This window comes from Etheostoma cragini, chromosome 9, assembly GCF_013103735.1.
Source record: "Etheostoma cragini isolate CJK2018 chromosome 9, CSU_Ecrag_1.0, whole genome shotgun sequence".
In the NCBI taxonomy this organism is placed as follows: domain Eukaryota; kingdom Metazoa; phylum Chordata; class Actinopteri; order Perciformes; family Percidae; genus Etheostoma; species Etheostoma cragini.
The window spans coordinates 17,401,100-17,473,188 of NC_048415.1; the positions used below are offsets into that span (position 1 = coordinate 17,401,100).

Sequence of the window (72,089 nt, forward strand, 5' to 3'; positions counted from 1 at the left end):
GTGCACGAGCCTAGGCACATTTTACTGATGCTCTGGTAAAACAACAATGAAATGCTGTGCTATTGACTTTAAATCAGGTTTTTCTTGGTCAATGGCGCGATCACTTCCCGCTGCCTCAATACGCCAGTAATTCCCCTGAACTCACCTCCCTGTAAGGCCAGCACACCCATGGGCACAAAGATGGGTGACGTGGGCGCAGTACGGGAAAATTAACGACTGCATTAACAACATAAAAATTGCAAAGACACTTGCGTTAGTCTTTGCGGTCTTAGGCTATTTTGATAGCTTAGTATTCTATGCAAAAATGTTGTGTATCAAGATGTTAGGCTGTGATTGCAGGTCAAGTTTAATGTGTTACTTCATTTTATACAATATTGTAGTAGGGAGCCAATGCTCCATCTCTCTTTCATTTATGGGGGCCTTGGCTTAAAAAACAATGAAGACCCCGGCTGTAGATCAACTAAGTGGAAACTCCGTCAACTGCTTTTTTCAAAAAAGAGTTTACTCACATTTCCTGACTAGGATTTTTGTCATTTGAAACGGACCTATGTCCTTGCTGCAGCAGCTAAATTTTCCCAGAGGGTAATGCTCTAATTGTTAAAGGGGCTTGGCAAAAGGCATACTGCACACTGAAAGGGACATATAAGTACACTGTCAGCTCGCACGTTTGTATTCTTAGAGCATTTAAATTTTCCCCTGGGCACTTCTAAAACTGTCATGTGAAGAGGGTTTGGCTGAAGGTCATGATGTGAGTCACAAAGCAAAGCTGGCTCGTGTTTCCTGCCAGGGGAGTCGGTCGGAGAGTGTTTCATGCTTCCTTGCTGGGACAGGAAGTGGAGGGGTAAACAGAGGGAATCCCACATGCTGACGAGGAAACTCCACAGTGCCGTCCTACAATCACACCACAGGGACTCTCTCTTTCTCCCCCACACACACACACACACGCACACACACACACACACACACACACACACACACACACACACTCATGGATGCCTTGCTACCCACTTAAGTCCACATTAAGTGGGTCCACATGTGGACCCAATGGATGTGGATCCAATGACATTGTGTCTTGTCCACAGTTTGGGACAATGGATTTCTATGCTGTGTCTGACGGGGAGAAAAATTTAAATCGCATTAGGTGTTTAAGATTTTCACTTTGTTTCATGCGTTCTCTGGGTAGCCACTTTTCATGCTTTGTTTCAGAATGCACAGCATGAAGCATGGTACTGTATGTGTGTATGAGTGGACTATATGCTTCACACATGGACACCACTATGATGCAATAATGTGCAACATGCCCTTTATTAATTTTCAGAGGAATTAGCCTAGTTTGTGAAATGTCATAGCCATTGCTCATCTTGGTGTAGCCCTTTCCCCCCTGTTAGCATGTGACCTTATTTCTCTTATCTGTGGCAGCCATGTAGGACCTACGCTCATCTGTTCATGTGTTAGTCATTTGTGCGGCACCAAAATATGTTAGGTCGAATCTGGGTTTGAGGCTTTGCAGTGCTGATGTGTGTGTGTGTGTGTGTGTGTGTGTGTGTGTGTGTGTGTGTGTGTGTGTATTGTTTTGACAACAGTGTAATACCGCAATCCGCCTAATGGGAAAGTGATCTGGAGCCTCCTGAATATTTGATGTTAATGTAATAGAAAAGTCATAAAAGCTTTTCACATCTCAATTTATCCAGTCAAAGCCATTGATTTAACCTGCAAATTTATAGATGGGCCCCCCCAGCTCACTACAGTGAATGTAATGCCTGTAAATCGCACGTACAAATCACAATGAGGACTTTTTTTTCTTTCAACAATTTATATTCCAAGGGGCTTAACTATCTCATTTGAATTATTTTCTTGTGGGTTTGATGGCGGAACTGGGGAGCAACCATTGATCTGAAAGATTTGGAGCCTGTTGGCTAAGCTATAGCAGCCTGCGACGGTAAGTGGAAGCATTGGGAGGTCTGGTAATCTCTTCTTCTTAAGAGTTATAGAAAAAGGTAAAACAGTGGCTTCCATTGAAGTCATTTCTCAAAATATACTTTTACCAAAGACTAATTCAACCAACATTTCACGCTGACAAATGTTCATAAAAGAGGTCCCTTGAGCATTGACAGAGCTGTCACAACACATTTTATGATGCATCTTTTCAACCCAAGCAGCACCTTTAACAGAAGCTCAGTTCCTACTTTACTATGTTAGGTGTTGTTTAGAAGATCTCCGGCTGTAGACGTAACAGAGGGTCGCCGCAAAATGCCTAAGGCCACCGACCCTAATACTGGCTCAGACTGCCACACTTCTGTGATGATGTTGATGATCCAAGAAATCATGCATGTGGGTCACTGAGTGCCTGCCAGTGCTGTGCAGAGGGTGGGGAGGGGGCCAGGACGAAGCACAGGGATCAATACATAATATCTTACAAATTGAATTCGACCTGGATCGACCCAGAGGGCGTGTGTGACCGGCTGAGCACTGTGGACGAGTGCACAGTAAATCCTACTGATCCGTGCGGAGGGTACAGAGGAGGGGGTGGAGCGTCCTCTCACAGGGGTGTCTGCTCAGGGGAAGGAGGCGTGAAGAGTTGGGTTGAGAAGGCTGATAGAGAGGAGGGAATATGGAGCAGGAGGGGTTATTGAGTGAGAGGACAAGATGGAGGTAGAATCACTTTATCACATCCAGTCAGGAGGTCACTCACTTCTCGCTGTCATTATCTTCAAGAGGCTTCACCCCCAATCTGTCTCTATAATGGTAGGCTTGTTTGGACACAGTCAATTTTATAGTCTCATCCGGGCTCTTCGATGTCTGTTTGTGTGTGTCTGTGTGTGTGTGTGTGTTCAGATACAATGGAGCAATATTTTTGTATTTTAATTTAAAGCAAAAGTTCAACATTTTGGAAAACAACTTAATTTACTTTCCATATGGATAGTTTGCTGAGAAGACTGATAGCTCTCTCATGTCTGCCAGCAGATGGTTAGCTTAGCATGCAGACGATGGGAAACAAAGGTAACGCATTTGGCCTACCTTCACCTCCAAAGCTTGTTCACTGACACGTTTTTTCATGTTTGTTCAATCCGTAATAAAAACAAAGTGTAGAATCTACAATTCTGCTAGGAGACTGCAGAAAGGGAGGTGTCGTCCAACAGATAGTCTGGTACACATTTCCCTGTAACGCGCTAGTGTTTACACTTTGGATTGGTAGGTGGATTACCTTCAGACAGAGCCCTGCCAGCCGTTTCCCCCTGTCTCTAGTCCCTGTGCTAAGCTAAGCTAAAATAAGCTAACCAGCTGTTGGTTCCAGCTACATATCAACCTATAGACATGAGAGTGGCATTGATCTTCTCTAACTAACTCGACACCAAAAAGTGAATAAGCCCAATTCCCAGAATGTCGAACTATTGCTGTATAAACAGCACAATGTCCACGTGTGTGATTTGTTTTTCTTTATTATTATGTTACCAATATTAGTATATATACATATAAAGGCTATGAATTTGAAAACATTTTTAAATGTTTGTGCTCTGTAAAGATCAACTAATCAAGCATGAGAACTATTCTAATTAAAGCTTTTTTTCTCATTTTACAAAAGTGTTCAATTTTTACACAAAATAATGGTTAAAAGAAACCTTATGCAACAGAAACGCGTCACTTTTTATGTAACATCAAAGAAACTAATTTTTTTTTGGGTTCTACGGTATTATTCAGAAAATTATCTTTTTTTTCTCAAAACAAAAGCAAGCTCCGGCACAGTTTCCCCGCTTTCATTTTTTGCGAACAGCAGTTGTTTTTTCAGAGAAACCAAAGGGAAAGTCAGAGCCGTAACAGGTAATTCACCCACATGATCCCTGCAGTGTCACACACATTGTCTGCCGGCATCGAACACTGGAGGCCGGGGTCAAGGTGAAAAACAATCTGTGCAGCGGAAAAAGCACTCGGTCAATTCTAACCCAGAAGGCCCTCTGATATCGCCCACGTCTCCGGTGACACGGGGGATGATGTGTGGGTGTCGTTTACATGGGAGGCTCTGCATACAGCCGGCCTGCTGAGGTTGAGGGCACATTTATTTGAATCTGTCTAATTGACATGTTGGGATCGATGGGGGAACAGAAAGCCTCTTTACAGAATCCGCCAATACAGAGCCGTTCCCCTGGGCCCCCACATGCTGGGGCCCGCCACCCTATCAGTCACAACCATACCACTGAACTAAAAGACACCTCACCCCTCACCTAAACACACACACACAGATAGAAAACACACACACATATATACAGACAGACTGGAAAACAGACCGCCCCAGACATACATACACACACACAGACAATCAAACACAAACAATCCTTATTGATCATCGCCCCCCCCTCTGTTGTACCAGAGCCCCCAGACTGTTTTGGGGGCGGCAAGGAGGGAGGGCAGCCTAGCAGGAGGGTCCGGGATGATCCACTGATCCCACCATGGACAATTGGATCACACTCAGTGGTATCTACTGGTGGGCCGGTGATGTGTCACTCACGGCTCCTTTGTTACCGGGCAACCCTGACACATCAAATACATAATTAATGGAGAAATAAAAATGACATTGAATGTAATTCCCATTCATTTTTAGATTAATGTTTGTATGGCTATATTTAATTAACTCAAAAGATCGTGATTAAATACTAAAAAAGTAAGACTTTTTGCTTTTAAACCTGCCCATTAAAGCATAGAGACTGGGGGTTGTGTACTCTGGGTACACATGTTATTAGGCTAAAGTTAGAAAAACACTTGGTTTTAACAATGGTAATAATGGTAATAATTGCTAAATATTGAAAAATGGTAATCACTGACATTTTCATAGCCATTCATTATTAAAATGAAAAAGCTTTGCATGTGGACCTTTCACGCCACTCTGCTCCTTATGCTCTCGGTATAGGATGTAGCAATGCCACTGAATGTAATCTAGACAACAATTACATTTCCCTAAAAGCAAATTCTGTCAACAGAAATAAGCAATACATAACCATAATTAGTAGAAGACATGGTGCTTGATACACTGAATTTGATCAGCTGTATAATCAACATGACTTATGAACATGTAGGTGTTCACTGGGCTTGTAAACCCTTAGTGTACTGTACATAAATCCAAACTCCACCCTTTAAACAAAATGTTTATATAATTTTAACTTTCGTCCCATTATATTCATTCATGTAACATTTATAATTTCTATCTCCTTGTTTAAATTACATTTCTAAGAATGAGTGTCAGTGGCAGGAGTTTAACTCTGGTGGAGAAATAAATCCCTTCAATTTACTTTTATTTAAAATTCTGTCTACACAGATTTTAAGATTTTGGACCCAAGTCAAAAACACCATACGTGTATGCAACGGTTTAACAGGAACCTTTAAGGTTGGTAAAATCCCCCAAATTCCCAGAAACAACACTGAGGACAATGACCTCAGTATGGCTGGTTCTTGTTTATGTATGGTTTACTATTCTCACATACAATGAGGAAAATAAGTATTTGAACACACTGCTATTTTGCAAGTTCTCCCACTTAGAAACCATGGAGGGGTCTGAAATTGTCATCGTAGGTGCATGTCCACTGTGAAAGACATAATCTAAAAAAAGAAATCCAGAAAACACAATGTAGGATTTTTTTAACTATTTATTTGTATGATACAGCTGCAAATAAATATTTGAACACCTGTCTATCAGCTAGAATTCTGACCCTCAGAGACCTGTTAGTCTGCCTTCAAAATGTCCAGTCCCACTCCATTTATCATCCTAAATTAGACAAGCACCTGTTTGAGGTCATTGGCTGCATAAAGACACCTGTCCACCCCATACAATCAGTAAGAATCCAACTACTAACATGGCCAAGACCAAAGAACTGTCCAAAGACACTAGAGACAAAATTTTACACCTCCACAAGGCTGGATAGGGCTAGGGGGAAATTGCCAAGCAGCTTGGTGAAAAAAGGTCCACTGTTGGAGCAATCATTAGAAAATGGAAGAATCTAAACATGACTGACAATCTCCCTCGGATTGGGGCTCCAATGAAGATCTCACCTCGTGAGGTCTCAATGATCCCAAGAAAGGGGAGAAATCAGCCCAGAACTACAAGGGAGGCGCTGGTCAATGACTTGAAAAGAGCTGGGAGAAAGTCATGTGATCAGATGAGACCAAAATAGAACTTTTGGTTATAATTCCACTAACCATGTTTGGAGGAAGAAGAATGATGAGTACCATCACAAGAACACCATCCCTACTGTGAAGCATGGGGGGGTAGCATCATGCTTTGGGGGTATTTTTCTGCTCATGGGACAGGGCGACTGCACTGTATTAAGGATAGGATGACTGGGGCCATGTATTGCGAGATTTTGGGGAATAACCTCCTTCCCTCAGTTAGAGCATTGAAGATGGGTCGAGGCTGGGTCTTCCAACATGACAATGACCTGAAGCACACAGCCAGGAGAACCAAGGTTTGGCTCTGTAAGAAGCAGATGAAGGTTCTGGCGTGGCCTAGCCAGTCTCCAGACCTAAACCCAATAGAGAATCTTTGGAGGGAGCTCAAACTCCGTTTTTCTCAGCAACTGCCCAGAAACCTGACTGATCTAGAGAAGATCTGTGTGGAGGAGTGGGCCAAAATCCCTTCTGCAGTGTGTGCAAACCTGGTGAAAAAACTACAGGAAACGTTTGACCTCTGTAATTGCAAACACAGGCTACTGTACCAAATATTAACATTGATTTTCTCAGGTGTTCAAATACTTATTTGCAGCTGTATCATACAAATAAATCGTAAAAAAATCATATATTGCAATTTCTGGATTTTTTTTGTGGGGGATTGTGTCACAGTGGACATGCACCTACGATGACAATTTCAGACCCCTCCATGATGTCTAAGTGGGAGACCTTGCAAAACAGCAGGGTGTTCTACAATACATATTTTCCTCACTGTGTGTACATACAACACAAAATTTTCCGAACTTACAATGTACTGTCTTTTGACTGTCACTGACCTTACAGAATGAGTAAAACAAACGCAGGATTTGGCAACACAACTGCTGACACCCTAGAATCCTACTTACTGTCAAAGACACAGATGTTTTAACGTATGGCTCCTCCGAGAGATTTACAATCATAAATCACAACCACTGACAGACATGGAATAACAATGCTGCAATGTGTGTGTGTGTGTGTGTGTGTGTGTGTGTGTGTGTGTGTGTGTGTGTGTGTGTGTGTGTGTGTGTGTGTGTGTGTAACTGGAGCCAAGTCTCCCATCTTGCAAATGGGCCCAGTGTGGGCGGTGGTGGGCTCAGGGTTTACCCCAACCCTATCTGCATGCATACACACCTCCTCTTAAGCCCCCAATCCTCTTGCACGTGCCTCATTCACCAACACACAGACGCACACTTGTTTCCCCTCCCCTACCCCCATTTAAAAGAGGTTTGTTGTCTATGGATTTAGCCTTGAGGGCCAAATGAAATCTGACCCCCTTTCTTTAGACCTCGATTCTATTATACAGCAGCGGCATTAAGAAGCAACAGCTAATTACAAAGGATGAGGCAGCGGCTAATGAGTGAGGGTCCGTTGTGGAGATGGAGTTGGATAAATCTGTATGGATGCAGAGTTTTTAATTAGGCGGCAGGGGTGAAACGCAAAGGAAAGATGAGCCAGGCCTCAAGGGAGTCAGGCTTTTTTTGTTGGCCTAGGACAATTTACTCTCTGACTGACAACAAATCACCTGCATGGGTCCCCATTATGTTGACACTGTTTAGCCTAAATGGGTCAGCAGAGTGACTAGAAGCAATGCATATTTAGTCAAGGGAAGAAAAGCTTCTTTCCAGGTAACACCAGCTATAAATAATTTGGAAAAAGCTTTTCTGCAGAGATAGTTAAAGAAATAAGTTAAGTGATTCAGCCCTGCAGGCATGAGGGCCTATGACATACTCTATTTGAGCCATGACCTAAAACATTTGACATCATGAGATGCATGCTTCTGGCGTTTTTTTCATTTATCATTTTTAATTTTGTACATCCTTAATGCATGCATGCCCGCAGTCCTCCTCCATTTCCCAGTTTGCACCATCTTCACCCTTCCAACTGGTGGTGATAATTGCTTTGTTCCGTTGAATTTCATCCTCTGAAGCCACACAACATAATTTTACAAAATGATCTTATTGCTCCCGCACGCTCTCTTTCATTTCTGTAAAGTTCTGTTGGCATCAAACTGGTTTGCATTCTCAGCCAGAAGTGAGAGGCACAGATTTACTAAACCATGTAAACAGTAAAACTGCACTCATATCACACACAGCACTGAGTAACTACAGCATTCACAACCATACTGCTAATGTGGCATTAACACACAGAGCATTTGCATATTTTCAACACTCTTTATCATATGCTTTTAATATAGTTATTATTGTTAACATGGTGTCATTGCTGCTTTTAAATCATTGTCATTGAGAGCAGATGGGAATTTTTCAGTGCAATGTTTCTCTTGAAAGGACAACTCTGCCAAAATATTTAAAGTTATTTTTCTGTAAGCGTTCAAAACTTCCCTGTATCTTTGTTTGCACTGCGTGTGCTCTGCAGCTGCTGTATTTTAGTCGTAACATACTAGAAATGACGTCAAGACAGCGAGAAAGGCGAGTCTCTCTCCCTTGCTGTTTCAGGTTTCAGTTTGTTGCCATGGCAGCAGTTGCCACTTCCTGCCAGAGTGGGTCTTCCTGTGTTCATTCATTTTTGTGTGCACGAGTTACGAAGCGGTGTGTTTACATTACCATATATGGGGTTTTATGAACAATGGGCACAGGGCTTCCCCAAAAGTCAAATAAACACCCTTAACAGTAATCACACACACACACGCACACACACACACACATACACACACAGACACAGACACACACACACACACATATACATACACACACATACACACACACACACAGCCTGTGCCACTCTACTTATCAGCATTCACAACTTCACCCATTTGCACACAATTATCTCCACTTACAGTTACATGGAATGTAAATGTGTGTGATACTTGACATGAGATTTCAAGGGACTGTGAAAAAAAGTTAAAGCATTAAGCAGGTTAGGCTGAAGTGTGTTGTTACTATACTATTATATACTATTTCTATTGCCAACAAGATAGTGTCCAACAAACAACCGCAATCAGAGCCGTTTCTCTGCACCTCTTGCAGTTTTGAAATGCACCTTTTCTCAGTGGTAACTGTGTTAAACCCACGCACAAAACCGGTGTTTCCTTGTTGCTTAACAAGAAAGAGGGGAAAGACTCAGAGACCCCAAAGAGAGGAGAGAGAGAGAGAGAAAGAGAGATATGGCAGGTGTTGTTTTGTGTTTGGGAGCCGGGACTTTGACTTTTCTAACACAGACTACTGTCCCGCATACTTTGGGTCTGATTAGCAGAATTCCTGCCCTGCCAGGCGTCTCGGAGGGAGGGGCGAACAAGATCCTGCACAGCTCGGCTTGCCTCAGCTCCGGGCTGGAGAAAGGCCAAGTCATTTACATTCTGCACACACAACGCTGCATGTACTCTCTCTGTATCCATGACCTCAGCTGTTTCAGCACACTGTAAAGCTATTCCATAACTCACAGCGCCACATTCACTTATGGCAGGGTCAAGGGTGGATGGATGGAAGGATAGCTGAATAAGGCGAGAGGGATGGAGGAGGCCAGCAGGGATGGCAAGGAGGAAGATAAAAAAATGTACATTTTATCTGCCTTGCACTTCTTCTTTCATTCCATCTCTCCCCTCCCCCTTGCCCTCACGCCCATCTGCCGTGAATACCTGTTGGAGGGCATCCAAAGCGCTGGCCTACCTTTTTCAGTGAGTGCTCAGCACAAGGAATCACATCGTTTGTACAAGAAGCATGGTCAGCACAGCAAAACACGGCAAGGCCTCTGGAGACCCAAACTGTGCCACGTTATAGATGAGACCAGTGTTTGTGATTTGTTAAAGTTGGACTTTCCAGGCCAGTTTGTCGCTGACAGCCCTGGGTTACTGTGTGCTGCCACACCAGGCTGTACTGTGTATATACATTACACACATTACACATACATCAGCACTCTTTTGTGCAATGTGCCATGTGCTACACAGGCTGCCAAAGGAAGATATACATAAATTAGCATTGTTCACTTCTTCTGTGTTCTTTCAATGTCATTCAGGCAACTACCGTTTTCATGCAAAGCTCAGAGGTTGTAAAACACTTTGTTTACTTTACTTTACTTTGTGACATGGCAGCTCTGTAGATCTGTGGCATGTTTTCATAGGCCTGCGTGAGACAGGGGAGAGATGCAGAAAGAGCGAGAGAGAACACGGATGAGGTGAAGGAAGCGCAGCCAATTTCAGCCCCACAGCTGCTAAAAGGTCACTAGAGCAACTGCTGAAAGGTGCCTGATCTTCTCAGAGGGAGAGCGAGAGAGAGATAGAGGGAGAGAGAAATAGAGAAAAAGAAAGAGGTGGAGGACACCAACAAAAAGAACATTTGACATATGACAGTTGCCAGAAGCCTCCCAAGTGCCACATCTGTGAGTCACAGCAACACTCAAAAGTGCAGAGACCTGTGTGCGGACGACCAGCACGCAGAACAGCAGAAAGTAGCAAAAATACAAGCTTTTTTTCCTTTTATCCCAAATCATCTACAGACCAAAACACATTCCTACTTCATTTTTATTTTTTTATTTTTTTACAAAAAAAGATTAAAAGTGACAAAATAAATCTCGAGGGCCCTTTAGTAGCTGTTTTGGAGTTCTCTTCAGCAGATAAATTATTCTCAGTTTAGTTTGCAGTTGAACATCTTTCCTTAAATGCTTCAATCAACAATACCATGACAGCTGGGTAAACTCTATCTGCTGATAAAGATTGTGCAATGTGATCAAAAACTCCAGAGCAGCTAATAAAGGGACCTTGAGATGACACTGATTTGACACCTGTTGTGTCCAAAATCAAGAACACACTTTAAAGCTCAAGCTGTTTGAAATAATAGTAAAAATAAAAAGAGGGAAATTTGGTGCCCCATACCAACAAAAAAAAAGGGTTAGAAAAGATTTATATGGACGGGTGTGGAGGGCAAAGGTGACATTTCCTTTTCCTTTTTCCAGACTCTTGAATCACTGCATCTTTGATGCATTCAGTAGTTCAAACGTGTCTGCTGTTGTGGCCTCTTGATGGCTGTTTCCCTACGTTGAAGCAAGGATGTCATCTTCCTACATAAATAGCTAAAATGGGGACACATTGGGACAAATATGGCGACAGCATCGATTTCTCCCAGGTAGCTATCTCGCAACTTTAGTAGGCAGCGCAGGCAGAGTTTGGAGTTGGATAGATTGAATCTTTTTCATTCATAACCAAACTGTGGTCTAGCAGCACTACATAGCCGTATATCAGTCTTAATAAGCATTATTATGAATCTATGAATAGTGTTTAAATGAATTGTCCCGTGTCTTTTCATAATTTTACATGTGTTTGAAATTAACATTGATATTGTTATATTCATAATCAATATCGCAAGGAGTAGAGCCGCTGCTCCTCCGTCGAAAGGAGCCAGTTGAGGTGGTTCGGGCATCTGGTAAGGATGCCTCCTGGGTGCCTCCCTAGGGAGGTGTCCCAGGTACGTCCAGCTGGGAGGAGGCCTCGGGGAAGACCCAGGACTAAGTGGAGGGATTGTATCTCCAACCTGGCCTGGGAACACCTCAGGATCCTCCAGTCAGAGCTGGTTAGTTTGGGGTCCCCTGCTGGAGCCTGCTGCCCCCGCGAACCCGATACCGGATACGCGGATGAAGATGGATGGATGGCACGATGTCCCATTCTGTCAATATCGTGCAACTCTAATACACTCCTAATTAGATGATTGGTGACAGGGAACTCCTCTCGCTGTATGTAATACTTTGACATTTACAATGCCCTCTCAGAAGTATTTGTCTTAGTCTTAAAATAAATGACAGTACATTTGAGCAGAGCCTTTCTCTGAGCTCCGGTAGCTGGTTTTGTTGCTAAGCAGCATGATCCATTAATGTTACAGTTCCGTAGGTTTGTAATAATAATGTGCTCTCGTTGCTTCCACATAGATGATTTCCACTTCTTTTTCTCCCGGCTCAGTAGGGTTTAATTAGTGAGTGCCATATGTCTGGATGGATGTACACATCCTTTTTGCCCAGTTTCCAGGGTTTATTTTAACCAGGGTGTCTCTGTGCCATTTCCCACAGGGTCACAGGGTCAAGTTCAGAAGGTCAGCTCCACACCAATGGGGATAGACAGCTGAGCACCTTTGAGTGCAATGTGTGCATGTGTGTTCACTTGTCCTGCAGTGACCCACAAATGGCTTTTTTGGGGTTTCACAAAGCAAGTGTGTGTACTGGTGCATGGCCCGTTCATAAACATTGAAAAAACATCCATGAAACAGCATGCTGCTTGTGACAGTTTTGCACATGCGCAGGCTTGCAGGTCAGACAACCGTAGTGAGTGACTCCAGAGAGAGTCTTTATAGTGTGGTGTGCGTGTGTGTATATGTGTGTGGGTTTGTGTGTGTCATATCAAAGCTTCTCTTCACAGCCTCACAGCTGCATAAATATCCATCAGGTAATGTTTCAAACAGACAGCCATTCTTCTCTTTCAACTGTGCAGGGAATAAACACAAATAGACAAAAGACAACAAGGTCCCTGCTGACCATGCAAACAGCCCTGGGTCTCACAGAGGAGGAGACCGGGAGGCCGAGCTCGGATGTTTATGCCATGACCTGAAGAAAATGCATCTTCAATGTCTTCGCTTCATTACTCTCTGGTGCAGATGGGGCTTTCATCAGAGCAAAAAGGTTGTTTGTTGTCCTTATGTAAAATGATAAAAGCATGTACTTAAATAAGAGACAAACACGCATGAACACCAAATGTCAGAAGAGTTGAAAAGGAATAGTTTTTAAAAACATCTGAAAAAGAAGATAATTCATTTTAGCCTTAACATGTATCCCCATTATGGCTAGTGTCTCCTGTTAGACACTTAGTGACTAAAATGTCTCCCTATAATGGCTGTGTCTCCTGTTAGACACTTAGTGATCTCTTCAGTCTGAATCAATGTTACACACATTGTGAGGCAAAAAACTGGAAGTAAAGTAAAAGTTGAAAGATGGTTAAAAGAACATTCCTTAAAGGAACAGTCTAACAGTTTGGAAATTTAGTTAGATAATAAGACTGACACCTAATAAATATGAAGCCAGCCTTCTGCCAGCAGTTGGTTATCTTTATTTTTTATTCCTCAGATTTTGTAGGGCCCAAACAAATGAACTAAACTTGTTAATTGGGGACTTTTTGAGCAGCTGAGCCTTTCTGGTATGTACGCTAAACTAAACTTAGCTAACCATACCCTGCCTGTAGCTTCATATTTAGCACATATGTACGAGAGTGATATTGATATTGTCACCTAACTCTTGGCAAAAAAGCAATTATAAGCATTTCCTGAAATGTCAAACTATTTCTTTAACAACATTAAGTGTTTTATTTATTAGCAGAGGGTAAAATCATTTTGGGATTGAGATGTTCAGGGAGAACATTACGTTAAATACATCCATCTATGTTTTCTACATCTTTTAAGAAATACTTTAATGATCTGATAGTGGTTTTGGAACCAACATATGAGAGTACACATGAGACATGCAGCCCCCCCACACACACAAACGCAAATAAGTACACTTATGTGCCATTAACTTTCATTATTGCAACAAGGTATATGATACTCGCTTTCGTGCAGTGTGACATCCTGGAATATTTTCCGTTATGCTTGTGTGTGCGTGTGTGTATTTTTAAGTGAAGGAAGGATACAGCTGAGTATCTTATCTTAGATCACACAACAGCGTGTGAAACCCCAAATCTGCGGAACTCCTCTAGATCCCAGAGCCACAGGGTTTGAGTTTGCGGTGGCAGCTGAGCTTCTCTGTCTCCTCTCTCTCTCTCTCTTTGTCTCAGTCTCTCTGTTCTTTTCTGTCTCTAAAGGCAGTTACATCCACAGACGGCAAGCTTGCAGAAAGCAAAAGATACGTGTGGAGGCTGAGACTGACAGTCAGATGCAGTCAGAAACAGGCAGTGACTTCTCAGAAAAGGCTCTTGATAGTTGCATTATGACTGGAAGCCATGAGAATGTACGTAGCGGCTGTACCATCTTACTCATGTTATAGCCAGTAAAATGTAAATCTGTAAATTGCAAAAGGAACAGACTTAGTTTAAGAGCAGGTACACATGCAATATTCATTATTAATGTGTGTCAACAACATAAATCAAAAGATACGTTTAAAAAAAAAAAACGACAACATATCCACATTTAAAAGAAAAGGCTTTTGAGGCTTTTGATACTTTTGTTATTGTGCACAAATTCTATGAAATGTCCAAAACCAACAATCTATTGATACTATTAACTTCGAAAAGCCTCAACAACAGGTTAATGACTCACACTGTTGCCCATGTTCCTTCATTGCCGTGAACATGGGCAGTGAAGTTCATGTCAATGACAACTTGTGCGTTATGTGTAATGGATGACACAGGGGTTGAAACCACCCATCCCAGTTTTAATTTTTTTTGTTTTTGGTTGATAACCTTAGCCCAAAGCTGTGGAGCTAACTCTCACTGATACTGTCCTTAGCTACAGTGTAATACTGGCACAATAATCTAGAAATGCAACAAACATGTATGTCATATGTGTCAGATTATACTGTCCAGTTACCAAAATGTACACCTTCCAGCCAATCAGAATCAATAATTCGATAATGGTACAACGCACAGTAATATGAGGCAATCCCATATGTACCAACATGTTACCGTAAATACTTCTTAAAGCACCAAAGGTGTGTTAAACCACAGCTAAAGCTAGTCCCCAACAAATGAACTAGTTATTCTTGTTTGAGTGTTATTTGTTGAAAACTACAGTGCCCAGGTGTCAAGGTGAGACAACTGAGCCTTTATTAAAAAACACAAAGCAAACTGTATACGTATTACTTTTAAAGATGTAAATTATGTCTTCAGTAAATGAGGTTGGGGCTGAGAGCAACAGATGGGGCGGAAAAACACGAAAAAATTATAGGTGGCCTAATGTATTGTGTTTTGGGGGTTTTCAGCTTTGTCCTTTTTAAAATACGGGGTGGGTGGTGGTGGGGGGGGGGGGGGGGGGGGGGGGGGGGGGGGGGGGGGGGGGGGTTCCCCAATACAAGCATAAACAAATTAGATGTAAATCTTATCTAAGATTTTGCACATATACAGATGGGTTCAGGTTTCCACCCGGTATTCATGGGAAGGCCACAGAACATCCAAACACGTGCCTGTTTGTCGGAACTGGATAAGCACAGCTGTTCCGACTTGTACAATAACGATTTTGTAAATCCCAATCTGTATTTGTTTCTTTAGATTATTTACATTTCGAGACTTTTGGGGCATTTTAGGCCTTTATTTGTATAGGACAGCTGAAGACATGAAAGGGAAGAGGAAGGGGGAATGACATGCAGTTAAGGGCCGCAGGTCGGTGTCGAGGAGCAAACCTCTATACCAGGTAAACTACCCAAGCCCCCAGATTATTTACAATTAAACTTTATATTTCATCCCCATATCTGTTAAGATTCCATTTCAGACATGCTTGTGTGTAGCTCAGTGTCAAAAATAGCTTTCAATGTAAAAAACTAACTTGACAGCGGACAGAAACTGCTACCCAACGTTATACCAGGTTGAATCACAAATTGATGTTAACCTCAGAGATCTTGGGTTTACCTCACAGGGATGGAAGTTGATGAAATAGCTTACTTTATTTCAATCCTCAGAGATTGAGGATGGTCTGGTGATAGCCAGATTATGACCATTGGCTATGGGTGAGCAAATCAATGAGCTATCGTTGACATTCCCCTCAGATCTCTAGCTTCCCTTATGAAACTTTGCCGGCCTTGCGTTTACCACAGGCCATGGATGAAGAGGAGGCGTGTTTGCTTGTGTGCAGAAGGCCACTCTGTGGGAAGCTTTCATTACCATAATCATCTCTGCAGAAAGAGGAAAGGTGGCAGGATTGATAAAAAGGCCAAGGGACACATGTCTAGTCCTCGGCCATTATCAGAACAGAGGTGTAAACAAGTCAAGTTAAACGGCCTGTCGACATTTTGATGTCGAATTACCAGAAATTTGAACAAATCCTTGTAAAAGCATGGATGCTAGTGGAGAGACGTGTAATGGGTCGGCCTATCTAGGACTATGAAGGGCAGGAGCGTTTGTATATCTGTTGTCTTGCTATGTTGCAGCTTCTCACAGTGTGTGTAGCCTGTGATTGGAGCCCGACCTCTGCCATGCTTTGACATACAGTTTCTTTGCTCTTTGATGTTTAATCCCCCTTCAAATAGTCATTGCTTTGTTCTCAGCCTCGCTGGTTTACAAAAGTGGGTAGCTACAAGTGCTGCTTCAAAAACACTGTTTGCTGTAAGTACGTGTGTCAGGTAGTGAGGCTACACATGAGCTACGGCTCTTTCTCCTTCTCCAATCCGTCACTCAACTTCCATACTGTCTCATCTTGAGCCGGGCTACACACGCACACACACACTCTCGGTTCCTCCTTCTTTTTAGCAACATTTTGTAGGTTGACTAAACTACTGTTGGATGAAAACTGCACCTGAACGTCAGTTTTCTGTGCAGATGTATTGTGTAGGAAAACATAGAGAAATATGTGTGATTGGACTCAACACTGACTGAGCTCTTTGACTTTCATTTGTCCCTTGAGCCCCCAGACCCATTGGACCTCCAGCCTGAAGGCCTGGAGTAATCCCTTTATAGGCCGTGTCCACCCCTGATCCAGCCGAGATGGTTCAGTCCAATCATCAATTACCTTAACTTCTGATGTAAAGAAAGGCGTTATGTAATCAATGCAATTCCAAGCTTCTCTAGTTTCCATGGGCCACTCATATAATGTTACTTCAGGAAATACATTCTCAATGATTGATTATTGAACGGGCTAGTAATGAATACTCATGGAGACAACCTGACGTACTCATTTTGTTTTTTATTTATTACCTAAAAAAAGAAAATGTTCTATCACAAGTCACACTGAAATGTATTGCTTAAGAAAAAAAAATATATTCATATATTTTTTAATTTTTTTTAAACATTTTTTTTCCTTTTTTTTCTTTTTTTGGAAACACGTTTTGTTTCCATTATATTCCACCAAAAAACCAAAAGTTCGGACACGAGCATCAGCTGCTGCTGTGTCCCGACAACTTTCTCCCCCGCTTGAAAAAAAGAAAAGAAAAAATGCACAAAGAAATACATAATTCACAGTTACCATTTTGGTTTCATAAATTAATACAGTCACACATGTGCTACACCGGTCTAGAGCTAGAACATTGTAAATTGTATTCTTGAATCCTGTTATTTTCAATAGTTGGCTACAAGAAAGAACAGGCAACGTAAATGACGTGATCAGAAATTCCACCAACATACTGTTTTTTATCCTCTCTGTAATGCTTTTGTCTTTTTTGTTTTGTTTCATCTTTTCGAGTTTCACACAGAAGTGAGGCACACACAGAGTATAGTTCATACATATACAAAACAAAATTAAATAAAATTTGGGAAGGGCAGGGAATAAATTGTCCTTTAATAATGTTGTATCCAAGGAAACAGGAAGTGCATGTAGTCTGGAGTCCTCAGAGGACCTTTCTTATTCAGGCTGTTTCTCGCCGTCTAAGTACTGCGATTTAAACTTCCTCAGTTAACATAAGTTAACACAGATTAGTAGCTTTTTGCAGCTTGTTGGTGGGAGAACTGTGTAAAAAGGGATGTGAGGTGCGGACAACGGAGACCAACAAGCATGGCAACACAATGAAGAAATGGAACAAAGACAATGTTTGAGTTACAGCGCTAACTTTTGAATAGTATCGGATTCACTCAAACAAGTTTCACCCCTAAAATTTACGACTCTCATGGTTGCGAATACTACAGTCCTGTGTATCAACCAATGAAAACAAGTTTAAATCTTACACTGACACAGCAAGGGCAACATTTTTAAGGCACAGAAGCCTTGACATAATAGAGACTCCACCAGCTAAAAGCACTAAACAACAGATGCCCAGTGTCCTCAGTGACAAAAAATGGCGCCTTGATGACAACAAGTCCGACGACGATGCAACACAGAAAGTTTCAAAAATCCCAAAAAGAAAAAACATTCCCGTCCCCATTGTCCCCAAGTGTCTCATTTTTAGTGAAAGGTAAGGCCACTTAAAAAAAAGATGAGGTTCACCAAAAAAAGGTAATCTCTCACTGCAATCTCTGGGAGTGCAATTGTGGTAGGGTGGTCGACCGGTCAGACAGACAGACAGATAAAGAGACAGACCAGACGCTTGACGGACAGTACTGTAATCCGCTGGTCTGTTAGTTCCCTGCCAGAGTTTGTCCACATGAGCCTGGGTTGGCGTTCAGGCTGGGAGGAGGGGAGGTGTTTAATGGAGGACTGTCTAGGTCCTAAAAGGGGCGGGGGGGGACCAGCGCTGGGGGAGCATAGAGAGAGTCAGTTGCTCTTTCATCATCATCTTCATTGTTACACAACAGGAATGTTCAGTGCTGAGCAAGACGCGAGTCCACACTTAACTTCATCTGTTTTGGTTCTGCGTCGTAATACATTAGCAGGACACCGTTGTTCTAACATTGAAAAACAAAAGAAATTACAAAAAACCTAACCAACAAAAGCAGCATTGTTTATTTTCTTCACAAATTCATGCATGTTGGTAACCTTCATTCCCACAGCACCAGTTTCTTATATATTTTTTTCTTCCATCAATAGAAAAAAAGATCAGTGTAATTAACACTTCTGCATGCAAAGAAAAAGTCACTTTTTCCCTCCCGCTTTTTTTTCCTTTTCCCATTTGAAGTGCCCACGTGTAGCAGCAAAACTGTGAAAGGCCTAACCTGATATGTCAACGGATGTACTGGTGGAGGCACTAGATAATGATGCTGGATACAGATCCCACTTCTCCCTCTTTTGCCAATACAAAAAGTGTGATTATTATGAGGACTTGTGGTAAATACCAACTTAGAATTTCTATGTTTTATCCTGTTGGGATATAAAGTAGTGACCCATGCATTCACTGCAGCTGATCTTCAGGATTTTTATGAAACAATGGGGTTATCTGGGAGAAAACAACTTGGACAAAAACATAGGGTCTTCTAAATCAATTTACGCTAATGTCAAACATACACACACACCCTTATAAACCTTTGCCAATTGTCACATTTATGTACACAAACTAATACAAACCCTCCACAAGTCCATTCAGGTCTGAAAGACATGAGGCGGGCTGGATGAAATTTATATTTCTGTATCATTTGTTGTGGCTAGACAACTATAATTCATGAATGGGCTAATGAATGATTGAATGGATGTACATATTTTGTTGGTAGTCACTGACTTGAATGAAGCCACAGAGGGCTGCTGTTTTTTGAAAACAGCAGATAGGAAGAGAGATAAAAAATAGATTTGTTTTTCCATATACATTTTAAAGATTTTAAAATCCTCTAAAGCACTTTCTGTTCATATTAGTTCATTTTGTTTACTCATTGATCATTCCTATCAATACCCTATGTCACTGAGGTTGATATCAATACTTCCATTTTTATTTTCTAGTCCATTTCAGGCCCCACCTCCTCCTCCCCTCCGCCTTCTTGCACACTTTGACCAGCTGTTACAAATCAAGAAAATGTGCAAATCATCAACTACTTTGAACTGTTATATGAAAACCTGAATGCTTTGTGAACAATGCTACATATTTTTTGTTTAGAAAATATAATAATATGTTTCAAAATGAAAGAAAGAAAAAAGGTTTAACCACCCCGCAACAGGTAAAAACTAGACTCTGGTTGGTGAGTTTTGAGATCGATAAGAATGCCCGTTGGAATAATAATCCATAGCTCGGCAGTTCTGCCATTCATGTGAATAGGAAACACTGAGGCCTCCCGCGCTCCTGTCCTGTTAATAAGTCCAGTGTGGATCTCTTCATTGCTGTCCAGAGTGCCCTTTAAAAAGAAACTTAGAAAAAAACAAATTTCATCTGAAAATACCACCACCACCACCACCGCCGCCGCCACCACCACCAATTTAATTCTGCTATGTTCAAGTTCAGGTACGGTCTCTGTAATCGCACCGTTAGAAGTCGTGTACACTATTAAGTCCGGTTGTTTCCTGTCCAAATCCAAGCATCAAAAGAAAGTTCTCTTGCTATTGTTGCTATTTTTCACAAGGTCAACTGTGAAGGACCGGATGGGATTAAAGTCTGCAGGGAGCTTTATGATTTTGCGTGACAGATGCCAGCCACAACGACAACTCTGATTTCCTCTTTGCACAGTTCTGTGTCACCTCCTGCCAATCCACTCCCTCAAATGAATATCTCTAAGTAAATCCAGAGCGATGCTTTTCACATCTTAGAATCTATTCCCCAGCGTGTGGGATCAGACGCTTCAGGCCATGACGAACTCAGACTTCAAGTCTGCCTTAACGTCGGGCTTCCACACCGAGTCGTCAAAGTCCAGGTCCATGGAGCCCTCGCTGGACATGCTGCTGTTGCTGTTGCTGCGCCCGGCCTTCCGGTTGGGCAGCCACTGATAGGGAGCGCGATGGTCCCGTCTGGCCTTCCTGCGCAGACGCTTCTGCTGCATCAACAGCTGCAGGCGCTCCACCTTGCAGCGAGTTGCACGGTTCTCGGTCTGACGAACACGGTCACCTGGACAGAGGAAAATAGAAGGGAAACATGGTCAGTCAGGTATTTGAACGCTGACTGGTTTGTACACTGAACGGCAATACCGCTTACTAGAAAATAATATGCCTTTGTGCTTTAGTGTGAGCGCTATGCAGGATAATGCAATACAGCCTTGACATTCCCTTGGCTCTGACACACACACCATGTGTGCCATGTGGAATTTGCTGCTTAACCTCCCCCACTGTGTCTCATTAGCCCCCTCAGTGCCATTTCATGCCCTTATCACGGAATGGGGAGACCTTCTTAGAACCGAATCCCCTTGAGAACCAATAGCAAGGCCAAAAACATACAAACACTAGCCAGAGACTACTCATACTGTACGTATAGCTGCCTAGTGTATCTGTGCACATAATTGCAGATGACATGCCTCAGTGGCTGGACGTGCTGCTAAGTGCATTTCTAGCTGTTGATGTGCCTATAGGAGAATCGGGTCTCGAGGGAGAGCCCTTGTTTCCCACTGTGAATGCTTTCCTACAGTGGCCAAGTCAAGCCTAATTTCATTTATACATATTCAGGGGCTTGGAAGGAAAGGAAGGAAACCACAATCTATTAGCCAGCTCCATTTGTATCTGTCTGGGAATTAAATAATTAAATAATGGGGCTAGAATGTCAATAAACCGAAGCACAGCGGCCATCTTTGCCTCTGCTGCACACCAGAACACACACAAACAAACACACACACACACACACACACACACACACACACACACACATTCGAGTACATCATTTATTGACACAAAAACACATACACACAGGTGTATACTTGTGCATGTATACACACACACACCAGTGCACAACACACGCACACACTCAGCAGCAGCAGCCGCAGTAGCTTTTAACGTGGATCGATGGCAAATTAAAAAGACCTATTGATTAAACCTTAGCTCTAGTGCAGCCATCCATCTCAGGCCCAGGACAACGCTATTGGCTTTCAATAGAAAATGCAAGCAAATGGAAATTGTAAGCGGAGAGGGAGAGAGAGAGAGGGAGAGAGAGTTTTTTCTGCTATTTTTTTCCTTTATTAAGGCTGTAGCTTCCCACTCTCAGCTCATTGACCCAACACCCCGCTTCTCAAGACACACACACACACACACGGTCCTCCTCCGCCCCCAGCTCTTGCCCGGTGTCTCCCCAGAGACAGCTAGGTGGGGTAGTGTGAAGGGGAAGCAGCAGGCGAGAGGAGAGAGGGGGGCAGGCGGGCGTGCAATGTGGGTTAAGGAATTCCTGCCTCAGGGGCGGGGGGGATAGAAAAAAAGGCGGAGGAAAAAGGGTGGAGGGTAAAGGCTCAGCCGTAGGTGGCAGTTTTCCGAATCGACCGTGCGCTGTTCTGACCCCCCCCCCCCCATCGGAATGAATTCTGGACTCCGTGTGGGCTTAATTTACTTCTTTTCCTCATTATCAGATCGAGCAGTGCAGAGCCTTTACTCCAGTTATAACCATTCGCCATTGTCTGGCAGTACATACTGAAGAACTAAACTGCCATCAAGCAGCCTTGACGCTGCTTTTCGAGAGCAGAAAGAGTGTGAATAGTAACAGAGTTAACAGAAAAGAACGGTTCTTCACATTACATGCAGCCACATAGACAGACTGGGGTTTTTCCACTTCCTGCCAATGTGTTCTATCCTGATACAAACATATGTCTGTTTATCCAGATGTTATGTGCGCCGTGGGCAAATGCAGCGCGTCATCTTTAGAGAACAGGGGGTAACACCCAGAGATGGGTACTCCTACATCAGAGACATTGTTCTGCTGCCTCAGCTCCATGCGACTTCCACATACGCTGCAGCAAGGCTTTGTTCCCCCTCCGGTCCTCCCTCTTCCCCTTATTCCCCTGCTCTCGCGAGCTAAAAGCAAAAACCGCCCCTCGGCTGTGCCGAAAACTGTCCGTACACAATGAAACGGCACAAAGCCAACACATGCTTACATAAGAAATCTGTTTGTCTGGTACGGTTTGCCATTAGTGTCTCACGTTAAATTCTCTATTTATTTCACCAGGGTAGTCCACTCAATTTGGATCCGGCTTTCCAAAGAGGACACACACACACACACTCTTTCTTTCTTTCTCTCTCTCTCTCTCTCTCTCTCTCGACAAGATCTCAGAGAATTTGAAGCTACCCAAAACTTGTGTGTGTGTGTTTGTGTACATGCATGTGCGTGTGGCCATTCATCAGCTTCACTACCGAAGTCCTGGGCGACTGGGCCGGACACAGCTGGCCGCGAGGATCTCCAGACTATGTTTTTGACAGTAGGGCTATTATTATGGCTGGCTAAGAAGGACAGACTGTATACACACACACACACACACACACACACACACATTGGTCAGAAGCCTGGATGCAGAGACTTTGTTTGACGTGAGCACAGTAACTTTGGGGGACCCAGAGAGAGTTGGGTACACAGGGTACAACCCTGTGACAAAGAAAAGACAACAGATCTTTTCCCGGAAACGCAAAGCGGAAAACATCAAACAGAAGACCGGTCAAGGGCACAGAGAGGAAGGAAACATCGGTCTAATTTCCCCACTCTCTGTTTTTACCCCTCCCCTTCCTGCCAATTACACCAAAACTCAATCCCGAGCAGCACATTTTTCCATCCCCAAGCTCCCATCCCTGAAAACTTTGACACAGGCCCTGTAAATACACCGAGTGCTGCAGAGAAAGACAGAGAAAAAACAGACAGAGAGAGGAAGAAGGGGTGATCTATGAATAATCGATGCGTCAGTCAGTTTTCTTTGCCGTTGAGCCCAGCCCAGCAACACGGCAAGGACTGAGATAGGAAGGAGGGTGGGAGGAGGAGTGAATGGGTGGAGGAGGCTGGGAGATGGAGGATGGAGGTTGAGAAAAAGGGAGGAGGGCTGCAGTGTGCGGGACGCACAGGGAGATTAAAGGAGCTTCTCCTTTTATTGATTGTTTAAAGATTGGCCTTCATTTGCAGTTGTCTCAGTGCTGTTTTTTGTTTGTTTGCCTTATAAGTCTTGTGATCTTGCGGGGAGAACAGTGTGTTTGCTCAGCATCCAGGGAACCAGGGAAAAGAGGGAGGGGTGACCAGAGAGGAAGAGAAAGTGAGAGAGGATAAAGACAATAGAAAATCACATTGCAGCAAAGTATGCCTTGGTTTCCTCTGGTATTACTCTCTCTCTCTCTCTCTCCATTCAATGGGGTAATGGTATGGGCCCAATTCACATTATGCTCATTAAAATAGTATTACCTTGATATGGGACAATAGCTACAGTAGTATTTACAATCATTTAATAAGAATGTTTTAGTAAGTAGTAGTGCATGTTTTACATGCACAGCAGGAGTTGGGTAAAGGCAAAAATAGATGGAACACCATCAAATTAGACCAAACAATCTATAACTCTCGGATCAAATAGCTCAACGTCAACAGGTAAACAGCTCCTCAAGAAACCGCTCTTGAGCACTTTCAGCCTTAAGGTATCTGGGGGGGGGGGGGGGGACAAGCAATCTTTTTGAACCAGCTAAACAGACACAAACTGAAACAGCCAATCAATTCGGCGCTACTATGAGCATTCTGACAGCCAGTGAAAGGGCATTGACAACGCTGCAGATACACAAGCTCTTCAATGACTTTTAGACTTAATTTGCATTCTCTCTCCCCCCCCTCGCTCTCCTTCTCGACAATGAAAGGGCCCCTGATGTGCTTGGCTGACTTTGCTAGATAGCTCTTTGCTGCGCTGCGACGCCGAGGCGTTCGTTGAGTTACCAGCGCACGTGTGTCACACCAAACCCTTATGTGTGTGTGACGAGAGAAGACTAAAGCCTACCAGTGGATAACATGGCCTCTGCCGAGCATTTAAGGGCTTATGTACAGGACTCAATGAGGATAAGGCGGTCAGATCTTTCTCTGTTTCTCGCTCATTCTTCTGTCTCCCTCCCTCCTCTTTCGGCTTGCCCGGTCCCAGCCAGCACGAAGCTAACATGACCTGACAACTCCTAAGGGGGACAGGAGGGGGTGGAGGCATGTGGAAGGGACACAAGAGAGGCAGGGTTTGCTGGAGAAGCTTTCAGAGCTAACTTTGCCCCTGCTTTGCACCTCTCTGTGAGCCTGTGTTGAACTAAGGCAGCTGCAGTGGGAGTGGGACTAAAAGGCAGCCCTATAATCCCATAGCCCTCCCCATCTCTGTCCCACAATGGCTCAGCCTGGTGCCCTGCATGCAGCCCCTGTCCCTGGCCCCTGCACAATGGGTTTGGCTGGGCAGGGGGCTGAAGGGCTGGAGGGGGTGCCGGGGAGGTCCACCCTACTCAGTAAAGGAATTCAGCTAACAATCAGCCTGCCAGGCCATGCTAAAGCCTTCCTGTTCAAATCCAACAAGAGTCTTCGGCTGACAAATCCCCACACTCAGCAACACTATACAGCAAAGCCATAAAACCAAGCAAGTCGCCAAAGACTTTAACCAGGCATTTGTGGTTGAGTGAGTGTGCATGTGAGTATGTTCAAGCATTTTTATTTACGCTTGTCTTCTCCCCCTCGCACATGAACTTGCAGCGGAAAGGTTAAAGGCTCTCAGGAGACAGCCTAGCTACGTGACATTTTCAAGACGCTGCTTCCACTTGACCACACACACATACACACACACACACACATGCACATTCAAAGCGCAGGTTATTCCTGTAGCTGAACGAAGGCTGGTTTCTGTGAAGCAGAGTTAAGCCGCAATGTTAAGTCCAGTAAGTCTTCCATCAGGTGTCGGCTGATAAGAGCGCTTAGTTGTCGGCTTCCTTAGCCGTGTGGAACGGGACGCAAAGTATGCATGCAGTCTCTGTCCACACAAACACACCGTCACGTTCATTGTCTCAGTGAGCTAACTTCACTCGGTTGGGCGGGTTGCCCATTCACATCCCTTTCTGGGAAGTTGACACTGTGAGCAGGAAGTTGGACGGAGGCAGTCAAGTTAAAGAAGGACATTAGACGTGCTATTCTTTCACCCATTCTTCTTTGTCTTTTTTTTTTTTTAGCTTTGCCCTTGGTTAATCAGCGGGCAGCCTGGTAGACTGACGGACAGGATATAAACACCCATATGATGACGGGAGGCTTAGTCTTGTGGTTTTAACAACTCCCCCTCCTCCGCGTCCCCTAATTCATAGAACAAATTCTTTTCAGAGCTGCATTTTGGAATAAATCTATCTATTAAAAGGCCAAATGAATACAATCAATGTTTTGATGCACAACACAGACACGGAAAGAGCTGGAGGAAGAACATGGAGGGATGGATTTTACAGACAAGGCTGTTTTTGGACAGCAAATGGAAGAAACAGCGGCGTGGGCTGTGGAGAGTAGACAAAGAGAGATGACATGAGTGGGAGAAGAGGGGAAAGGTGGGGGGGGGGGGGGGGTATGTAGGTGGGGGCATTGAAGAAAGGTCTTCCCTGAGTTAGGATGATATGCATGTGTTAGTCCAACTGTTCACTCAACACTTGTAAGGGTGACGCAGAGGAATACTGGACATCCCCGGGCAATCTGTATTCAGTTGCTGAAACTAAAACACCTCATTCTGTTTGCAACTAGAGGTAATAAAACAAGGGACAAAGCCAGTATAGGACAATAGAAATCTATGCTCAATCAAAAGAAAACATTAAACATAACCCACTGTACTCCAGGACCCACCCTACCAGACTCTTCAACAAAATTGACCGGCTGCTCACCAAAGGCTAGCTCAATTTCCTCAACAGGAGATAAGGAGGCAGCAGAGGACAATGCTGTTTCTTAGCACAGCCAGTCTAACCTTACAACATTGACTCAATGTTATCAGTTCTGGACATCTGTCTGACACTCGACATCCTGTGTCTCTGCAAGAAAAGGAGGTTTTAAAACACCCAAACCCAGAACCTGAACAATGTCAGCTGTATTCCAGCAGCCGCCTCGGCACAGCCCTTGGGCATGGGTATGTCATGGTTTGTGCAGTCCGAGCCCATACATGCCCCAGCTGCAGCCCTTCTTTAAGAGGCACGCTAAATCACCCAAAGTCTAATCTTATCTAAACATAGCCAAGACCAGGCATGATGCGGTAAACCTATCTCCTTAGAGCACAAAAACAAAGCCAAATCCGCTGACTGACAGGTAAAGCCTGACTGAACAGGTTTGGAGAAGCTTGTATTGCATTGCTAAGGAGACCCAGTGTTTAGTGTAGCCCCTGTGTTTCTAAAATACTTGCATGAGCAGAGGCAGTGTGGTTTGGAGTCACTCACCAGGGGGTTTGCACATGCGGATCTGACTCTGGCACTGCACCAGTGGATGAAGAGTCGGCGGAGGGCTGATAGGGCTGCTGGCGGGCACAGAGGTAGCTTTGGCAGAGAGGCCAATGCCAGCAACCTGGGGCGAAGGAGGCGGCGAGGGGGATGGTGAGGTGGGTGAACCACACTGGGTCTGGTAGCGGAGCTGGGTGAGGGAGGGGGGCATGCCCTGGTAGTGGCGTGTGGCGCTCAAGAGGTCGTTGAGGATCTGCAGGATGGTACCGATATCTCGTCTGGGACGCCCAGTGCTGTCCTGGCAGTTAGGGTGCAAAGTGCCTGAGAGAGGGAGCAAGAAAGACGGGGAGAGTGTTACAAGAGATGTCTACTGAGTTTTAATAAAAAGCAGAAAAGACAAAACATCTAAAGTCATTCCTAAATACACATGCCCACAACAGACTCTGAGACCAGACAGAGGAGAATGTGTTGAATGTCCTGGTGTATTTTTTTGTGAAGAATGCAAGTTCTCATAAAAAGAGGCTTTCAGCTGGATCTCACTGTGTGCAGGGTTATTGCTTAGAGCAGCAATAAATGGTAATGGCAGCTCAGTGTACCCCCTCACCTGAAAAGGTCCCTGAGAAGACTCCAGGAGCGTGGTTGACAAAGCTCTCAATGATGGCGCCAGGTTTACGGGAGCGTGTTGAGGGACTGCTGCCACTGTTGGGGCTGTTGGGGCTGTTAGGGCTGCAGTTAGCCTGGGGGGAAAAAATATTAAAATAGCATTTAATGAGACTTCAGGGGATGGAAAAGCAGTGTGACAAGAACATATCTGTACACGATCACATCCCATCCCATGCTGTGTTAACATACATAAAATGACATATATGCATTCACCAACCGCTGTGTTATCATTTTCTGATGTATACCCCTTATATATACAGTTTAGCTCTGTCCTGAGGTGAGCTCCATGAGCTCTGTGACCTTTACTTCAGAGTGCTGTAAATACTTTTTGCACTATGTAAGTAACCTATTCAGTGAAGGCTAAGGGTTATTAGAAACCTCCAAAAGCAGGAAACCCCAATAGCAGCTAGGATATCTTGTGTCCTTTAACCTGAGAACTTAGCGACCCTGTTACTTCATCCTAGTTTAACTTGGATAGCTCAAATGACTTCTGAAAGTGAAATTGAAACCCAGGCAAAGGTCTCTTACAGTATGTTTGTGTGCAACTCTGTGTTTGTATGTGTTACGCATGTGAAAGCCTTATGAGGAATAGCCATTTCCTTTTTCTCACTGCTAAACTGGCCTGTCTTTTTTGTTTTTCTTGTCGTGAACCATCTCTCTCACATAGTCCACTGACATCTGGTTCTTATTGGCTTTCCATAGGTAGAGAAAGTATAAACACCAAGTTTGTGCAGCTTTTCTTAGAGTTATCTAAATAAAAATGAACGGGTGTGAAGGTTAATGATTAAAGGCTGACAACACCGAGGTTAATGATTGAAAAACCAACTCTGCCTTTGTTTAAATCTTGTTCTTTCAACACCCCCCCCAACACACACACTTTTCTTTGGGCAGGATGGGGTTATGTGGATGCTGTGCCCGCTCTAGCTTATGCGTGTGTTGGCCTGTTTGTATGTATTTGGGAAGCAGACTGCACTTAAGTACACCACACACACACACACACACACACACACACACACACACACACACACACACACACACACACACACACACACACACACACACACACACACACACACACACACACACACACACACACACACACACACACACACACACACACACACACACACACACACACACACACACACACACACACACACACACAACCTGAACACACTCCGGACCTGAGTAAACTCCCTCATGCTTCTGGGATATCCCACTAATCTAATAAATTTAAAGGAAGATGATTTAGCTGTGTGCAATGCACTCGGGTCAAATGGTCTTTACCCATCCCCTCCCCTCTACTGTTCATTCATGAGAGGGCTAACTGCCATATGACGACATCAGTTATGTAAAAGTACCACATTATATTACCTTATATTACCAAAAAATAATATTCCCGACATGTTGCATGCATGTCTCCTCACTAAGCTGAGGCTAATGACAAAGATGCACAAAAGCAAAGACAAAGTAGATGACTAACAATATGTTTGAGACTTACTTCAGGGCAGAGGACCGGGGCTACAGGGCTGGCCTGGCCGATGTCGTGGCTGGGTTGGCTTGAGGAGGGCTGGTGGTAGTGGTGGTGGTGATGGTGGTGATGGGCTGGAGAACGGAAAAGCCCTCCTGGGATGTGGGACGGGCGAGGGGAGTGGGGTGGAGGAAGGGGAGTAGGGGTGCTACAGTGAGCGGCAGAGGGGGACTGGTGGTACATGGGAGGGAGCTGCTGGTGGTGCGTGGTTGGCAGGGGGAAGGAAGGGGAGCCTGGGGGAGAAGGGGAGGAAGGGACCAGGTGAGGCTGGGACAAGTGTGGGCTGGGGTGACTGTGTGGATGATGGGGGTGATGGTGGGACTGCGGGTGAGGGTGGGGAACACGGGGTTGCCCCGTTGGCTGTCCCAATGGGGTCTCCGCGTTGCCCCGGGTGATGAGGTGTCTGTGCTGGAGCTGGGGACCGCCAGACTGCTGCGCCGCCAACTGCAGCTGGACGAACATCATGTGATCACCGACACGCAGTGCCAGGGTGAGGGGGGAGCGGCCGGACAGAAAGTCACTGACCTGCAGGTAGACAAAACAAAATATGAGTAATTAAGTTCATATACTTTTACAGAAAGGCCACCAACACAGCTTTGCCAAATTACCAAATAAGCAATACAGCAGACATGACTTATTGGTGCAGACAGAGGTATCTGGAAACTTAAGCATTCCAGATTATGTACTGAAGTCCAAAGCCTTTCAAAAAGAGAAAATCTCCTACACGCATATTGACTTCCTCCTTTGTAAATGAACAGTCTGCACCATAGTTGGCAGTGCACACAACAGTGCTTTGAGACAGACACACCACATTAGCCCATCATGCAATCAATCACTTTTCTGTAACACTGGCCTATTTACATCTGCCGGGGTGCAGGGGATGAGGAGACCTATTGGAAAACACACACAAACAGAGCCCACTCTCGCTTGCCTCCTACTGCCCCAAAGTCCGTTCTTAGTCAGCAGTGTCATTCAGCTCAGAGACAGAGGCCACCCTTCTGTCTGGCCCAGGGCCTGAAAAATCAGTCCCACGTCCAGGAAATACACCCCGCCTGCCTCTCAAACACAGAATGGTCGATTGTCCACGGCGGATCTGGAAGGGCTGCCCATTTTTGAAGCCCCGGCAACAACTAATAGGATCCAAGTGTGGAGGCCTTCACTGTCCCACTCACGGCCCGGATGGACACACACAGACACACACACAGAATAGCAAAGTTGTCACGACTTGGCTGGAGGATTCAAACTAAACAACAAAGGTCCTCTTGTCCCCCTTCTGCATGCCTGTGGCTCTGTTGCTGTGTATTGCCACTCAGTGCTGACGTCTTAGCATGTGTGTAGGTGCGTGCAAGTGTGTTTATATTCTAGTGCAAGTCATTCGGGGGTCAGAAAAGCTTCTTTTAGTGGCCGGGTTAGCTCAGTTGGCTAGACCCTACAGCCTTTGGAGTGTGCTTGTGAGGTGGCCTGTATTTAACCCTGTGAATCACCAGGCTCTGCCCTCCATCACTTCTCTCCCTTTTCTTATTTCTTTCTTTCTCTATCGACCGCTGCCTCTCTGTTGCCAGGGTGACCTTTGCACATTGGTATTGACACGGCGTGGAAAAGAGGATGGAGGGAGAGGAGAGGCAGGTGAAAGGATAAGGGGCTTGGAATGATCTGATGGCTGCGTTTCAACATGTAAATAATCGACCTCTAAAGCAGCCGAAATCAGCAGAAATTAAGCAGCAGGATCAACAGAAACTCAGCCTCCTCAGAGTGTAAACTTCTGTTGATAGTATACTCCACACCCTTGGTAAGACAATAAACTCAGCAGGGTGGGGTGTGAAGTGAGGCGGAGAACAGGACAGGGTGCTACCTGACATGGCGGAAACTCTGTGAACTAAAGGTCACCTGCTAGTGTGTGTGTGTGTGTGTGTGTGTGTGTGTGTGTGTGTGTGTGTGTGTGTGTGTGTGTGTAAGACCTTGGGGGGAGGCGGAATCCTAAAAGTGGGGGGAGAAAGAGAAAAGGAGGGGGAGGAGGACTGCGCTGACTGTGTCTATGACTGACAGCTGTCAAGAGAATGAGTCAACAGTTTGCCATCCCACAACACACACACACACACACACACACACACACACACACACACACACACAAACATGCATACAAAGTCAAAAGGCCCCAAGGGAGACCATCAACTTAGTGTTCCTAGGAAGGGAGGAAGATGAAGGGACAACACCCCCTGGGAAGTGAGTGAGTCTTTGTTCGTCTATGCTAGTCTTAAGTAGAGACAGGTAAGTACCTGGCAGCAGAATATGCCTCAAGTGACTGCTTGTGATCGGATTTCACTTCCCCGCTCACATTTGATTTTTATCTGTGAAGAAACTTTTGCTAAACAAGTATTTGTGCTCAGTCACACTAGCTAGAAAAGAAGACTGTAGTGGCTATTAGGCTACTTCTACACTTTGTCAGAGTTATTTGAAGAGCCCAACCCAGCAGCAAGTGTAGAACTGTCTTGCTAAATATGGTCAAGAACACATTTCTGTTTACACTGTCATATACGTGTTGAAACCCAAAAGAGAACGTATTTCTTCTTTTTTTTTCTCCCTGTGCAGAAATCATCGAAGATGCCATTTAATGTCAAGTCTGAACAGGGCCTTTGCGTCACCACTCACCATATTTCTATGCGTGTGTGTGAGAGAAAAAGGCAGAAAGTGAGTGACAACAGGAGAAACAGAGAGAAGGCTTGATTACGCTTATAATGACTAGTGTGGATTATTCAAAACCACTGAGATGAAATCTGTGTACTCCTACTGAGCCCCCGACACCACATGGCAGGCTGCAAATTCGCCTTTGAGAAAAGCGAGCTTTCTTATGGCCGTCTGTGGTGGTTTGTTATGAGATACAGGGAGAGTGGAGGGGCCCCACTTTTGTTGTGTTAAGGCAGGCAGAGAGAAACCCGCCATTCATTGCTCCCTTTCTGATGCAGCAGCAGTGGTATGCAAAGGGAAGAGGAGCTCATGCCTGAAGAACAAGGTGTGCATGCGTTTGCGGAAAACAACACGCATAGGGTGATTATACTCAACAGAAATGTGATGGGTGGTGCCATGACAGAGTCTACTTACTGACATACAGGTGTTGATAATAGAGCTGTTCCACTTAATTGCTCCTCTTTAACAAATGACCCCAGAGCCAGAGCGCTATCATCCATTTTGTTTTAGTAGCCGGGGTCCAGGAGGTGGTATTTTGTTTAGCAGGAGACATTGGTTGCTATGCAGTGATGGGGGAGAATATGATAAGGGGCAGGCAGGGGAGGAGGGGTGGCGAAAAGATGGAGGAAAAGGGTGTGGGGGGTGGCATGACAGAGGAAGGGAGAAAGTATGGTGGGGGGGATGGGGATGCAGGCAATGGGGGTAGGGTGTCAGAGTTGTGGTGGGTGATGAAATATTCAGTGAGAGTGTGCCTCTGGCTCCTTCCCTCTTTCTTTCTTTCGACATCTCTGGCTGACAGTTTTATTTATTGGGGTCCCTGTGGTTCAAGGAACTCATTTGCAGTCGTTCTTCCTTTGCACACTAAGCGAACTAAGGGAGGGAGATAAGGAGTGAGGGAGGAAGAGAGAGGCTGAGGGAGGGTGAGAGGGAGAGGGAGGGAAAGATAGAGAATGCTGGCAGCACCGAGCTGACATTCATGAACAACTGAGCAGCTTTGTGCCAAAGAAAGGAGGATAGAGGATTGGAGGGCGGGACAGGAGGGTGGAGAGTGGGGAAGCCTTTAGAGGATGAAGCCTTTCTGGTTCCAACGCAGCAGCTCACCTGTCAAAACCGCCAGCTGAAGGGTACGGATAAAAAACTTGCTCACTCAGCCCGCCCATCAACCGGGATGTCTTGACCGCACCAGGACACTATTGGTAGTTGATGCAATAACAGCCTCTCAAAAGAGAGAAGGAAAAAAATCAATCACTTGCATCATGCCCCAAAAATCCTCAAAGCCGCCAAGGGGCTCTTGAAAGGCCCTATTAGAAAGATTGCTGTCTGTAATACTGCCTGATAAGAAACAGAGGGTAATGGAAGGGGCAAGAGCAGCTGGCCATCACCGAATTTGATCAGCTGATTTTTGGGCCTGAAAAAAAGGCCAAAGAGAGATCCGAATAGCAAAGATCAGGATGATCAAGTTCCAAGCTCCCCACACTCCACCTGTGCCAACAACTGATCAGCTACACTGAGCCGATTTACATGCACATACAAGCCTCTCAACACACTCGTGCATTAGCTCCAATTCAAGGCAAGCGACTGCAAAGAAATCCTTATTTTGACTAGTTTGCCTGCTGCTCACACTCCTCTCACTCCACTGAATGCCTTTTACACCTCTAGATTAATACAATTTCATCGGGATCCTGTTTTGCTGGAGAAGAGTATCGCTTTAAAATGAACAGCTTCTGTGCCGAGCGAGACAAATTTGTGGATACTTGTAAAAACGACATCATAAACACCAACAAAAGAAGAGGAGAATGGACAACGCATCTCACATTTGAGATATACATGTGTAAAAGGCAATTGGAGGAGAGGCAGGAGAGAAGTGAAGGAGAAAAGATTACAAGCACAGTGGCAGTTAAACATGGCGACTGTGTAGGTGTATGTAATGCGTCTTTCTTCAGGACACTTCCCTTTTCTTCCGTATGTTCCGCACTGCTAGGGAACCTCTCTGTTTCCCTAGCAGTATATGCCTAATTGACTTGGTGGTGGCTATCGGACGTGACATTCCTGGCCTTCATCCTCCCCCACAGTTGCCCCACTAGTCACGATGCCTGCTACTTGAATCACAAAAGCTCAGTGTCGCCCGGGAATGGGACTAAACGATAGTCACGACTCAAATGTGGAGATATGAGACTCCCCTGGCCGCTAAACGAAGGAACACACAAAGACAAGGACACAAAAAAATGGATGACGCCACATACACATATGTGAGCAGATGCATCTGCACAATAGGACAATGAAATCCCCTGCCAAAAACATCTATTCCGTGATTGCCCCACACAACACACCTTGATCCCCCCCCCCCCCTTGAGCGTTTAAGCATCACAAAGGTGATTACACAGGTGCAAAAAAACTGTGTGATCAGCTTATTAATGCAATTTTCAAGGCCAGGATTTACATGTGCAGGGTCTAAATAGGCCTTCACATCAGCATTGTCTTGTATTCTATACAAAATTTGATTTACACATCCAGCAACAAATAATTTTCTGTAGCTTTCATTTAGGTAACAAAAAACAAATTACAATTCTTAAGAGCCAAGACTCCCTCTGTCATACTGCATGCATATAAAAAGCCTGTATTTAAATGGAAGTGGGGAGGACAGCGAAAGCTGCATGCTGTAAAAAAAAAAACCTGACTCAAGTCATTTTTCAATCCCTTGCACTTCAAAATTCTCAATATAATTACTCTCCAAAACTGTCAATCCTGCTGATAAATTAGCATCTAGATAAAATGATCTACGGGGTGCAGGACTGGAAAAAGAAACATATTGACCTTCTGCATTGAGCTGTTTAACACACATACATGCACAGGTAGGCACACAGATGATCTCTCTCTCTCTCTCTCTCTCTCTCTCTCTCTCTCTCTCTCTCTCTCTCTCTCTCTCCCCTAGCCAAATTTCATTTCATTTCATTCCTTGAATTCGATCCTTGCCCTGTTACCCAAGCATGGGCTCATACTTTCCATTACCTCCAACCTATAGAACTTGCGCACATAAACTCAACTCAAAATGTTGCAGAAAAACTCGTGATATGCTCTTCTATTCCTTTCTCCTCCCCCAGTGGCACCTCCTCCGGGAGGCTGAGTGGAGGAAGATGAGGTGAGGGTGACCCAAGGGGTGAAACCCCACAGATTGTTAGATCCTACTAGTTTGCATCCGCCCGCATCTAGACACAATGACAAAACTGTGGCATATCGTTGCTTGAGGACGAGGAGGAGGAGGGGAGTAGAGGAGGACAGGAGGTGCTTGTCGGTGAAAGCGAGAAAAGTAGAGCAGATATGTAACAGTGTATCCCGTGGGGACATATGGAATGGCAACACAGCCTCCTCCTAAAGCAATCTGTGTTAGTGTTCAAGGCAAAATTTGTCAATCTGCAGCCTGCTGAGCCTCGCTCCAGCTGGAGATTGATGTTGAAAACCAGTATGCAGCGCTGTAGCTGCACTCAGCTGGCTATAGCTGACGTCTGTGGATGTATGGAGGATGAAAGGGGATTGAGGGGGAGAGCCAAACTTAAAGAGTGACCCTCAATCATTGTTGCGTGTTTGAGGGTTTGTCAGCTGGGCAGGTTTGGTGCTCATGCTTTAAGACAGGAACAAAGAGGTGGCTGAATGGGGGAAGGGCAAATGGGGGGATGGTAAGGGTGATGCCTGCTTGCCTGGTTGGCTTTTATTCTAACATCAATGAGCAAATAGTCCCTGTGTGCTGAGAGGGACACATAATCCTTCCCTTTATGTCAAATACCAAGATCAATAGACGGAGAGCTGATGTCACTGTCTACATATGCCCAGAAATCGTGAATATTGCTTTGATTTCCCTTTCACTGCTTGTCCTGTAAATATACATTCATTTTTACTATAGGATCAGACATTTTCGCATTCTCTGATCTCAATCCTCTTAAATATATCCTTTCAATTCTGGTGTGTGTGTGAGCACATGACTGCATATGTAAGCTGAACACACAACCTCTATTTAGCAGGCAAAATGAGAAGAGAGTAGTGCAGGCAACTGTATTTTGATGGGCTGTCAGGAGGCAGTGGCTTAATACAGCTTAGATGTCATGCAAAAAGTATAGTGAGATGCCAGAGGAGGAATTAAGGCAGCCCAGGATAGTCCTTGCCAAAGAAGTCAGCCATCACGGTCAAACCAAGGCAGCTAGCGGGACTTGCAAACCACAGCACATTTAAATTATAGGGCCCTGGGAGAGCTGTTAAGCAGAAACAAGAGAGGGTGAAGGAGGAAAAGGGGGAGACGGAGTGAAGGAGAGAGAGAAAATCCCACTTTGATAATTGCCGGGGCTCCATTTCCAGGAAACATTTTCTATCTGTCTAGCTCTACAAGAGTCTGAAACTGCCCTGGAAGCTGTCATGTTCTGCTTTGGTTGGTTGGTTAGCTAGCTGCTAGCTGTGAATTCCCCCAGAATCCGGATAATAGGAAAAGACATATGGTGATCCGCTCAGAACCATCTTCCATGAATACACACACTTCCTGGTAAAACACCTGATCTGGAAATGAGACCTTGCATGACCAAAATGCAGATGGGTGAAGGGGTGAGGGGCTATCAGGAGGTCCAGCGGTTAGCACAGCTAACAACCATCCCACATCTCCTCAGGGTTATTTTTGGGAGTATGGGCATATCAGCTATCATGTCAGACACTTTTAAGAGCTAAGTGCATTGACTGATTTTTGATAGTCCCCGAGTTGGGGGGGGGGGTCTCTGAGGGAAAGCTTCTATGTTCCGGTTTTCTAATCTTACTCAGATCCTTAATCTCTCTGCAATCTATATCATTCCATTTCCCTTCCTGAATTATAAAGGAAAATCAATTTCTCTGGATAAAAACACACTAAAGCACCTTTACGCTTTTTACCCTGCCACCTGCCTTACTGTGCACTTTATTTTTGCAGGAGATATTCTACTGCAGGATCACAATTAGTATCACATAAATAAGATTGCAATAGTAATGTACTGCAATCAAACATTTCTTAAGAAAAACAGCAAACATCTGACTCATAATGAAACAAAGAGTAATTGGGACACAGGAAGAAAGGCAAATTGAGAAATCTGCTCTTCTGGGTCGGGTGAGAAATGATCATCTCTGCCTCTGGTGAAAATGACGGTCCCTCATGGCTGCCCAGCAAAGGCGTAACACATGATGGGCAAGGCTTGCTTCCAGCCCACTAACACTCGCACACACATCCAGTAACAGACGCGTGCACTCTACTTACACACACCTACACACATGCAGTCGTCTGCTGTCTGTGCTACGAGAAGCACGCCGAGTTCACACACACAACAAGGCCAGGATTTCCACCAGAAAAATATCAGCAGGGAATGAAGCCACACTGAGCCACACTCCGTTTGCTCATGTCTGCCCACATCCCCTTCTAAAAATTTGACTGAACGTTCATTATTATTCCTTGGACAAATGCATCATTCGTTTCATCATCTTGTACTGTTTTGAAATCAGTCAGCAGGTAACACTGAGATGCGCTTACGTACATCTCAGTGTTACCCACCGCTACAAGAGGAAGTAGGTCTGAGTCAGTCAGTCAGCTGCAGAATCTTTCATACGTCACAGTGCTGCCTGTGTGCATTCAGCCTTATCGCCTCTCAGCGGCCAGCGCTGCAAACTTTTTGTCTCTTTTTGCTGTAATCTCACTATTGATCATTTAGGTGAGTCATGCCACACTGACTCAAATGCATACTGTATTTCAGCAGGCCTGCAGAGCCATTTCACTGTAAGTACCGGGAGTAGGCCCCACTCGGGCTTCCAGGAACCCTGTGGTAATGCTGAGTGAAAAAGCTGTCATTGGATGACCGAGCACTATGTGTATGTGTGAGTGAGAGTACACTCCACCTCCACGCAGCTACAGCACACTTCCTGGAAACTTGCCTTTGCACCGTGCATGTGTGCAAGTGTGTGTGTTAAGAGCTTGAAATACAGGAGGAGTAGAGACATTTCACAGATACAGCTATAAACAGAAAGGTGGAAGTGAGTGCTATATGCTGGTCCTCTCAGCAGCTCACAAATAAGCCTTTCTTGTGTGGTGTTCGCTCTTGCTTCCTGCAGCGGCGTGCACGCACATACACAGACATATGCTATCACAGATGTTACTAGGATACAAGGGGAGTTGCTGCTTATTATATCCTAGCAGCTCACACTGGATGTCTAGCTTGGCTTGGCTGAGATTAGACAAGCAAAAAGGCTTGTGCCGCCTGCTCATCTCATCTCTCCGTCTCCGTCGTATCTGGGTGTTACTCTGCACTTAACCAAAGCTACAACCTCCAATATCCCCATTGGTTACATTATAGCAGTGTCAAAAAATAAAAAAAGTAAGTCTCTTACCTGAGTTTCGGTTAGACTCTCCAAGGCTTGCATTACTGACTGTTCGGGTCTTGATGCTTGAGACTGCAAAGATAGTAAAAGAGTGTTAAAAATAACAATAGTGGGCTAAAAGGAGCTTTAATGATGTAACGTATCTGAAAGAAATGCTTATTTGCAGCATTTGTTATTGATATTGGGGCGGCAAACTAAATAAATAACAGCCAGTTGAGCCTTACCATTAATCCTGCTTCAACTGTTGGTACAAGTGTTAACTTGCTCCCATCAGAGATGCCTAGATCCTGGAGTTTGCCTGAACTTAGTCGCCTGCAGGGTTAGAAAGAACAAGATAATTAGACTGTGCTGACAATATCTTCTCTCTTCAGACACACAAACAGCCTTCAGCCAAAGGGGGGCAGACAGAATCCAAAACTAGTTTGAAAAAGAGCCTTGGGTGAAATGCTCCATGAAAGAGAAGTATTGATTGGGCTGTCATATTTCAATTTCGAGTATAGTGGAGCTTGACAACCGCTCGCAGTGGATTTCTGGCACTACTGCCACTTGACTAAGTGGAGGCGAGTATTTTCATTTTTTTGAGTTGCACAAATGAGGAGCTGAAACTCTGAAACCAAACCCGCAATCCTTTTAATAGTTATGTGAAAAGATAAACAACATGACAAGCAGCTATTAATTACATTGCAAATCTATTGTTGAACTGTTGAACTATAATGGCTACCTCTGCAATTCAGAAGAAAGTTGATACATAATACATTTCCAGAGCTTTACTATTTAATGTTTGGTGCAGAGCATGAGTGTCCGCTCCACGACGATGCAGGTCACGATGCACTCAAACCACACCAACTCTGTGCCTCCTTTAGTTTAGACGGATGTTTAGGACAGCCTGCTGTACAGGCATGACCCAAATATCACCTCATGCAGCTGAACAAAGGCCCTCAGCGCTGACTTGCTGTAGGTCTACAGTTGGAGGAGCAGGAGGGGATTAAAAAGGGGGTTTCAGGTTTTAAAGGATGATGTGATTTATTGGGTGATTACAATGGATGGGAGGGGATGGGGCCTAAAACAACAATGCTGACTGTTTGCATGTACTAAAGCCTCCCTTCTCTTTTTGCATAACACCACCTGCACTATTGTTAGCTCATTTAACCTGATTCATTTTCGGAACCGCCTAATACTGTAGGTTTTTGCTTAGTTTTAAATAATAAAAGGTTTTAACTCCCTCAATCATGCAGTGCTGCCCTGAGGTGCTATTATCTGAGTGCTGGCCAGCCCATACCTCTCATCAAGAAAACCCACTGAAACCATTCAGGAGTCATTCTTCTTTAAAAAAGCTGGTTATTACCATGTAATACTTACATTTACATCCACACAGTTAACGCCACTTTCCATTATACAGATAAATAAATGACTAGCTACCAAGTCTGTGTGGCTCTACTCATTAATGTTAAACGTGTTTAATTCCCCCAGCATTAGTAATGCAGTCAGGCTTTAGTATTTATAACGAAGGAGGCATTAATCAATGCAAGTCTGCAGATCGCCTCGTCAATACTGTTCCAGTGAGCGGTGCGTCCCCTATGCGTAAATCCAATACCGTGCGTCCTTATGGCCAGTGGTTTCCTTGAATGTATTGACGACCGAAGCAGCCAAGGTTGTCTCTGAAGCTCCCAAAAGCGCGACCACACATACATCCGAAGTAGCCTATAGATTATAACTGGTCCGGAGGGTGAACGCAACTAAACTTCGTTTTATTTACATTTTTTTTAAACTGCGGATTAGCCTAGACATTACAGCTCATAATGCCAGCGTTTAGTACAGATACAGGCTGGCCGTTAAGGACCAACGGGTACATGGTTGTTTATGCAGTTCTTTACCACACATAGAAAGGCCACAACAATTCTGGTAAACAAATTCCAATAATGGTTATATCAGGTTTACTCACGTTTCTTTGTGCAGCAGAGCGAGTCTCTCTCTTGGTACTTTGAGTCTTTGCGACAGCCTCCTCTTCAGTCCGTCCACGGTCTCCTCCTGGGGCAGGGAGAGCTCGAAGCGTGTGCCGGTGGTGGAGTGGATGTACAGATTCATGGAGGGCTCAGTCGGGACGGCCTCGCAGGACGGAGCCCCGCGACTGGTGCAGCTCCGGGCGCTGGGGTGCTGGTCCATCCGATAACCTGTGGTCAGAGAAGGGGGAGACAAGACGAGCAGACCCAGGGATGAGGCGGGTGAGGAGGATGGGTGAAGCGGGTCCGTCGCTTCGGCTACCGCTGCTTGTTCTGCTTGCAGACGAAAGGCAGCATTCAGAGGGCTGGCTCTCCCTTTCTTTATTCGACTTGCTCTCCGAGAGTCAGAATAAAACCCGCCAGTCCGTCTTCTCCCCAGTCGATATCATGAGAATATTCCCGGAGGGAAGTCAACTACACATGGCTCGCTATTCTCTTTGTTTGGTCTTTTTCTTTGTTGCCCTTTCCAACGTGCAGCAGGAGTCTTCCTATATGCTACATAGATGGGTGAATGCCAGGCAGAAACGAGAGTAGGCTATGTTGTCAGCAAAGCATGCCATGGACGCTCATTTACGCTGGCGGTTAACTTTAAAACAAAAAAACTGGAGGATTTAATAAAAAAAGAAAAAGTGAAAACAAATTCCACACTGGGTTTTGTAAGCTTTAGATGAGAAAGCACACGGTCCGTGAGCTGCAAAGCCTCATACGGTTAGCAGTGAGTGGCTCAGCGCCGCGCACTCAGAACCACAGCACCTCCAGTGAAATATCGACAATGAACATTGCCACAAAGTATCGCACTTCCACCATCGATAAAATACGCCCACAGCCAGCCAAGCCAATCACAGGAGAGCTCCTTCTAAAACTAGCCAATAGCGAGACCAGATCCATACCCACGTGGAGGGCAGGCGAGTTTAGGCCATTCATAATAAATTTCAGCATAGAAAAAAAATATATATGACCATATCTCAGTAGCATACAGCAGCTGTGCCTAAACTCAGGTCTGTGGAGCTTTAGAGGCCACTGGAGAGACTGAGTTTGTTTATATATAGTTCTGCCATCACTAACTTAATTAGGCCTGTTTATTTTACGTAGTTTATCGTTAAAAACGAACTACCCCGCTGGCCTGTTTCTTCCATTTTAGCCAAGCCAAGTTTTAATTTTTGCCAGGTCACAGCTCTTAAAATAGCCACTATTCATGTGAGGGTCCTTTGCGTGGGAACTATGCATTCATCCTTTAACATCTACACAGCAGCAAAAAAAAAGTATAATCAACAGTAGAGTAGATGTATTGAGAGACTTGATCTAAAGACCAGTGGTTATACCTTACACTGGTAAATCTAAGTTATCAGATGGGCCGTAACATTAATAGTGCTGACGCTATACTTTTCCCCCCTGACCTCAGCTACATGCAGAAACTAATAAAGTGAGCGCGTATCGGCCACTATGCAAATTGCACATGGACAGGATATTCTCTTCAGGAAGGATGCCGGTTATCCCGCAGTAGACTACACATGCCAGTAACAGATTAGGCCAGCGTGTTAAAGCAAATATGTAACATGACTTGATATTTTCCTACGCAGTAGTCCGATCCATAGTGGCGTTAATGTTTGCCCGTTAATGCCTGGTCAGGTGGCAAAACTAAGCAGAGAGGGCCCGAATGGAAATGTAACTATACAGGTAGGCCTATCTAAATCGAGTGAGTTCCCATCTGCAGGTTATTCCAACACAAGTAGGGGCTTTAACGTAATAAAGAAGATACTCGGTCGCCTCCCAGTGGCCACGGAGGGAACTTTGACAATTCACACTTCCAATGGATTCATAAGTGTAGCCTACTTGTGTCTCTAACAATGGTAGAGAGTAGGCCTACTTATTACCAGAAATATGTATTCACTCAATTTAGCTTCAGGCTCAATCATACAAAATCCAAAAGAATGGTTGTCACTACTACAGTGTGTAATAAGTTGTTATTGTGCTACTAAACAGACACTACAGCAACTGTCAGACACTAATTATAAATTAGAGTAACAGTGACATTCTCCTGTCGTCGATACCGGCCTTATTAAGTTAATCATGTCCACAGTATGTAAACGAAAGGTGGCTCATCCAATTACTCGACAGCATGCTTTTATCGATCCGTGATTGACTGCTTGTCTCCAATCAATTTCTTAACCCACCAACACAATACAGCCTAAGCCAAACTTGCCCAAGGCGGTGACATCACAGATAACATGCTTAAAATGTTCAAATGACAGACCAGGAGTTAATATGAAACTACTTACCAATTATTGTGGCGAAAACTTTCAAGCTTTGCTCAAAAGTGTGTTGTGTTGAAGTCTGTTCCCCCAGCTTTGGCATGTAAAATCTCCAAACACCTGAATATCCACAAGGTTTTCTCAGTGAATTCTTCGGCGGGCTCGCGTGTGTCCAGCGCGCGACGTTACGCACTAGACCTCGATACTCCTGACCAATGAGGAGCTGCAGTGATGTCCTAAGATGCCTCGGCGTGTTGTTAGTACACCGGCGTCTTTCTTGGTAATGAGAGCACAGACGAGAAGGTGAGAACCTCTTAACAGACTCTTCTCGGATATGGGTGGAGAGTAGTGTTCTTGTTATGTCAGCATGTGATTTAAGGTGGCCTCGCTTCGCTGTAACCGCCTCTAATGTCCGACGTGCTCCGTCGGTGGGAAAGAATGTGCCTACGCAAAAGCCGCAACAGATAAAAATAGTAAAAACAGTGTCAGTGCCGCCAATCTCTCTGAACAACAGATAAGGCTGTTAATGCTGCTAGTTACTTAAAAAGTAACAAAACACCACCAGTCTGTTGTCTACTACCTTAATAATCAGTTCATGAATTAAGTGCTTAGGCGATATGAGGGGTGTAGCCAGTCTATGACGACAGAGAGAGAAATGTCACCGGGCAACAGAGCAGGTAAACAGGCTCCATGGATACGACGGCCCGTATACCGATAAACAAAAAACATTTCTGGCACGATTTGTTTCTGTGTTTGGGGAAATACACACATTTTTGAGAAATTGTATGGACATTTGTCAATAAGATAAATACAATCACTATTATTTTGCGTGCAAAGCCAGTCTTGCAACTTATATTTTTACACACAACTGCCTTTTTTATACAACATGAAGAAGCATAGGCCTACGTGTAGAATACTGTCATGTAAATGTAGGCTGATTAAAAGTAAATTAAAGTATGAACTTCCCCATAGCCCATATAATATCAGTGTTTATTCATTACTGATTATTACCCATAACATATAAGCAGAAATTAAATGTTGCAGTTAGTCGAGGAGCCAATTCTAACCCATTTTTTACATTTTCCCAGAATTTACGCATCATAGTTATTTTAATATAGTTCTTCATATTGTGTCATTTAAACTACAAAGTATCAAGTAGGCTACCTACTGAATAGCTGCCAAATAAATATAGCTTGGCGTTAAAAGTAGGCTACAAAAGTTCCCTTTCAAATTTAGTGGAGTAAAGGTACAGAGTATAGTATCCTGAAAAATGTATACTTAAGTACAACACTTGAGTGAATGCACTTTCCACATACTGTAGGTTATAGGACAAGCCATTGTAAAATGCTTGTGCAGCGAATACCTCCATGTAACTTAGATATGTGATAATCATCACAATACGGTTCACCTCAAGGACAAGAGAGATGTTGTGCAATGTGTTAAAGAGAAAAGAAAAGAAAATCTGACTTTGCCTCAGAACATGTTGACATTCACACGGCAAAGAACTGTTTTTGCTTCCAGCCTCAGCACCAGGCTGCACAGACTCTGTCTGTCTGATTACAGAGACACACTCTCCTCCCCATTGTGCAGGGGACGCTGTGTCCCACCAGCCATATTATCACACCGTATGAGAACTGAATCATCCCTGTGTGTGTGTGTGTATTTGTGTGTAAATGCGTGTGAAATAGAAAAGCAGAGTGTGTTCAAAAGAAACATCTCCCAGAGACTCCACGGGTAGACAAAGGTCCCAGTCTTTGCCCAACACCAGCAGCTTTATCTATCTCCATCTCGTTCTTTCTCTATGGGAGATGCTGACTCAGTGGAACAAAATGAAAGCCCTCCTGTACTTGAAACACTAGCCTTTGAGTCAAAACCCGTAGCTTCGTAGCTTGTTTTGATGCTTGCTGTTGTGCTGGCAGGGTTTTAATGGCACATTACGGGCTAATGTGCATTGGCACATATTTGTCAATCTGACCGCTTGAGAGTCAAGTTCTTTCAGTCGCGGGACGGCTTGGCTGCCCTCGTCAGCAGGTCTGGCTGTTAACACAGCTCAGGTCATGCAAAAACACTCAGACCTTGTTTGCCTGAATGTGACCTTGCAGTTGAGCTGACAATCAGATTTGTGTTACGACAAAGGTGTCACTCTCACTGGGTGTTATATTTATCGTAAGACTTTCTTGTAAATTGGCAGCTTCTCATTCTTCAGATGTTTATAGGTATTTTGGGTGGAGACCTTCTTTCAGTATGTCATTTGTTTTAACCCACCGTAGCTAGTACAGTATGTCCCCTCATTCTATCTGTGCTAATGTGACAAATCACAATGTGATTAAGGAAAAGAATGGCGTTAATGCACAGATTTGTCATCAGGAAGCCAAAAAGCCAAAATTGTCTCACTGTGCGTCGCATGGTGCAGTAAGATGCACATGGGTAAGCCTGTGATGGAGGGTGCAAGAGCAACCCCCATATGCAGCTACATGATAATGCATCACACATACTTCTGGGAAGAGTTTATTGACAAGGGAGGAAGGCTGTGTGGGCGGGTCGTAAACATTTCACATTGGATATCAGATCTGGTGGGACAGGGCAGCCTGTGTGTGATTGTGTGCGTACCCGAGTCTGCGTGCGTGTCTGTGTGTTTCCATGTGCGAGCAACAGCGTGCAAGTTGTTATGTGAGAGACTGAGTGTGTGGGACATGTGTGGGCGTGTGTGTGTCTGTGGGTGAGCAGCATTCCTATCCATCAAAGTCACCAGTGGGCCGCCCTCTGCCTCGGGAGAAAAATGAACCATGCCCGACACACTCAGCCTGCTGCTGTTGTTCTCCTGCCACCATTTCCTCCCTGATTCACCCTGAGTGGCTGTGAGTGGGACAGACACACCTCATCGAGCTATCGCCACGCTATGTTCACAACAGGAAGCTGACACATAGGCCTGCATACCTGGCATGCTGATACAAACAGCATTAATTCATACTACTTGTTAATGTGATAATAAAAGGAGTGTCTGTCTTTATGAGACATACGAGAATTGGACACATACTCGACCACACAGACAAACAGTACGTTTAATCAATGCACTGCCTGTCTGATGCGGATACATAATCATTTACTTTCATCATCACCTTTACTCCTGGTTTTGACAAAATAACGCCCCAATCTTTATGTGTCTCTAATTTTATTAACGTATTATCTTTGAGATGGTAGGCTATTGACAACAGCCTAAGTGCCTGTTACTGTTAGTGGACAAAGTTTCTGAATTATGTGGATGTTCTGACATTTGAATGGTCTATACGAGTAGACCGGTGAGTGAGATTGAACTATGATTGTAGAGGCCATTTCAAACTAAGAGACCTTATTAAACTAGAATTTAGGGAACATGTAACTGGTAGCCAGCAATAAAGAGATAAAAGGTTAGGTGGAAAGAGATATGACAGACTTGTGAGTATGTGTGTGAGTGAGTGTGTTTGGGAGGACAGATGTTATTATTTTTGCAGCAAAATTCTGCACTTACACACAATGGAATATACATCTGGAGATGTTCAGTATAAAAAAAATAAAAATGGATTAGGACATAAATGATTAACCACAGACAAAATATATCACACTGGAATTGTGATCATAATCCAGTCATCCAATCAGCAAATCAACAGCGCAGAGACAGTTATGTGATTGGCTGTTGCTTTGGCCTGAATGACGCAGAACCTCTTATATCAGGAGTCTTCAATGTTGTTTAAGCTTAGGAACTCTTAACTGAAAGATATAGTATAAAATGAAGTTGCATTATAAACTGGGCCTACAATAACATGTATGGTGGACTAAAGCCTTAATACATACCTTCCATGTATAGAATACTAAGCCTTGTAATTCTTGGCATGATTAATAAATCATATTTTAATGTTAAACATGCAAGTGGAAAACAGTGAATCTGATTAGCTGTATATGTGGACGGCCTAAGTGACTATCTTACCTATAGGCCAGTAAGCAGTGGGGATTTATACTTGCTTATAAAATTCATGTTTTGTCTTCTATTGAGGATCCCTGTCTCATACTACACTTCACACGAAGGATGTGATCCTGCATGCATTGACACATGGCTTGATGACACATTATACTTGTGCCGAGACATTGCATGTGTGTTGCATAGCATAGGATTCTGCCAATGAAATCCACGTGCTCAGCTTTGCATCAGTTAATGCGATAACATTAATATATTTACACAAAGAAGACGTGAAGTCACAGACAAGAACCGCGTGTAAATGTGACAAGTGAAAAAAGAACAATATAACCTCAAACCTGGTGTTACCTCTGAAATGCTGAGAAAATAAATAAGTAAGTAGAATTGTATTGTTTGTGCGTACATTTTGCTACAAATACAATGTAGCGTTGACCTCCATAGCTTGAAGAAACGCGGTCACGGTAGTGACAATTGTAGAGTGGGAACAGTATTTCATTTTGGGTTGAGCTTTAAAAGCCCCCAAGATTCAGCGTAGGGTGAGAAACAAAGTCATCAGAGAGCAGAGGGGGAGTGGGAAGGGCTTCCGTGTGGACAGGGTCTCTGATCCCACACCTGCGGACGGAACCCTGTTTGAAGTTTTGCTCGTTCGCCCTCCCGGCTCACAGCACAGATGATTGATGACACATCTCAAGCTCTGTGGTTTACACACCAAAGCAGACAACGTGCCAGAGAGAGTGTCAGAGCCCTGGCCTAAGAGAGAAAGAGAGAGAAAATGTGCAAAACGTGCAATAGTAGGAGACAAGAAAAGAAAGTGTCACATCAGACTACGATTTAGTCACAGTCACAGCTTACAGTAACTTCTGAATGTCCAAGTCAGGGACATTTCAACCAGATTCCCTATCGAGTATTGCGAGTCACAACATTCCCCTGACTTTGCCCTAAAAAATCTTTTCATGGAAACTTTTCGGGAAGCAAATCTTACGATTTCCGTACGTAGTGGTCAATGACTGATACATGAATCACAACATCAGCTAGGGTACGCTGTGAAGTTCATTCAATTTCAGCTGCTGCCAAGTGAGTGATGACAAAACGCAACAACCTCTAGATTAAACCACGCCCAGAGGCATGCTGGATACCAAACATTTCACTCATCAAGTTCACTGAGTTTGTGTGTGTGTGTGTGTGTGGGTGTGTGCATAGTGACGTTTAACACTGCATGTGCACCACTAAAGCTTGCTTAAGAATACATTATACAGTAGTTTGTTTAAAAATATATACAAAAAGTGTAAAAGTAAGTTGGGATTTTATGGACTATTTCTTGGCCAGGGCAGTTGTTAAGAAGCTTAAAGCCGTTTGCACATCATCTGAAATAAAATGCCTGTGCCATTCTTGCTATTGGAAGAGCGGCGGCAACACTCGGGGGAAGTGCTACTCTTGACGTGGCACACTGCTCAAAATTGCCGCTCAAAGTTCTAATTATTTCAACTTTGACTTTGACCAGTCAAGGCGTAACCAAAGGCAGAAGCAATGATTATGTATACATGTGTTACGCTTTTCCTCTTTCCTTGCAATATGCTCTGCTCTCAACTCACGGTTTTACCTCTGATCATGTGTAGGCACTGCTGTAGTTGTTACTTTCTATTTAACGGCATGAGAATGATATTAATCCTCTCATCTAACCCTTGGCAAGAAAGCAAATAAGTGTATTCCCTAGAATGTCTAACTGTTTCTTAATGCAATATTTATAATCACAACCCTTGGCTTGTAGTAGCATAGTAATGTGAATCAGAACTGTGAACTGAGCCTCCCCATGGATCCTGTGAGAATGCGATGTACTGTTATGGCTTAGCCTATCACGTTTGTAACAGGATACTTCACACTCCACTCCATATTCAGTCCATGTGCGGCAGATCATTTGTCTTGTTCACAGTCTCCCTTGTGTCGTGACACTGCACGACTCATAGTGTTGGCGCATCGTGCTCCCAAACCCCAGATCCAGGCCTGTCAAGCACTTACTGCACAGCCTAATCCAAATGGTGTAAATTCAACACCCCCACAAAGTGGACCTGATAATTGCTGCCTTTTACTGAGCCGGTCTGCTCACACTAAAATGCCCACAATAGGACTCAGCCTGGAACTGGGCTGAATGTGCTAAATAAGCTAATGAAATCCACCCACAGGACACAAGCCGGGCATGATAAGAACCTTTATAGCTGTGAAACTCAGCCAAGCTGGGAGAGTGTAAGCTCTATCTGTTTGTTTATTTGTCTGTTTGACAGCCCACGGCGTAGCGCCAGAGGGATTGGTGGTCCGACAAAGGTTAGGTGTCAGCGTGGAGTGTATAAAATAGAACAGAACGAGGGAGAGAGAGAGAGAGGTTGGAGAAAATAGGAATGAGAGAGTGGAGGAGAGAGAGAGACTCAGGGCAGGAAGTGTGGGTGGCTGGGTAGGTGGATTTGGCAATGCAAAATGGACTTCTTGCGTATTACTTCTGGTAAAACAACAATATGGCTTTTCGCAATGGCTCTACCCATTCAGCGAGTAGTATCAGTTGTAAAAAAATAAATAAAAAAGACATGCCCTTTGAGGTCAGAGGGGAAACCAAATCAGTTTAGCAATGTGTTGTGATGTACACCAGTATTCCCAGCACTTTTACGCTGAAAGAAAACAGATAGGAGATAATAGCAGTGTGTGTGTGTGTGTGTGTGTGTGTGTGTGTGTGTGTGTGTGTGTGTGTGTGTGTGTGTGTGTGTGTGTGTGTGTATGTACAGTACACAGTGATGAATACCAGATGCAGGCATTTCCTTTGTTGGTGCAAGCAAGTTCAGAACTTGCCAAGTCGCCCTGCTCTCCTCCCACACGGTTGAATACTTCCACATACACCCACTCCAGAATCCCTGCCCACTAATCCTCCTCCATGCTAGGTTTAGGGGTAGCCGAAGCTGCAGGCCAATTCAATCTTGGCTGGTGCTCCTCTGTTTTAAATCTCTCCTGTTGTCCTCCTGTTCTCCACCCTTCGCCTTTTCACACACACTCTTGCTTAATTGCCCCCCCCCCCCCCAACACACACACACCCTTCTTTTCTTCAGAGCTCCACTCTGTGAATTTGTTCTCTTTCTATTTATGCTGTCTTTTACTTCCTCCTTCCTCCTGCAGCAGTGGATGTGCTCCCTACTGCAGGTCTTGCAGCTCTGAAGTTGATATGCAGTAATCTAATCACTGATAGCGGCGGTCATTACGTGTCCCGTGCACATGTAGAAAGTTGATTTCATTTGTGACGTCGGGTGAGAGGAGTGCGCAGCGGCCTTCCTCCCTTTACAACCTCAAAATAGCCCTCCGTCCCCACAGATGACGTCCTCCATTACTGGCTCCCTCTGCCTCTGCCTCCACCGCTCCCTTACCTTTTTTGCTATCTTACTCTATCTCTCCATACATATGATGTTGGCCGGTAGGCCCGCTACTTTGACTAATACGACAATATCTCTAATAACTATTGAATTGATTGCCATGAAAGGCTGTAAAGACATTCACAGTCCTCCAGAGGAGAAATCCATCCAAAACGTTCAACCTTTCTCAACATAACTGAAGCTCTGAAGTATAACCCAGATGATAACTAACTTCAAGTGGCTGCTCACTCCACCAGGCTTTGGCCTTAGTCATATCTATTCTTTCAGTTTAATGTTACTCGATATAGCTAGTTGGCCAACTGGTAAATCATGACTAAGATCATTCACATTACCCACTTTGACTCTTTGCCACTAATACGAACACATTGTGTGCTTCCTTCCAACTCCCTTATACTTTTATTATTAATGTTCACCATGATATCAATAAAAAGATCTACGTGATTCTTGATCCCTGAATTGGTAGCAGCAGACAGCATACCAATAATTGACTAGATGGTTAGTGTACATCAACATACTGAATGACACATTCAGTCATGTTTGTTGTTTAAATTCCTGGGCATTTGGTTGCAGTAAAATGTGTATTTTTATGACAATTCTGCCTAGAGTTGTTCAATGCGCAATGTTTTTTTTCTTTATTAAAATGATGCAGTTTCTTGGTGTTTGTGGGTGCATGTAGCATAATTTTTCTAAAGCTTTAAAATGCTTTATAAATTATGTGTACCACTAACTTGAAATTCAAATAGTTTGACATTTTCTTGCCGAGTTAAATGAGAAGATTGAGCCCATGTTTATGTTACATTACATGTCATTAAGCAGACACTTTTATCCAAAGCAACTTACAATTGCTTTAAATGTCAGAGGTCGCACACCTCTGAAGCCACCAGGGATTAAGTGTCTTGCTCAGGGACACACTGGTAGATGTATCGTAGTGGGACTCAAACCCAGGTCTCCACACCAAAGGGGTGTCGTCACCATCCGGTGTGTGTAATATGTGTGTATGTATGAGTGTGTGTTTGAGGAAATATAAATTAGTTAGCTTAGTTTAGCATAAAGACTGGAAACAGAGGGAAACAGCTCACTTGATGGATATTTAACCTAATAGCAAATCTAAAGCTCACCAATTGTCTTATTTGTTTAATCTGTACCAAAACAGAAGTGTAGATAAAACTATACATAGTGCTTTTATGGGATTTTTGTGTTTCTTTGTGTGCAACTACAACTTGACATGTCCCGCTCCAGTTTTCGTACTGATTAAATGTGTAACAGTTGGTGGACTTACACTTCTTTTCTTTGGACAGAGCCTAGTCGTTTCCCTGTTTCCAATCTTTTATGCTAAACTATGCTACTGGCGCTGCCAAAATATTTACCATACAAACATTACACTGGAATCCATCTTCTCATCTACCTCTCAGGAAAAAAAGCAAAATAACATATTTCCCAAAAATTGTGGTTCCAAATTGAATCTTCTCATTTATTGCAATTTACCCCAGGCAAGTGTTATTTTAAAGACTCTGAAATTTGAAAGCTGTGTTCTGAATAAACATGCATACAACTCTGTATAACTGTACATAGAGTTACATCTATACTGTTAATCCATCTATCTGACCTTTTAAGAGCCATTCAAAAAGTACTTTGGCTTTCTATTTGGAGTCATGGAACAACCCCACCTCCCAAGCCTCCACGTGTGGAAACACTCAGGAGCTGCATTCAGAGGATGTCTGACCTGGGCTCAACTCACACTAAACACATAGCTATTTGCTACATGGACTGCATTTCACAACACAGCAGTCAAAAGCAGGGTTGCGTGGGTTGGACTTCTGCAGTGTAAAGGACCCATGTGTAATTCTATAATGTGGACATTTAATTTGAGGTCAATGTTGCAGAGGCTGTGAGACTGGAAAATCCAAAGTAGAAGAAATAGAGGGATCATGGGGGGGAAGAAGGGGGTCAATGGGAATCTACGTGGGCATTTCCTCATTCGATAGAGAAGACAGCAACAGCATGCAGCATGTGCCAAAAATGACAAATGTGTCCAGTTGCTCTTAGGGAAATGATAGTGCTTTTATAGGATAAATTGTTTTTTTTTGGTTGATAAATTGGATGTTTATGACATATGAGACTGTGACGACCCCATCATTAATGTTTTAACAGGAGCCTTGCAGACTTAAAAGTTATCACCTACATATTTTTTTGAACTCCAAATTGACTCGATGACCATTGTAAGGTCTTTTGTTGAACCCTACCCCACCCTTGGGTGCTGGAGTCCAGGCCCTGTTTGTCAGAGCTGGTCCGTGCATGCTAAGGGAGTTATTTCTGTCCGCTTTGGGTGTCCTTGTTGGAAACTAGCTTGTTGGCATATTTTCCTATAGTGCCTCAGCAAAGAGGCTTGTGACTTTGAAGCCACGATTAGGTGTCAGTCACTCTGGGGACAGAAGCGAGCGTCACCCAGCACAGAAGGCTTAGCTAGACTGCTAAAGGTTAAAGGGGAGTGTGGCACATGTAATTTCAATTTCAATCAGGAGAGACTTTGTTGCAGATATGCAAAGGTTTATTTGTATGTATACATAATATGAAATTAGTCTTTGGAGATTAGACTCTATTGTTATAAAATAATTTTCTAAGGGATAAAAAACCAAGACATATGCCCCCGAGGGAGTCTAGATACTGGTGCTAGTGTGAAGGAGCCTGAAGACCTGACCAAGGAGCGGTCTGCCAGAGGAGGACCCAGGGTGCCATGGGTGATGATGGCTGGAGGTGGAAGGGGAGGAGGAGGCTTGCACTCTTTGCCTGAAATGACAACTGTCAGCATGTGAAGCAGGGATGTCATGCTGTGATTGGCTTGTGAAGTTAATAGCCGAAGAGAGGTGGATGAAGTTAAGAAGTCTTCTTGAAAGAATTAACGCAAAGCTCCATTTCTATGTTTCGGTTCCCTGTTGTTTCCATCGTAACATTTACGGTGTCAAACCTTGACATGATCTGTTTGCGATGTTCTGACATGAATAAAAATACAGATAAGAATACAGATAAAACAGTATATAGCGCGACGTGGAAACAGGGGTTTCAAAGGTGTTATACTTTGCTTTCCAAATGTCTTCTTTTGAGTACCAGTAAGTATAATAAATACAATGATGAAAAAGATTTGAAAAAAGGCTGTGGGCTTTGCGTTAACTGTGATGAATTACCAAGAATGGCTATTTCTGAGGAAGACGTTTTATATATCATATGGAAATGAGTTCTCATTGAACTATCCATGATGTAAATATTCAACTACGCTCACTGTGCGTCACCACACAAATTTGTATAGGCACAAAGACAAGTAGAACAAACTCAAACTTGTAAAAACCAAGGTATACCCATTCCATGTGTCCTTTATAGTCAAGTGTGTATGACTCAACAGAGCTTTTCCTTTACATAATGCCACCAGCTGGTTACCATCAGATGTACCATCAGTTTTATTACTGTACATTATACAAGTTTATTACCAAATTCCCTTTTGCTGTATTGACATCAAAATGGACGCAATTATTTTTACATTACATCTGCTTTCTGAAAATGTGACATCATCAGCGGGATTTCAAAAAATTCTGTCAGTTGGAAAGTTTCAAAAACAGCAGGTAGCAGAACAGATACAATGACACAAATGTTATTACAACACAGCACAGAGAATGAAATGCAACTCGGAAGTGCTCCTCCATTATACTGTCTCAATTCCTCTTTTGACACGTTGTGGTAAAGCTTGTGTATACACACACACACAAACACACACACACACACACACACACACACACACACATACATAGTAACTCCCAACTACGTACCTCATGCCCCCTCTGGCATCACTCATGCTCTGTGAGTTACAAAACGAAAGGTCTTCATTCACACACACAGTATAACAGAGCCCTCACCTGTGCTAACCATGTAATTAAAAGGGCAACAAATAACTGACTGCACTTTCATGATAGGAGTGTGTGTGTGTGTGTGTTCATGTGGGAATGTGTCCGTACGTGCCCGGGCAGATCCAGAAGCTTAATCCAGCTAAAGGCAGTCTACGGGAAAATGTGTGTGATAGAGTCCCAGCTGGCAGATAAGCAAACCCTGGGCCTGATGAACAAATCACATAGGACTGAGTGATCTGAACAGAGAAGGAGAGAGGAAAGAGTTAGCGATGTCTTGGACAGGAAAATTGCGATCATCCAAGAAATGACTAACCCCACAAAAGGACATTGGAACCAGAAATGGGGACTCTACCTCAGAGACTTGACTTAGACTCTAGCTCAGAGACTTGACTTAGACTCTAGCTCAGAGACTTGACTTAGACTCTAGCTCAGAGACTTGACTTAGACTCTAGCTCAGAGACTTGACTTAGACTCTAGCTCAGAGACTTGTGAGCATCTCTGAGCAATGCAACTTCACCTACAATGAGGGATCAGCATTTGGCCCATGTTTGGGAAGAGTCAACTGTCTGCGCCAGGATTAGCGACATTCAGCTGGTGCTACAGTTAGCTCCCCACCTTGAAAGGGCTGTTACAGCAGTGTTTCACAACCTTTTTTTTGTCAGATGTACCCTTGCAGCCCTGTCAACTTCTACCCTTTTATAGAGTGCTATTGAAATGACTAAATTTCAACTGTTTTAGTTGCAGGTTGTAGTCACAAGTTATAACAAGCTTAATAGTCCAACAGAAAGATGAATCCTTTGACGTCCTTTGCCTCTGCCATAATGGCCGTAGCAGCTGCCGAGCCCAGTTTCGCTGCCAGCTTGGTTGGCTGTGGTTCTGGCACAACACCGGCCTTTCGAAACAGTAATCCCATACACCCCAGGCTTGAAAACCTTCTCCTCCCAGGAGTCCAAAACAACTGTGATAGCAGCGTAAGCACCAACACTTCCCAGGTGCTGCCAGCTCCCAGTCCTGACAACACAGCTAACTAAGCTAACTAGCTAACGGCAGCTACAGTTAGCGGTCAGCCTTACCTTTGCAACAAGTATAGCTTTCTGTCTATAAGCAGGAACTCGCAGACTGAGAATGACAGAGGCATCATTTGTTGAAGCTGTTATCTTAAGGTAAATAATTGTGCACTGTTGCTTTAAAGCATGCAGCTCAGCATCATGTGCTATTTTCCGACACGTTTTTTGAGAGTACTTCTTCTAAGAAACGCAGGAGAAATGTAAAGCCAGACTGAAGTGAGCCTCTTCATCTGCCTCATGACTAAACATAGATCTATGCATACTGTCAGAAGGGGCATGAAAGGCCAAGCTGCTCATCATATTTCCTTGACCATGTCACTCCTTTTAAAATGTTCAGTTTCTGTCTGCACCTTCTTGGTCTCAAAAACATTGCTTGCACCCTCACACAAACCACCACCCTGCTGATGCACTCTTCCAAACCCTCTAGCATGTGTCACCTTGAGTTGGAATGTCAAACAGTCCCAATGCCCATTGTCAGCAGCTTCAGTGAAAGAGATATTTTACACAAGATTTGAGAAATCCCTCAAGTCAATTTACACACACACTCACACACACACACACACACACACACACACACACACACACACACACACACACAAACAACCTCCACTCTTTATTCAATCTTTCTTTAAGGTAAGAGTTAATTCTGCTAGCAGTGCTTTTTGTTGACACCTATCGCTTTCTTCAGTTTGCATTGATCAAATCTGCTAATTAGAGATTGAATTGACAATAAAAAGGACGAGTGGATGTTTTTCTTTGGTAATGTGTAATTTATGCTTTATCAAAGCATTGCAAAACTAGAAACAGACAGGGCATATAAAATAACTCAAAGCATGCAAATCTAGGAGAGTAATCACACCATCCATGTATACACATGGTAATTAAGCCTATAGATGAGGATAGTGGTAGTTTTTTATTTTATACCAGCATGTTTTTAAACTAATTGCTCATTTCTGTGTGAATATGCATAGGCACACACACGAGGACGGAAAAGCACTCTTCTCCTCTCCCACAAAAACACTCGGTGCAATGATTACCTGCCTTGCCACTCAGGGGCCATTTGCTGTACTACAAAGCTGATTATCTCACCCCTACAGCAGGCTGTTTGCGGCTTTGCGATTTTCTCCCAAATGCCCACACTGCTATTTGTAGAAATGTTACCTAGCTGGCACAAGCTGAAATATGTTTGTGTTTGTGTGGATGTTTGCGTCTGGGTGAGTATTTGCGGCGGTGCCTGGCTCTGTGTTGTGTGTGTGTGTGTGTGTGTGTGTGCTGTGGCAGGTGGGTGGGTGTTTGTGTGGAATGGAAGGCTGTAAGGATGGAGCGATGTATGACACAAACAGGGCAGAGTGGTGGGAGGCTGCTGTCAGGGCCCTACTCCTACTACCAGGCTGGATGCAGTATCTGACAGCTGACTGAGAGTCTGCAGGCCCCCTCTTTAAACAAACCCACCGAAAGGTCAGCACTTCAATCAGCTCAGTTCTCTGGAAGCCTCTCTTTCTCCTTTACTGCTGCAGGGCCTCAATTCGGCCCCCTTGATGCACAGTTAGCCGTGCTTGACCATATTGCGCGGATTTGAAATGTAGTTTTCACACACGGAAAAGCAGCCCCAAAATGATCTTTGTACCATGTGATAACCACATTACATTCAAGTTGATATATGTAATTTTGCTCCACTTTTGTGTGTGGAAAATTGCTATTCCCCACAGTCATAGCTGGCTCATTGCTCGACGCATTTCAATTTTTCCAGATCTTTAATATCCTCTAAGTTCCGTCTTAGGTCTCTAATTTGCTTTCACACTTCATCTACACTACAGTACCCCATGCCCCAGGGAAAGAGTATTTAACATGACAAGACTAGGCGGGCGTCAATACAGCAGCACAGGCAATTAAAAAAGCAGGACAAACAACATGTTCAGACCATTGCAAGAGTTGTTTTTCCTGATGTATGACCAAACATTAACATGGCATTACTTCCTGTAAATGTGTGAAATCATACCTTTTGTTTAAATTGAAAGGATATCTCGATGTTTTTCGACCAGTCAGTAGCCCGTTTCATGCATAACTCCCTTCTTGGTCACCAATCCCAGTGTTTTTTTGGATAATCATGCCTTATAAATTAACAGGTCTCTCAATGCTGTCAGCTGCATGAATTATCATTAACATGAGCAGTGAAATGTCAACGGGGGTCCACAAGGAAGTGTCCCAGGATTTACAAGGCTAAGAAGAGTCTTCATATAAAAGAGATGAAGAGGATTTTGGTTTGAGTATCTGAGAGACTCTCTCGGGTGTTTCAAGTCTGATGAGCTTAAGGTCACTCCATATCCCGATGCATACAGCCGGTGACTAAGCCTGTATCAGGACAGTCTGAAGGCAAGACGTGCATACAGGAAAATATCACGCTGTCTCACAGCCAATGTGTGTTATGTTGGAGCCTCCGCCAATACATAAAGACAATGTTGTGTCTGGATTCTTTCCATTGGCTTTATGAATCATGTAATTGCCCACCGCTTGACTGTGAGTTCTTACCGTTACAGCGACAGATGCCTGGGCACAAGCCTATCTATCCCCTGCTGACTTTATAAAGGAAGAAGCTCAAATCTGCTACCAACATATTTTTTGCCTAAACCTTGAGTTGTCTTCCAATTGTTTAAACAAAAAAAAAATTAATTTTTTGTCATTTTTTTTCCTGTATTTTTTTAAAGCTTTTCCCCACATGTTGTCATTTTTTATCAACGTACTCTAAAATACCCACATTCCACAAAGAGTGTATTTACTTGTGAAGAGCATTGTATGGAACCATCCGTGTTATTTTCTTTGACAATTTGGTAAAAGAAACCCAAATTTGTGATACAGAAACTTTTTGAAAATGGTTCAAATTTGCCCCGAAGAGCAAAGGGGGGGTTGTTATGCACATTGCATTTTTGCTTCAGGCTACCATTGTCATCAACAATGAATCATTATTTAAAATAAGTATTTAGTTGATGAATGGGACAGAGTACCCAGGGCCCTCATTTGAGGAGGACCCAAAAAGATGCTAGAATGAATAGCTGTGGATGCGGGATGGGGCCCATAGTAAATGCCTCTCTACAAGGGCCAGAATGTTGTGCCACACCCCTGCTTGCAGCTATAGGAGGCTGTACTTTGGCACAGCAGTGAATGCTAACCTGCTCACAATGGCAATGTTATCGGGCTGATGTACAGCAGGTATGGCTTACCACGTTAACCAGCTGTAGCAGAAATTGTTTAGCTTCTGGTGACACCAAATACATTTATATTTATTGTTGTGGCCTCTTTTAAAGACAGAAGAATACACTGCCCCACCATCATTTCAGAACTGACATCATCTTAAATGATGATTCACACGGTCGACTCTGTAAATATAGCCCAAGGAAGCTATCACAAAGCTGGGAGCTGCTTTGCGTTATGAGTATCACTCAAAAATGACACCATGGATTGTCATAGCGTGCATCATGTTATTCACTCTCGGGGGCAGACGGTGCAATCTTTTAATTACAGTACATGGCTATCCACGGGAGATAGACCGTTAGTTATTATCACAGGCCTCATCTGGCCTGATACACCCACGTGTGGCTCTTGAGAGAAGGCTCTCACTGGATATTCACCGTCCTTTATCAATGTACAGTACTCCATCGCTTCTATATCACTGCACAGCACTTCAGCACTCGGGTCAGACAGTTCCTTGGAGACGTTTACTTCATGAGGCAGCTCAATAGTTCCTGATGGAAACCGCTGGGAGAAAATGCAAAACCCTGGTGAGTTTCGTGATTCATTTCTGACTCATTCTTTGTCACTAAAAAATGCCTGCTACAACAGTTTAAGTCTGCCAAAAACTAAAAGTGGATGTGCCCAAGGCTTAACAGACTTGTTCCTTAATCACAGTATCTTCTTTTCCAGAAAGGTTGGAGCGTCCTTACCTTCTCTTGTTTTAGCTACATGACTTGGGTACAGGCTGGACAGAACAGAGCGCAAGCGTGGAAAGCATGTCCATATTTTTTTTTGCCTTGCCTTAAAATTGCGGGAGCATAAAAAGAGAATGGGATAGAGCTTGTTTTCAACATCCCCTATCATAAATCTGGATTAAAGAAGTGGTGGCTTTGACAGGACCGTTTCATCTCGTCTGTCTGAAGTGTTACAAGTCTTCAGGCCCCTCGAGGGCTGACTGATGAGTGAGTGAGTGAGTTTGTGTGTGCGTGTGCGTGTGTGTGTGTGTGCGGGTTTGATGAAAGAGACGCAGATTGAAAAGGTGAACAGAGATGTTCACGGATTACATTTGCTTTCTGTACTGGGAATTGTACTCTATGAATTGTCCTGTTTTGAAGTGAGACGTGACATCTATATGCAGGTAATACTGCTTTAAAAAAAACTGCGCTGTACTCACATTTGTTTAAAAGGCCCTCAAGAGTTTTGGCATTCAAAATAAACCGGTTGTGGTTTCTGCTCTGAAAGACCTCGAGACGGCACGTGAATGAGGTCAGCGCCTCCTGGAGTGCGTCTCGGCTAAAAAACTGTAGTTATGAAATGAAAGAAAGGCCCCGCTTTCCACAGGATGGGGTGCCAAGGACTTTTCCTGGCTTTGTCAACGAAGTCTGAGATCATAACAAACGAGCACTGCCAACACATTTTAATTCAAGGCAGTGACTCAGGGTTCTAAATAACTCAAATTCACCAGTGGGCTTGCAACAGTAAAGGGTGACTATAAGCTTCCACCACATACAAATGCTGATATACAGCAATGTCATATTTAAAGGATCCTTCTTTTAAGTTTGAAGGTTATATGAAAAATACCATGACAGATCCTTCACGGAAACTGGGGTTGGACAAGAAGTAAAAAAAGAAATCTGATATCTAAAAATGCTCCTGTACAAATCCTTATAGATATTTGCTGCCACCACGTGGCAGAAACATCCTCTACACAGCAAACAAACTGGCACCTTTGGGTTGACTTTTCCACCTGATATGGCATGTCTGCTCAATGAGAAAAACCTCCTGAAGAAAGTCTGACGGCTGTACGTCATGCTACGGGAGGTGGATTATAAACGTTTACAGTAGGTGGATTATAAAACTCTCTGGGAGTTTCTTAGGCATAGTCTTTTTGCATCAAAAATACACATATGATCATCATTAAAGAGCAGAGAGAGGGCAAGAATTAAAGAAAACACCACAACCTCCACCAGCAGGTATTTCCTAATAAATTTATTTTGTAATTTTATCCACTGTACAAAGCAAGCATGGAATCTTCTGGACACTGACGTGACGGAGCTGGAAACACAGATTGACCATTCATTTCCAAAGAAACACAATTGATTACCTAGAGGAGAGGAAAGAAACAAGGAATACAACACATAATGAAAATTACTTATTTTTTCATGTCAATATGTACAGTATATTTTCAAATTGTATTAACTGTGAATACATGCATCCGTTATCCTGTTGGATTAACCTAAATGACAGGACATCTCTCTAACAATCAGATCATGGTGAGGTGTCGTACCACAGGTCTACTCCAGGGCCTTGACGATGGCCTCGTTGGCCTCTATGCTGATCTGAACTTCTGCCCTCGCCGCCTCGTCAGATGTGCCGGCCAAGTCAGACTGGGCCTTTTCCAGGTTGGCCTTGGCAACCTAAAAATAGACGGAAAAAGAGAATATCAAACAATGAAAAACAGGACAGGAAAGTAAATGATATAGCCAACAATTCATGTTAGTTTTGTTTAACATTAAACATCTCATCATGTAACCCCCTCGAGAAGCCTCAACCAGGCCGATTATCCGGTTACTCTGCAAAATCATGGGCAGAAAAACAGCCCGCAAAGCTTATCGCACAATTCTTTTGAGGTAATAACTAACCAATGTAAAAGTCAGAAAAGCAAGACTGAGCAACGAGTGAAAAGAGGGGCGTAAGACAAGCATAGAAAATCCCCACTGCCTCTTAACTCTGAAAGCTCCATTTGTCACAGTAGTGATTAGAAACAAGAAAATGCCAAACATAGCTGGAAGTTAAAGGTCTCCCAGTAGGGATTTGACACATCTGCTATAACTCAACAGTGACTGACCTTTCCGTCCTTATTAACAGCGTGGGCACATGTGCATTTCCACTGCCGAGTGGAAGACGAAGCGGGGGGGGGGGGGGGGGGGGGGGGGGGGGGGGGGGGGGGATACCTCACTTACTGCTATGAAGTCAACTTGTGACAGTGACGCTGGCACAGCCCAAGGTTTGAGACAGACACCTCAGTGTCAAGTGCATAATACCGCAGCCTAGCATTAACAAGAGTGACATTTTGACAGGGATTCAACATTCAAATCCAACTGGAACGCTGATCAGATGGATCATCATGAGCTGGAAGGTGCTCATCAGAAAAGAGGATCAAACTAAATCTGATGTGGGTACAGTCTCTGTTGTCAAAGACCATGTCCCTGTTGGGACTCAAAAGTGACAGGTGTGCTCGCGCGGGGTGCAAGCACGAGATGTTTATGCTCAACATGATCTCTGTTGCAGTACTCTCTGAAACACCAGAGGGCGTACAGACTAAATAATCTGTGATTGAGCAAGAAGTAGTAGAAGAAGAAGAAGAAACTGGAAAATAATGAACCAAGAGGGTCAAGCTCTCCTCTCTAAGCGAAGCTCCCTATGGCGCCATTTTGATATTAGCAGGCCATCACCTGCCTTTCTTTAACCGTCTATGTAAGGAACACAGGTTGCCTGGCAACAGCAGTAAACACATCCATGAGAAAACACAGACGTACCGCAAAACATAACATTTATCTACTATAAATCATTAATGGGACTGTTGTTTATCTCCGAATCACAACGACGGTCTGCCTGCAACACTGTTAAGAACACTCTTTATATGGAGACTTCTATTTTATTTATTTTTTTAGCTTCGATAAAACGGTCTCATGTTTTTCCACACTCTTTTCCCAGTGTGAGATCTCTTTCTAAGCACACATTTAAGGCCGTTTGACTCCCTGGGGTCTGTTTATGGAGAATAACAGCCGTTTGTACAGACCGACCCGTTCTTCCCAGCCAACTATGAAAAAAAATCCAGAGGTGCACAACTGCGCGGGGCCTTTGGGCTGGAAACGACAGCCGCGGGGACGTCATTTTAAGGCGCACGCCCCTCCCGCCCACAATAAAACTAGCTTAACCAGGGTCACCATCCAGCAATTAAGCATGACTCGACAAATTAGATATTCATGCAACAAAGAAAGATCCATAAAGCATGGACAGACCCACAATAGACTGACATTGTGAAGACATCATTTGTCAACACTGCGCGGTCCCTTCTAAATGTTGAGTGAAAAGAACAAGAAGACCGCTTCAAATATTTGTTGCTACCCATTAAATGTCACAAATATTGACTACCTCATTCAAAATATGTAGTATTAGAGCCGAGCTGTAAAGATTCATTGATTAGCTTTTAACTGTTGAATATAATTAGTAAGTTAGTAAATGAATGAGCGTATGAAGTCTTAGTCCAGCTTCCTAAAATGTGAATATTTTCTAGTTTCTTCACGCCTCTACAACAGTTAACTTATATTTTTGAGTTATGAACAAAACAAGACATTTGAGGATGTCATCTAGGTATTTGGAAAATAATTTTCCTGTATTTCATGGAACAAAAAAACTCATCGATTAGATCGAAAGAAAGAAAATTCAGCAGAAAATTAAAGTATTCATTTGTTGCAGCCCTAGATTAGAATATTATAATAAGGATATCAATACAAGTTAAAAAGTAAATACAGGGTTGTAGAAAGCAAATAGAGCCCCTGAACAATATCATCAAAATCAATTAGCAACGCAATAAATACCATTTTTGAGAGACTGGTGTTCCCTGTGTGTTGAGACCGTGTCAAGAAGTTATTTGCTTTTTTATTAGATTCATTTGAACACTGTTCATGTTCTAAGATAGCTGGGGGAGATATTTTCAAAAGTGTGGGGGCTCCTTTTTGGATTAAATAGAAGAAAAGTCTGACTGATTTTTATTGCTGGCAACTGGTATAATGGATTGGTAGGCTTAGTAACTGGTTCTCATCTTCAAGGCAAAGCTTTGTTCAACTTTTAATACATTTTGTATTGTTTTGGTTTACTTTATTTGTATTGGTATGTATTCCTCATATTGTTAGAGTTCTTTTTGTGCCGTCTACGGCTGTGTGTGATTTTGAAAATGGATTCATTGGCTGACAGGTGTAGCCTGAGCTAATGCGTGGACATTAGACATTGGATAGTAGACGGCATGTGAACTCGTGCTACAAATCTGCAGTGCAACCCTTTTATTGGACACTGACAAACCTTTCATTACATGTTTTTGTTCTCATGGGTGGATTAATGTAGGCTACACAAGAAGCAACAAAGTGCAGATAGAGAACCATATGGAAAATCTATTAAAATATGCAAAATTATATATTATAATTTTGATAAATGATATCTTCATGTAGGAAAAATCTACCCAAAAAAATCGAGAAAGTGTGTGTAGATGAGATAAGTATTGGTTAATGTAGCAAATAAAATACTAATACAAACATTCAACAATCCTGTGAATCAAATATAGGTCAAATACATTAGTGAGAGTGATGTTGACATTATACTCACAGCAATGTCCAGCTGGTCCAAAGCAACAGCCTCCTCACATAGCAGTTGCACTGAAGAATCAGCGTTGACTGTTATTGACCCACTGCTCACTGCACACCCACACACACACACACACACACACACACACACACAAGTTTAACTACAAATGCCAACATACAGTCATCTACAATGTGTTTTAAAGATCAATATTAAATATATATTTAAGATTATATTTTTGCATTACAGCTAATGTAGCTTCCATGAGTCTTAACCCCAGACACACTGACAAACCTAGGTAGGCTCCAGAGCTAGCCGCTAGCAAAATCAGATGCAAATCATTTAAGTGTAACATATGGAAATAACACACGTATTGTGGTTTCAGCGTTTCAGAAAGATCAATAATAAAACACTTTATCTTCAAAATATGGACGCTAGCCTGAAATTTGAAAATTGGGGAGAAATTGTTAAAAGATGTACACTAGGTTCTGACTAACTTGGCCATCAATAAGATCTATAAGGACTAGTCATAGCAGATATTGACATTTAAATACTGGGGGGGAAAAAGACATCTAATTACAATGGTTCAAATTATACACATAACTACTGTAAAAATACAATCGACAAAAATGATATTTTGGTTTGCTTTTTACAACAACAAAGCAGTTTGGGCTATTATTTGACTACACAAACGTGGCACTGTTAGGAGGCCCCAAAACATAGAAATTCATTATTCCTTTTACCGGCAGGACAATTTAGTCGAGAGTAGGCCTGACCGTAGTTATTTTTTTTCGTTTTCATAATGCAAAATCTTACCAAAGTATTTGGCAGGGGAGCCGTCGTCACTGAAGACTGTGACAACACCGGGCCGAAGCACCTGCAGGGTGGGTACGTGGGCAGGAAGGATACCGAACGCACCAGTGAGTGTGGGCACGTCAACCTGTTTCACACTGGCCTCTTTGAAAAACACCTGGAGAGTAGAGACAGGGGACGGAGGGTTACATTCACTGATGTATGGACAGTTTGACTAGTTGGGTTGGGAACCGGAGGGTCACTGATTCAAGTCCCCATATGGACCAAAAAGTACGGATTGGTGGCTGGAGAGTTGCCACTTCACCTCCTGGGCACTGCCAGGTGCTCTTGAGCAAGGCACCGTACCCCCCCCCAACCACTCAGGGCGCTGGTTCAGCTGGCAGACCACTCACTCTGACATCTCTCCATTAGTGCATGTATACAGTAGGTCCTGAGCATTCGTGTGTACATCAGGTCTAACTAACAAGGTGTGTACACAGAGTGTAAATTGCAATTTCCCCACTAAGGATTAATACAAAATATAGAAAAAGAAGAAGAAAAAATGTGATGCCTGATCACAGCTGCCAAACTGTAGAATTTGGAACAGAACAAAAGCACTATCAATAGCCATTATAATATGGGTCGGGGGGAAACATATACAGTTGCTCTGTATGTCTGGCACATACTGCAGAATTGACAATAAAGTTGGCTTGACGTTGATACAATTTGTCACCTTTTCATTGGCTTTTTATGAAACGTGGTGCTCTTTATTGGATTAAATACATCAGGCCTGCAGCAGAATGTGAAGTAGACATGCAGCAATGTGCGAAACTGGACTTAAATGTGGAGGAACCGTTCACTGAATGAATGTCAAGGTTAGAGAGCTCTGCATTTAGCTAGCTAACACTCTTGCCGAGGGACGGTTTCACAGTGGATCTCAAACTAACACTCATTTGAAGACAAATGTGCAGAATTCCCAATAGAGTTAGTGATCTGGAAAAGACTGGTGCCGTTTCGCAAACTATACTTTGCCACACTGCTGGCTGGTCAATGACAGTGAATGACAGCTAGCTTAGCTATCGTTAGCAAACTAAGCTAACGGTAAATCCTTTACTGACAATGCAAGCTTTTGCGTTGAGCCTGAACTGTCTGCATGCGTGCATTTGAATACAACACTACTCGTAGCAATGAATACAAAACCATGCATCAGTACAAAACTAATAAATGATACGGAGGCAGACATTTCTGCAGCGTTGCATTTTACCGAGAAACTAAATTAGCCTGTCATGCTAGCTGGGCCCGAGAAGCCTCGCCAATAACGTTAAAGTTAGCTAGCTAACGTCACCTGTGTCGGGGAGGCGAAAGTGAAGGACATCTGCGGGGACCCGGAGACGGCTTCAGCGTAGGAGCGAGCTTGCCTCAGCACGGGGAGAGCACGGCGGAGAAATCTTGCTGCCATCATGTCTGAAAAATCAGATTTTATTTAGGTTCAAGCGAATGACAGAGACCCTCAAACCCTTGCGTGAAGGCAGTCGGTGTGCGCTTGGTAGGACAAGGACGTTGGTAACCTACCCATGAGGCTTTACACTTGCGCTAAGGATGCAGGGTAGTGTAGTTTGTTTATAAAAAATAAATAAATAAACAACAACAGGCGTACAGTCAGCGTTCAATAAGGTTAAGGTTGGTGGATTAAGTGAAAAATTTGTTGTGTGTGACTTTTGACGTTAACCTTCATGTTGTCTTCGGGTCAAATTGATACGTTTTTCTATATCAATGTTCTTTTTAACTGCCCAAAATAACAGGATTGTTTCCACACAACGCTCTTTGGCAAGTACAAGTCTCTACTTTCATTGATTTTGGGATTATTCAATTTTATATTTATTTGAAAACAAATTGAAGTGTTTTTGAAATAGTACAGAGTAAAAGTTGACATATTCCAGTCTGTGATTATCCATCAACATACCTTTCTTTAATTGTAGTCTAAATAATTCCTAATTTCTGCTTTTCTAACTTAAACATTTCTTACAAATTAGGTTTATTGACCATAAATTCCCCAAAAACTCTAAAACTAGAATGAATGAGTAGCGTTACGTAGTATTGAAAACGTCAAATAAAGTGACAAACGTTGAAAAAAGCGTCAAAAGTGTTAAACAAGGGATACAAACGTAAGAAAAAGTGAAAAACATAGATAAAAAGTGTCAACAAAAGTGTTGATTTTCACGGGAAGACAACACAAGGGTTAATTTATAAGTGTAAGTAACGTTGCTTTAACTGTCATTAACAAACGTAGTTTCTGCTACTGAGTCGAAAATACCTTTCTGCTTTCATTTTTGCGTTACATAAGAAAACGTTGGGGGGCAACATTGGGGGAGAGACGCTTATTTGGAAAACGTTATCTCTGTCAGTCCCCGATGTAAGCCCCCCTACATCTACTGTTGTTGGTCTATAAAGGTACTGAGCACGAGTCCCCAGTAGATGGCGTCAAAGGCCTACTATGGTAGGGACCCATCAGTCTGGTCCGGGACCAAGTTTTTGGTGCTCTTTTGTATGCCACTTGTATGGCGGTAAAGACCCCCCCCCCCCCCCCCCCCCCCCCCCCCCCCACACACACACACACACACACAGACTAGTCGGAACTGCGTCAACATTTTGCCACACCTGCAAGCCACTGACTCCATCTAGGCTACTGTAAAATAAATCAATGAACAAATTAAAGAGCACAAATGACCGTATACAAAAATGTAGGCCATATGTAAATATAGTTTCCATTCACTGAAACCCTCAGGCATCCCTGACACTGTCTGTGAAGACTGACTGAGCATTACCAGGCTAATTTGGAAAAACTCTTCTATCACTCAGCTTTACCTCACTCCTTTGCGTCACGTGGTGCGCCTCTGACTGGGTGGTGGGCGTGTCTTAACCAGTGGGGTTTCATTCATAAATACTTTTAGCTTTAAAATCCACATTAAAGTGTTCACAGAAGAGTTTCATGTTATTGGCTTCGGACGCGGCCAGTTGAGTAGGTGAGTGCTACCTTTGCTGCATGCCGGCTGCTCGTGTGCTCGTGTGCTCGTGCAGCCGGTTCCAGTCGCGAGCTCCAGTCGTCTCTGTCGGTGTCACCGGACTGATGAAAATCATGCGCCTGTGAAATATCAAGATGGCATATTTATTAACCTTGCTGCGCTGCTCGGAGTGTACGTTAGCTGCTTTTCATCCATTTCCTTTTTTTTTTTTAAGTTGACTATCGGCTTCATTTCATCAAGTTATGGGATGTGATTTTGTCTCCTTGCAAACGATTTTTATCACTGATAACTTATCAGCCAAGCCTTAGGAAACAGCTGCCAAAGACGAAGCTCATTATTTTGTTCCGGGGGGCATTGCTGTAATGTTACTGAGCATTAACAAACTGGGTGCTTTGATCTGTGCAACAATTTCTCGTTTTAAACAGGTTATTGCAAGGTCCGAAACCCACCATTTCAAATCAATGCTGTGTTATGGATGTACTGTAGGCTAGTATTAATGGGACGAAATATAAGGCTGCTCGAAGCGAAAACGATAACCAGCAATGTAGATGGAAATATAGACGGAAATTTGGCTGAGCATGGCGGGATAAGCCAATGTGGGGACACCCGTGTCTTACCATCTGCTCAGTAACCAATCAATAGAGCAATCTTCAATGTTTGCAACTCCATGGAAGTAAGAACATCTCAACAAAGTAGGCCTACTAGGAAATATTGCTTTTATAGCTTACTTTTTGGTGCAAATATGATTATTTCTCATTATACATTTTCTTAAAGCCTGACAGCAGAGGAAAGGTGTAGCTGTCATTGTAATCTAACTGTAATATTACATTGTTTTCTTAATATTGTGAGATATCTTTAAAGAGCATGTTCTGTTCTTTGCTGTCGGTCCTTGTAATGAAACAGTATTTCATATTACTGAACTGTTGGCTGTATATGGAGGCCTGTCGATGATCTTTGAAGTTATTAAGTTAGTTGCTCTTCAAAGTTGGAGCATTTGTTAAATGCAGGCACTTAGCCTATGTAAGACAGACAGAACAAAACCACAGATATAAATATAAAAGTAATGTCAAACTAATCCACGCAAACTGTATAATTAACCAGTCATTGTGCCGTATGTTTGTTATCAGCCATGCAGCACTGCCGTCCTGTTGCTCCGAGGCCAGTGGACCAGCCCTGAGGGGGAACGTTGCTGCTCAGGCTCAGTCAGCTGGTCGGGCTGAGGTGGCTGAGAGGATGCAGCAAGGGAGCTGAGGAGGAGACTCCTGAGCCACAGCCTGACACACACATCCAGAGCTGCTGCTGCGCACTGCCCTCCATCAGGGTAAGACGCTGGGCTGATACAAAGCAGGATGTGGTACAGTACTGCAAAAGGAAAGCATTCTGGTCACAGCCTGATGTGTTTCCCGTAAGAGCTTTTCATGCTTGGACAGTAGTGTGCAGGGAAGTTAGACAGGCTGGCAGCAAACAGCTCGGGCAGTAGCTTACAGGTTGTGGTGCTGAAGTTCAGTGCTGCAGTGACTGGCAGGCGAGCAAAGAGCGCTGAGTGCTGCTGGCATGTTGCTCCTACCCTGCTGGGTGAGTATCTATCCAGGGTATGTGTGTGGGCGTTTGGTGCAGCAGTAGCTGTATTAATGGCTGATTTGTAAGAGCAAACGCATAGCAGCAGTTGTGTGTGTGTGTGTGTGTGTGTGTGTGTGTGTGTGTGTGTGTGTGTCAGTATTCTAGTGGATGATATAGAATAATGGGTGATGATTTAGAGCCAAGATGCTAGCATTTGCATCTTCTGTGGGATTCAACACAAGCACACGCCGTACACACATCCATTTGGTCTCTGCTGCGACTTGCAGTCTTTAATGGCTGTTTAGATGAAACAAGATCTTTCTGCAGCAAAGGGCATCTTCTATCACATCCTACAGTGTGTCATTGGACTTCCAACATCAATCGTAGACAGCAAAGCTATTCTTTATTCTATGAATTCAGAGAAGTTTTGTTTTATGTTTACACGTGCAGCGTGTTTGTGGATTTATCCACACAGATATAATGCAGTATCTCTAGTGGCTGACTTTGTGTTTTGATGAACTGTTCTGGTAACAGTCACTTCCTTTGTGTGTGTGTGTGTGTGTGTGCTATCTCTCAGGGGGACTCTCTAGTTGGCCTGGACCATGAGCAATGAGTCTACCGTCTGGAACATCCTACCAGAAAACTCTACAGTAAGTCTGCCTTTCGCCACCAGCTTATTCTCAAACTTCCTGTGTGTGTGTGTGTGTGTGTGTGTGTGTGGGTGTGTCTGTGTGTGTGTTACGTCCAGCTCTCCACCAGAACCATACTTTCCCATATAGTCTCATCTGGCCGATTGACTGGCTAATAAAGAACATCCTGACCTGGACCTGACATAATTAAATTTCCGATCTAATCTCATCTTTAATTTCCCCTTGCAGAGAAATAGAAATGTGACATCTGAGTGTAGCGCTCATTAACACTCGCTGTGCGTTCTCCCTACATACGTAACATAACACTCTTAAGATCTATCGCCACTATAAGGGCGTTGTTCTGATATCGACAGCTTGTTTTTCCTTACATAACATTATTTGTCACGTCACTCTGATACTCCATGAAAGAACAAGGCCTGCTGTTGTTCTCTACTCTTCCACTCAAGTTCCTGTCTATCATTTTATTTAAAGCAATTCATTCCCTCTTCTGTAGCCTAGGAACAAGAGAAAGACCTTTTTTTAAATTGGATAAATAAGCCAAATTCAGCTTAAGAAAATCAGAAATAAATCTAGAAAATGCTACGTACAGAATAATATTGACAGGAAAGATGTAATTGGTGAGGAAGGAGATTATACTTATGTACTTATTGTCAGTAATAGCTTGCCATCAGCTTTTTGTGTGAGCTTGAGTGGTGGATTGAATTTGGAATCGGAAGTTTTTCCAATGAATAAAGAGGGGGGGATTTCAAGACGTCCTCATCTGTTGAAACATGTCCATCCTTACAAAACAACATTTGTGGCTATACTATAGCCTCTACCGGTGCTCATTGTGTGTTTAATTCCCTCAGCTGCAGTCCTTCCTGTGAGAGATTTACCATAGCTAAGGTACACTGCAGACAGGTTAATAGCCCTGGTAGTTATTGATTAATTTCTCTGTTGCATTTATAGATTCACTTCATGCAGGCCAGCCAGCCGGTGGTGCTAAATCAATCTTTTAGGCTGCATGGTGTTACTGGGAAGGTAAAACAGCTGCACTGTAAGGTTGTCCAATCTAGGCTGCAGTTGATGCGTGAGGACGGAATTTCTCTGATTACGTGAGTGGCATCCCGAGGACATGTCTCTCTGTCTTATTACAAAAATGTGACCTGGATCTGACTTGAAATGCAGCTACACTGTATCAGAGTTCCAAATGGGAGCCTCGAGTGGAGGATAGAAATGTTTCTACCTCCCTCCCTCAGCTTAGAGAGCTGCCGCATCAGTCGTCAGTGAACAGTTTCAGCGGGTTGATACTTGTGATGAAAGACTTGTCATTCATGTTCGGGGCAGCCGGGGTCAACACAGACAATCATCTGCCTGCTGTTGTTAATAAATCTACTGAAGACCGCATCCAAGCATTCCTGCATTGTTACCGATGCACCACAGTGGTCACATGTTCCCAACCAACTACAGCTACTCTGCAGTCCCGAGTTATCAAGTCTTGCTTTGCTTTACTTGTGCTCTCCCCTTTAATCTAGCACGTGTTCAAATTGTGAAAAACAACAACAAAACACAAATTCAGCACAGGAAGACACCTACCTCTCTTCCTGGTCTTCCCACACTGCCTACTCATGAATATAAGTGGTATTGAGGTCAAATTACCAGTTAATACATCTGTCGGTAGAGTACAATAAAGTTCCAGTGTAGACCTTTTTCACTGCAGACATTTACAAGTCATAGTCTTATTCATCATTACCTTCCTCTACGATCATGAGGTTTATACTACTAATGTTCCATTTGTCTTGGAACCTTATTTATTTCTTTTAAAATATTTATTGTGCCTTGTCTTTGACATTCTCCTGTCCGCTGCTGTATGTGTGAAGGTTGTAGGTCTGTCGACTTTTAAAAACTGAATTGCTCTTTTGGGGATAAATAAAGTTCTTTGAACTTCAAGTTGAACTCAAACTCTGTATCTTCAGGAGATTCCATTTGAGGCCGCGGAGCAGCAAGATGGCTATGTGCTCCTCCTGGTGATCTTCTCCATCTTCCTGGTAGGGACGGTGACCTTCATCTCAGTCTTCCTCATCGCCTGCCGCCGCTGCTGTCGAGGAGGGCAGTGCTGTGCCAGGTGCGAAGCAAAAATGACGCTTTATTATAAGCATTTCACTCTCATCCAGAGCAACTTATGAAAAGTTTAGCATAAATTCAAACTCCAGAACACTGCAGGCCAACAACAGTAATACAATTTAATAACAAAAGCCCTGTAATGATAAGATCACGAAAAGTAGCCAACGTTGCTGTATTGCTTTTCATTATAATACATATTTTTCTTTGCTGGTGCCCCTGTTATTTAATTTCTCGAGACATCTCATGATGCAATCCAACACGCTAGCACCTAACTTTACACCCCTAAAAAAGTCCCTCAAATCAACACCACTCCTGCGCAGGATCAACAAAAACTAAAGATTCTTTGCTTCCCAGAGGTAGTTTAGAGTCTGCACAGGTTGCATGTAGCACACACGAGTACACAAAGTCCATTGACAGAAACTACTCCTCCGTGAGCTCACATGCAACTACTATTTAGAGACAGGCTGGTCCTTACGTTGACTGTGTACACATGCGTAACAGATGAGGCTCATTAGGTTGCAAATGAAGCTTACTACTGCAATTGTCCAGTTTGCTCCACCCAGTGAATCCCGAACCCATCTTTACTGTGA

General features: G+C 43.6%; 3 protein-coding genes across 6 annotated transcripts in view; 1 reads left to right on the top strand and 2 right to left on the bottom strand.

Annotated features, from left to right (window-relative positions):
• Window positions 1-17,498: 17,498 nt before the first annotated feature.
• midn (midnolin) lies at window positions 17,499-42,817 on the bottom strand. The gene is made up of 8 exons (XM_034881511.1): window positions 42,488-42,817; window positions 40,151-40,379; window positions 38,433-38,520; window positions 38,218-38,280; window positions 29,119-29,673; window positions 27,559-27,691; window positions 26,955-27,275; window positions 17,499-20,712 (listed from the first exon to the last, which is right to left on the bottom strand). The coding sequence occupies exons 1-8, from the start codon at window positions 42,561-42,563 to the stop codon at window positions 20,450-20,452; spliced, it is 1,728 nt and encodes a 575-aa protein (XP_034737402.1). The 5' UTR covers window positions 42,564-42,817; the 3' UTR covers window positions 17,499-20,449.
• A 17,163-nt stretch (window positions 42,818-59,980) lies between these two features.
• Window positions 59,981-65,768, bottom strand: atp5f1d (ATP synthase F1 subunit delta). The gene is made up of 5 exons (XM_034882334.1): window positions 65,509-65,768; window positions 64,188-64,341; window positions 63,396-63,484; window positions 60,298-60,427; window positions 59,981-60,114 (listed from the first exon to the last, which is right to left on the bottom strand). The coding sequence occupies exons 1-4, from the start codon at window positions 65,623-65,625 to the stop codon at window positions 60,305-60,307; spliced, it is 483 nt and encodes a 160-aa protein (XP_034738225.1). The 5' UTR covers window positions 65,626-65,768; the 3' UTR covers window positions 59,981-60,114; window positions 60,298-60,304.
• Window positions 65,769-66,987: 1,219 nt separating this feature from the next.
• Window positions 66,988-72,089, top strand: part of cbarpb (CACN subunit beta associated regulatory protein b) — a 13,844-nt gene continuing 8,742 nt past the window's right edge. The window contains exons 1-4 of one of the 4 annotated variants that reach the window (XM_034881783.1): window positions 66,988-67,186; window positions 68,314-68,507; window positions 69,324-69,396; window positions 71,352-71,500. In XM_034881783.1, coding sequence (XP_034737674.1) covers window positions 69,349-69,396; window positions 71,352-71,500 — 197 coding nt within the window. In that variant the 5' untranslated portion in view covers window positions 66,988-67,186; window positions 68,314-68,507; window positions 69,324-69,348. Of the gene's footprint in view, window positions 67,187-68,313; window positions 68,508-68,546; window positions 68,762-69,323; window positions 69,397-71,351; window positions 71,501-72,089 lie in introns of those variants that run through there. The other 3 variants (XM_034881784.1, XM_034881785.1, XM_034881786.1) reach the window with 3 other exon arrangements.

Bases quoted from the DNA above. Each gene is read 5' to 3' on its own strand.
- atp5f1d (XM_034882334.1), bottom strand. From the start codon at position 65,625: ATGATGGCAGCAAGATTTCTCCGCCGTGCTCTCCCCGTGCTGAGGCAA. The intron at 64,342-65,508 runs GTGACGTTAGCT...TCTACTCTCCAG, and splicing joins CTTTCGCCTCCCCGACACAG to GTGTTTTTCAAAGAGGCCAG. The intron at 60,428-63,395 runs GTGAGTATAATG...GTCTATTTTTAG, and splicing joins TGGACCAGCTGGACATTGCT to GTTGCCAAGGCCAACCTGGA.
- midn (XM_034881511.1), bottom strand. From the start codon at position 42,563: ATGCCAAAGCTGGGGGAACAGACTTCAACACAACACACTTTTGAGCAA. The intron at 40,380-42,487 runs GTAAGTAGTTTC...CTCTGACCACAG, and splicing joins AGTTTTCGCCACAATAATTG to GTTATCGGATGGACCAGCAC. The intron at 27,692-29,118 runs GTAAGTCTCAAA...TTTTCCCCCCAG, and splicing joins CCCCGGTCCTCTGCCCTGAA to GCTAACTGCAGCCCTAACAG.